This window comes from Pleurodeles waltl, chromosome 1_2, assembly GCF_031143425.1.
Source record: "Pleurodeles waltl isolate 20211129_DDA chromosome 1_2, aPleWal1.hap1.20221129, whole genome shotgun sequence".
Taxonomy (NCBI): domain Eukaryota; kingdom Metazoa; phylum Chordata; class Amphibia; order Caudata; family Salamandridae; genus Pleurodeles; species Pleurodeles waltl.
Window position 1 is genome coordinate 869,915,882 of NC_090437.1, and position 72,089 is coordinate 869,987,970.

The window sequence follows — 72,089 nt, forward strand, 5'->3', positions numbered from 1 at the left end:
CGCGACAGGTGTTCCTCAGGGTGGCATACAGATGTTTTCATAGATCCCTCCGACTCACTGGGCGGGTAGTTCCATTTGCACCATCCTTAGCGCTGCTGGGCACGCCACGAGGTCCCAGGATTAAATCGGACTCGGAACTACGCGCGTGGCATGAAGTGGAGTGTACACTGGGCGATCTCTATGAGGATGGCCAATTGCTTTCGTTCTCTAGGCTTCAGGAGTTAGGGCTACCGTTGGGGCAGTTCCTCCTATACAACTCCTTACTGAGAGCCCTGAGATCCAAATAGGGAGATGTGTAGGTGCCTCCCCCCAAGCATTTGCTGATTCAATACTTGCAGGTGATGGGTCGGGGTCGGCTCTTGATTAGCTGGTTTGCAGACGCGTTGCGGAGAGTGGTGCACTGCGTATGGCCTGGGAGGAGGATGCAGGCAGCTCAATTTCACAAACACACTGGAGGTTAGCCCTTTCTGGCCACCTTACCATACCCCGTAATTCCAGATTTTGTTTAATTCAATTCTACATTGTTCACAGAGCTTATCTCACTCCGGCACGAGTGAATAGATATTTTGCTTGTCAGGATGCTGCTTGTCCCCGCTATTGTGCTTTGGGCGTGGATTTGCTCCACATGTTGTGGTCTTGCCCTTCTTTGTGCTCCTACTGGAAAGTAGTGGTCGCCTGTCTGTCGGAATGAACAGCTCGGCGGGTTCCATTCACCTGGGAAGCGTGTATGCTGGGATTGTTTCCCAGAGGCAAGAGGCATAGAGCCACAGTGCGATTCACAGATCTGGGACTAATTACGGCAAAGAGGCTGGTGACTCGCAGGTGGAAGTCATCGGACCCCCCGTCGGTACAGGCTTGGAAATGCTCCTTTGAGGTGTGGGCGAGGGCCGAGGGAGCAGCGCTGAGGAGGGAAGAGGTGTTAGGGCTGCGTCAGTTTCCGTTGTCGGCTAACTGGGAGGAGCTGATGTTGCGACTTCGGAACACGAACGGGGATCCGGAAGTGGAGGGCTCGGTCTAGCCTGGATGAGTGTTTGCTAGGGGTGTGGTGCGCTGCGACGGGCATTGTGTGTGCTCACTGGCGGGACCTGATGCAGTGCTGGAGTTCCGCAGGGTATTGTTGGCTGGAATTGGTGATAGGCTCTGCCACTCCGCCGTTATGCCGGATTGATGCGGATCAGACCTCAGACCGGTCAGGATGCGCTCACATGGCAATTTATTGCATGTATGTCCAGTAACTAGCGGTTGTTATTGTTTGTATTGTTTGTTTGTAACCTGTTTACAGCATTTGCCTACCAGCCAACCATACTCATGCTCTAATGCGAGTGGAGGTAATATGGCACAACGATCTGTCTTGTTACGTAATGCATTTATTCAATACTTCGGCACTAACACTCATTATTTGAGGCCATAAGAGTAAGCATTTCTCTCTGTATCAGTGTGGTTCTCTTGAAAACAGTACGCCGTTGGAACTCAACCTCTGTGTGGCCTAACGGAATGACTAGAGATCAGACAGCAGTTTGTCATGTTACCCGAATTTTTCCTTTGTTCTTTTCAATCCGAATGGATATCTAAGTGCATTGTAATTACACAATACTAATTATTCGCATGTCAGTGATTCATATTTGGATGTTATGTAGAAATAAAATGCAAATAAACAGATGTATGAAAAAAAAAATCAAAGGATCTGCCTAAAACTCCCCAGAGTCATGGTTTTGTCGAGGCTGGGTGCAGTGAAGGTCTCCCTTCCTCCCTTCCTGATTCACAGAAAAAGGGTGACTCCTCTTAGCTATCTTGGTTTGGTGTGAATATACTCCTACCCAAGTCCCCCCCTCAGTAAAATAGCACTGCCCATATATTACAAGAAAGGAAACACAAAGTTTGACATATTGCTCTTGATCCACCTGGTGTCTCAGACTCTCCATATACCCATGCTCCTTCTTCTCAGCACGGTGTCCTGCATCATGTGTGGAGAAGCCCGCTACCAGAAGGAAACCATCAAGGGTTCCATGGTTTTGCACATACCAAAGTCAGCTCATGCTACTGGATGAAGCAGCATGCAGGGAATCCTTCCTGAGTACCTGCTACAAGGACCTTTCGGAGAGAAGCAGAGTACATGAGAGATGCTTTCCTTTTTAGTGTGCTTATGTGGGGCCAGCTGTACATGCCAATACCGCCATGGAACCAAAGACACACTCTGGTGAGTTCCATCTTTGGGTGTAACAGGTTTTCATGAGCAGGTCAGGCTAAGGCCATTTGCTAGAACTGCCCATTATTTAAAATCTCGCTTGCACATAAACTGCCTCTTCTATTCTTTGCAATAGTGCAGTTGACTTGGATTTGGTGATGGAGATCATCACATCATTTGTCGGGTTCATCCTCGAGGAGGACACTGGCAAAGGTAATCCAGAGCACCAACAATATGACATCCAACCCTGATGCAACAGAGAACAACATTATGAAGGGGAAATCACCCCATCCAAAATCAGTGACATCACACACACATTTACGATAAAAAAAATGGTGAATCTATACTGATTGCAAGACCTCAGTAAACAGCCACGGCAATACCTCAACCTATGGCAGCAGCACAGTAAGTGCAGCCAGTGCGCAAAACATGTGATGCCTATGTACTATTTTAAATTTGCTCACCCCGTCCCCAAGACTACAGCCATAGCCTGACCCGCTCATGACATGAGAATGCTGTTCATGGTTGTGGAATGTTTTCACTAAAGATAAGCATTAAGGGGGTCATTCCGACCCCAGCGGGCGGCGGGCGCTGCCCGCCGGGCGGAGACCGCCAGAAGACCGCACCGCGGTCAAATGACCGCGGCGGTCATTCTGACATTCCCGCTGGGCCGGCGGGCGACCGCCAAAAGGCCGCCCGCCGGCCCAGCGGGAAAGACCCAGCAACGATGAAGCCGGCTCCGATTGGAGCCGGCAGAGTTGCTGGGGTGCGACGGGTGCAGTGGCACCCGTCGCGATTTTCAGTGTCTGCCAAGCAGACACTGAAAATCTTGCTGGGGCCCTGTTAGGGGGCCCCTGCACTGCCCATGCCTGTGGCATGGGCAGTGCAGGGGCCCCCAGGGTCCCCACGACACCCGTTCCCGCCAAACAGGCTGGCGGGAAGGGGGTCGAAATCCCCATGGCGGCGCTGCTTGCAGCGCCGCCATGGAGGATTCCTTTGGCCAGGGGAAAACCGGCGGGAAACCGCCGGTTTCCCTCTTCTGACCGCGGCTTTACCGCCGCGGTCAGAATTGGCCAGGAAGCACCGCCAGCCTGTTGGCGGTGCTTCCGTGGTCGTTGGCCCTGGCGGTCAATGACCGCCAGGGTCAGAATGACCCCCTAAGTCTTTCCATCTGCCCTTTGTACAATAAAAATGATGCCCACGGAACAACCAGGGTACTTTGTCTTTGCCGAGCCCTAAAAAGTGACACTGTGAACAAAAATGGGAAAGGCACTTCCAAAGACCAGCAAGCTGTAAACAGTATCCTGTAACTCGTCTTGACAAACAACCACAAATATTTCACTGGACAAGAGGATTTCCAAGTGCTCAGTAGAGCAAGTAGCATCTCAAGAAATAGAATTCAGCCATTTGTGTACCAGCCAGGCCCCAGAGAGCCCACTGAGCACAACCAATAATAACATATTAACTAAAATAGAATATGTATGTTTAGTTGTGAGGACAATAGTTTATGTGAACTCTCTGTCTTACTCCTTTGTGGGTTTAATAGAGCTGTTGCAAAGTGATGATTCTTTCTAGCAAATTTTCAGTTCATGCCAATCGGTTATGCAAATGCAGGATCAAATATTTCTAGCAGTAGGAAACACTTGATGCATAGGAGAATAGAAGGCAGAGTTCACGGTGGGTATGTGGACAAGTGGGCATAGCACAGGTCTCGTTGGTATAACCTGTAGTGGTTCGCATGCTTTCCTATGGAGGCAAAAGTTGGAGTTTCGGCAGGTGCATGTTTATCACCAACATGCACCTTTTGATGACAAGAGCCAAGGCGGAGTGGGCATATAGGAGAAAGCAGTGAAGTGGTGAAAAAGTATCTGTGACCCTAAAAGCAAGGGCTTGGCTCATGGCAGTCACTAATAGTCAAATGTCGTTGCGGTTCAAAGGTTGAACAGCACTCTGGATTTTTTGCTTACCAAATGTTCTTCACATTTGGTAACACATTTTGTCATTGAATGCTATCCAGTCAGTGGCATGTTTGTTGCGGACCGCAATACATGCTTACATTTATCGGCCAGTTTTATTGGGTGGACGCAGACTAGAAAAGTGTTGATGTCTGCAACTGCAAACGCATGAAGGAAATTAGTGGTTGATACTGTCATAGTCTTGAAAAAAAAATCTGGAGTATGCTACATTTCATGCGTTAGTGATAACATGGAGGTATACAACTTCTCTTGACTTGCTCCGTTGACAACTTTGAGTGACACTCCAAGAGGGATTCATGCACGTCCAATTTCTGTGGCTCTGCTGCTGGTGTTATTCAAGCACATCAGTAGTTTAGATACAAATCACCGTTCCACCCAACTACCCAGCTCTCCCAGCAGCCTCTTCTGCCTAATTCAGGATAGTAGTAGATGCTGGGATGTGTCATCTCACTCAAGTTAAGCAGATGGTAAATTACCATTGCGCTCCTCCTTTCAAGGTCAGAGTGCTTTTTTGGAAATTATTTTGTCAGCCACCTGTTGTCTGCTATGTCATTGATACTGACAAAATGAGATCTACCTAAAATGGCAATATATTCCACAAATATCCCAGAACACCTCTGCTAACTCTGAAATACCAGCAGTGCAAGGAGAGTAGGTACAGTGATACACTTCCTATAGTCAGTATTGTATTTGTGTCAAAAGCGGCAAATCCAATCAGAGAGTGTTTGCCTGAACACTGGCTGGCCTTCTACAATGTTAAGTAATAAATTGTGTCTGTGGCCCGAGTGATCGCTGCTATTTCTATGATCATCCTAGAAAGGGAGATAAAGATAGCTTTCATAGTGTGTGCCTCAGGCTAAGGAGAAGCAGATGGTTCCCTGTCATAACTGCCATGTTGTCATAGCATGGTATATTTAAATATGAGCAGTGAGTAATTCGCTTGGGCGATGGTCAAGCTTGAGGGCATCTAGCAGTTTCAGAAAACTGCTATCCCTTTGGTACCACTGGGAATAAAATAATGTAGTGATGCCTACACATTAAACAGAATGAGATTTTAAGGAACAGGGGCAGCTCTGTGGAGTGGGTTTCAAACATGAGGGTATACTACACTGTCAGGGAACTGCCTGCTCTTTGGGATGCCATGTAAGAATGAGAATAGTGGGGGCTTAGTCTTGAGTTGAAGCAACTTAGGCCCTCATTACAACCTTGGCGGTAAATACCGCCTACCGCCGTGCTGATGGCCGCCAACATACCGTGGCGGAGAATCGTGGACAGGGTCAATGCCGTGGGACAGCACCCCAGAACAAGGGATGACATCAGGAAGAGGTGGAATGACCTATGGGGGAAGGTGCGTTCCGTGGTTGCAAGACACCAGGTAGCAGTACTGAGGACTGGCGGTGGACCCCCCACAACTAACAACATGAGAGGAACAAGTCTTGGCGATCCTGAGGGCCTCACAGGAGTAATAGAAGGACTGGACTCTTGTAAGTCAAAGCTCTACTACTCTCACCCCCCCCACCTACATGCCATCACAAACTCCTACCCCTATCTTCACCCCCATCACTCTACTGCCTCTCATATAGCCCACTATCAGAACCCACCCATCCCAATACCCAGCCCCTGGACACCCATCACAGACCTGCAGGGACACCCATCACCACAGCATGCCTATTAGAGAGAATCACCTAGTCCACAAAATCAACAAGCACACAGGGCAAAGCTGACAAGCCAAGCCAATCACTACCATACAGGGAAACACACCCATGCACAAGATGGCACACGCAGATACAATAACACTGCATTTGCATCCCCACAGGACCCCTACTCAACGTCAGTTGCTACCAACATCCAGTCCCTCCCCCGAGGAAGCCCACAGTGATGACAGCAGCTCTGCACACCTGGATCACGATGACCAACCTGGCCCATCAGGGACCTTTGAACAGTTGGTTACCCTACCACAGTCCCATACCACCACAGAGCCTCCCCCCTCAGGAAACACCACCTCAGCACCCACCCAGCGGGCCTATGCCACTGTCCCCAGGACACGTCAATCAGCAGTGTGTCCACCTTTAAGGGGACCCCAGGCAACCCCACAAACACAGGAAGATCAGGGACCTGGGGTCAGTGGCCCTGGGCACACGGTTCAGGGGACAGAGGCACAGGACAACAGGGAAGCTGGGAGGACTGCTGTGCGACAGGCATCCTGAGGGCCTCACAGGAGTAAACTCCTACCCCCTACCCTCACCCCCATCACTCCACTGCCTCTCATATAGCCCACTATCACAACCCACCCATCCCAATACCCAGCCCTGCATGCCACACCAAACCATGGACACCCATCACAGACCTGCAGGGACACCCATCACCACAGCATGCCCATTAGAGAGAATCACCTAGCCCACAAAATCAACAAGCACACAAGGCAAAGCTGACAGGGCAATCACTACCATACAGGGAAACACACCCATGCACAAGATGGCACACACAGATACAATAACACTGCATTTGCATCCCCACAGGACCCCTACTCAATGTCAATGGAGAGGAGTTGCTACCAACATCCAGTCCCTCCCCTGAGGAAGCCCACAGTGATGACAGCAGCTCTGCACACCTGGATCACCTGGATCGGTTACCCTGCCACAGTCCCATACCACCACAGAGCCTCCCCCCTCTGGAAACACCACCACAGCACCCACCCAGCAGGCCTATGCCACTGTCCCCAGGACAAGTCAATCAGCAGTGTGTCCACCATTAAAGGGACCCCAGGCAACCCCACAAATACAGGACAATCAGGGACCTGGGGTCAGTGGCAGTGGGCACACGGTTCAGGGGACAGAGGCACAGGGCAACAGGGAAGCTGGGAGGACTGCTGTGCAACGGGGAGGACAGGCCCAGAGAACCCACTCTCCAGGAGGCACTCAGCAACATCCTGGGAGCATACCACCATTCCCAGGAGACCATCGGCCAGATACTGGCCAAGTTGCAGGAGACCCAGCGGCTGCAGGAGGGACAGTACCTGGGGATCATGGAGGACCTCAAACACATCTACACTATCCTGGTCACCATAGCAGAGGTGCTGGCTGATATGGCCAACACCATGAGGGAGGCAGTGGCACACCAATGGGCCCCTGACACTAGCCACACTGAAGAACAGCCCTCCACCTCTTCCAGTGCTAGTGGACAGGAGGCCCTGCCACTGGACCAACAGGCCACCAGCACCCCACCCCCTGCAGAAGGAGAACCACCTCACAAACGGTCCCTGCGATCCAGGCAGAAGCCAGAGAACATTGCCAAGACCCCCGCCAGGAAATAAGACTCTCCTGATTGTCACCCTTCTGTCTCACTCTGTCACCCTGTCCACCTTGAACTGCCTTTGCTCCCCTTCCTATGCCCCATTGGACAATGCACCTGTGATACCAAGAGACTGGACTCTAACTGGACATTCCTCCACCATCACCTCAGCCCATTGAACATCCCCCTCTACTTCTTAGCACTTAAATAAACACCCTTGGAACAAATACAAATCTGGTGTCTGTCAAATGATTTAAATATGTATTAGTACAACATTCTGAAAACAGTGCCAGTTATATATACATTGGTATGACCTTTAGTGGGCAGCAGTAAACATACCAGGAGCTAGAGTGGGCGACAGAGATCTAAAAATAGAGATGCCAAAGGGTACAGTAAGTGGCCATAGACATAGGGAAATCAGGCTGCCTTGTACAATGTCCAACAGTGTCTTACCTGTGTGTCACTGGAAGTACTGCAGTATGATATAACTTATGTTTTCCACATCTTCCTCTGCCTCTTCTTCCTCACTGTCCACAGGCTCCACCGCTGCCACAAGACCATCTCCAGGCTCATCCACCTGCAGAAAAGGCACCTGGCGTCTCAAGTCCAGGTTGTGCAACATGCAACATGCAACGATGATCTGGCACACCTTCTTGGATGAGTAGTACAGGGATCCACCTGTCAGATGGAGGCACCGGAACCTGGCCTTCAGGAGGCCAAAGGTTCTTTCAATTATCCTCCTTGTTCGCCCATGTGCCTCATTGTAACATTCCTCTGCCCTTGTCCTGGCATTCATCACTGGGGTCAGTAGCCATGAGAGGTTGGGGTAACCAGAGTCACCTGCAAATATTCGAGGGATACCTGTTAGACATACACTCACCCTTAGGGACAACCCCACACCCATATACCTATATCAACTGGGTGGGGACCATGGGCTCACCCATTAGCCACACCCAGTGCCTCTGGAGTTGAGACGTCACATATAGGATGCTGCTATTCCTCAAGATAAAGGCGTCATGCACAGAGCCAGGATACTTGGCGTTCACATGGGAGATGTACTGGTCCGCCAAACACACCATCTGCACATTCAGAGAGTGATAGCTTTTTCTATTCCTGAACACTTGTTCATTTCTCCTCGGGGGGACAAAGGCAATATGGGGGTGATTCTAACCCTGGCGGTCGGTGATAAAGCGGCGGCCAAACCGCCAACAGGCCGGTGGTCCAAAAAATGGAATTCTGACCCTGGCGGGAACCGCCAACACAGCCCGCCACTTTAACACTCCGACCGCCACGGCGGGACCGACAAACAGCGCGGCGGTCACCGCCAACAGCCAGGCGGCAGACAATGTACCGCCCACACTATCATGACCCACCAATCCGCCACCTTTTCCGGGGCGGGAGCCCCGCTGATAAAAACACGGCGGAAACAGACTACGAATGTGAAAACGCTCACCTCTACGCACTCCACGAGTACGGAGGACAGCATGGAACCCGAATTGAACATCATACCTGCTCTCGTCTACCTGCTCATCTACCACGAGTACAAACTCCGGCGCAGACGTCAACGGTGAGTACAGCACCTACGACACACGGGAGGGGGGAGGACGAAAGGTTACGGGCACACACATATGCAACCCCCCCCCCCCCCAATATGTACACACCAATGCGGAGCAACAAGTCACAGTGACACCAACCAAACCCCCGTAAAAAATGCAATGACATTTCAAAATTGTCAATAAATATTTATGTCCAAAATAGCCTCCGATAAGTATTGGTCAACTAGCCAGAATATTTACATTTATAAAGTCAATATACACAGCAGTGGACAACTGCAGAAATCAGTCCTGCACATTTTACGTAGTAACGATTTGTCCGTGGGCCAAAGTGTAGCAACACAAGGGCAAAGCCCACACACGAGACCTGAGTCCTTTGGAGAGAACACTGCAGGGGCATCTGATGACAAAACTACAGGCACCTCAGGGGGAAGGGAAGGGGGGGCACCTCAGCCACATGAGTCCACGACGCAAGACCCACGAAGGGGCCACCATGCCCAGTGCCATATCCTGGGGAGTGCTTGACAGGAAGGGCCCAGCGGAGCGGTGCTTGACAGGAAGGGCCCAGCGGAGCGGTGCTTGAGACAGCGGGGCCCAGCGGAGCGGTGCTTGACAGGAAGGGCCCAGCGGAGTAGTGCTTGACAGGAGGGGCCCAGCGGAGCGGTGCTTGAGACGGCGGGGCCCAGCGGAGCGGTGCTTGACAGGAAGGGCCCAGCGGAGCGGTGCTTGACAGGAAGGGCCCAGCGGAGCGGTGCTTGAGACGGCGGGGCCCAGCGGAGCGGTGCTTGACAGGAAGGGCCCAGCGGAGCGGTGCTTGAGACGGCGGGGCCCAGCGGAGCGGTGCTTGACAGGAAGGGCCCAGCGGAGCGGTGCTTGAGACGGCGGGGCCCAGCGGAGCGGTGCTTGAAACGGCAGGGCCCAGCGGAGCGGTGCTTGACAGGAAGGGCCCAGCGGAGCGGTGCTTGACAGGAAGGGCCCAGCGGAGCGGTGCTTGAGACGGCGGGGCCCAGCGGAGCAGTGCTTGACAGGAAGGGCCCAGCGGAGCGGTGCTTGAGACGGCGGGGCCCAGCGGAGCGGTGCTTGACAGGAAGGGCCCAGTGGAGCGGTGCTTGACAGGAAGGGCCCAGCGGAGCGGTGCTTGAGACGGCGGGGCCCAGCGGAGCGGTGCTTGACAGGAAAGGCCCAGCGGAGCGGTGCTTGACAAGAAGGGCCCAGCGGAGCGGTGCTTGAGACGGCGGGGCCCAGCGGAGCGGTGCTTGACAGGAAGGGCCCAGCGGAGCGGTGCTTGAGACGGCGGGGCCCAGCGGAGCGGTGCTTGACAGGAAGGGCCCAGCGGAGCGGTGCTTGACAGGAAGGGCCCAGCGGAGCGGTGCTTGAGACGGCGGGGCCCAGCGGAGCGGTGCTTGACAGGAAGGGCCCAGCGGAGCGGTGCTTGAGACGGAGGGGCCCAGAGGAGCGGTGCTTGACAGGAAGGGCCCAGCGGAGCGGTGCTTGAGATGGGGGGCCCTGTTCAGCGGTGCTCTTCGGCACGGCGGGGCCCTGTTCAGAGGTGCCTGTCTTCACGGCGGGGCCCTCTTCAGCGGTGCCTGTCTTCACGGCGGGGCCCTGTTCAGCGGTGCTCTTCTGCACGGCGGGGCCCTGTTCAGCGGTGCCTGTCTTCACGGCGGGGTCCTGTTCAGCGGTGCTCTTCTGCACGGCGGGGCCCTGTTCAGCGGTGCTCTTCTGCACGGTGGGGCCCTGTTCAGCGGTGCCTGTCTTCACGGCGGGGCCCTGTTCAGCGGTGCTCTTCTGCACGGCGGGGCCCTGTTCAGCGGTGCTCTTCTGCACGTCGGTGCCCTCTTCAGCGGTCCTCTTTCAGGAAGTCTAGGGAGCCAGACCTGGGCTGGACACCCTGATCACTCGCCCTCCGAATGTGCAGTGGCAGGCCCCTTCGGGGACGGAGTCCTGGGCCCTTTGCTGTCGTCCCTTGCAGGCGGGATGGGGCTTGCGGGCCCTCCAGCTCCGCGCTCCTGATGGATGACCTCTCCGCCCTGCTGCCCTTTCGCTCCTTAGATGGGGCTCTCGAGCCCTTGCCTCCCCTGGCTGTTGTGGCAGGTGAAGTGGCCGTTGTTGGCTCCTTGGGGGCAGCCGTCTCAGTCCTCTCACGGCGGCCCTTCACTTTATGTGTCCTCTTGCCTGGGGGTGGGCTGGATGTCCCCTTGCTGCTCAGTGAAGTGTCACTGCCGCCAAAGGGTGGACTCCAGAAGCCATGCACCACTTGGACCCTCGATGCTGGGCTGGTGGTGGCTGAGGTGCTCTTGGGACTCTTAACCGATGGAGGGGGTGGGTCAGGGGAGGGAAAGAGGTTAAGATTAGAGAGGTAACATTTCTTAGGACCAAGGTAAAGGGTACGAGTAGTGGTGATGGAAGTGGAGGAAGAGGATGTGGTTGTAGGAGAGTCAGGTGTGCTGTATTTGGGTGCAGGTGACTGAGGCGTAGGCTGTCGTGAGGTGGTTGGCTGTTGTTTGGGTGTCTGCCTGCGTTTATGTGTCTTGGAAGAGGGAGTGACAGACACAGTGGGAGAGGACACAGGGGACGTGTAGATGGCAGTGGGGGTGGTGACTGCACGTGTGAGGACTGTAGTGGAGGGTGTGCTGGTGATGGAAGCACTGGCTGATGGTGGTGTGCATGCAGGTGTGAGTGTAGACGTCACAGGGAGGGAGGAGGGAGACGAGGAGGAGGGGGACACAGAGGTGGTAGTGACTGTTGGAATGTCTGCATCTGGGTGTTGCTGGGGTGAACGCTTGTGTGTCCTGTGGTGCTTGTGTCTGGATGATCTGGCCTTGGGTGTTGAGGTGTGTGCAGGCTGGTCTGATGGTGTGGATGGGATAGGCTGAGGGACAGGAGACAGAGAAAGGGTGGAGGCAGTTAGAAGAGGGAGGCTGGAGACAGGGACAAGGGCTGCCGTCAGTGCTGAGGCCAGAGCAGTGAACGATCGTTGATGGGCAGCCTGACCCGAATGAATGCCCTCCAGATAGGCATTGCTCCGATGCACCTCCCTTTTCACCCCCTGGATGGCATTCAAAAGGGTAGTCTGCCCAACAATGAGCGTCCTCACGAGGTCAATGAGCTCCGCACTGAGGGCAGCAGGGGTAACTGGGGCAGGGGCTGAGGTGCCTGGGGCGAAGGAGACGCCTGCCTTCCTGGGCGAGCGGGCACGGAGCGAAGGCTGAGGGGCTGCTGGGAGGGCGGAGCTGGAGCGCTGGGTGGCGGCTGTACCTGTGGAGGCGGGGGGCCCGGATGTTGCCGCCCCCGCTCAGGAGCTCCCAAACGAGGGCGTGTCCGTGTCGCTGGTGTCTTCACCGGTCCCCGTTGTGGTGCTCCCCTCGCCCTCCGGATCACTGGTGCCCTCGGTGTCTGTTCCAGTGCCCACCGGGGCATTGTGACTTGCAGCTCCCTCGTGCTCCGACGCCAATTCTCCTCCGCCTGATGATGCTGATGCACAAGAAGACAAAGAATAAGGGTGGGGGGAGAAATAATACAAAGTTGAGTGTATGCCTTGTCAATACCGTTGGCGGAGAGGACAGACACAGGTGCCTCATGCACTAAGCCGTGAAATTGGGGTGCACTACTCAGTACTTCTGACTAGGCCAACAGTTCTAGGGACAACAGACGCGCACATGGGTGATGCAGGACCATGGATAGCTGTACTTGGCACCCTACAGGGGTGGGGGGTGGGGGGGTGGGGGCACAGGGCCATGTCTAAGGGAGGGGACTACACTACAGAAAGCGCCCTGGCCTAATGTCACCCACGGCCCTCCTCCCCCACCCAGACGCCTCAACTGCGCTTAAGGATAGCAGAATGTGCAGGTACTCACCCCCTTGTGTCTGCTGTGATGTCCTCAAGCGCCCATCCAAATCAGGGTAGGCCACCGCCAGGATCCGGGACATCAGGGGGGTCAGGGTACGACTGGCACCCCTCCTAGGTCGGGAGGCCATCCCCAGCAGTGACTCGGCGGTCTTTCGGGTTCCCGGCAGTGGGTGCCCCGTCTGGTGTAGACCCCCAGGGCCCGGACTTCCTTGGCGATGGCACGCCAAATGTCGATTTTCTGATGGGCGCTCACCTGTTAGACATGTACAGGGTGGGAAAGAGAAAACGTGAATTTTCGGCATGTTTGGAGTACATGCCCCCCCCTCCCCAACCTTGCCATGTGGCCCATTCTCTCATCTGTCGTGCGTTGCAGTCCTCATTTTCTCCCCACCCCAACAACTTACATCCACCCCACTCCACACAGCCATAACCCATTCAATGTGCACTCAGTGTACTCACCTGTTGGTCTGGAGGACCGTAGAGTAGCGCATACTGGGGGAGGACCCCATCCACTAGTTTCTCCAACTCTTCAGACGTGAAGGCCGGGGCCCTTTCCCCAGTCGCAGCAGCCATTGTCACTTCCAGACCGAGGTCACAGCAGCACTTGCAGTATAGGTCCTCTCCTGTGGATGATCAGGTATCGAGTGATTAGGCAGATAGAAAATGGCGGTCACGGCCGCGGCGGTGCGTACCGCGGCGGTGCGTACCGCGACCGCCGGCGCACATCGTCATTGGCTCCTGAATCCCATAGGGTTCAATGTTAACCAATGCGGGTTCGTATAGCGGTCTTCGACCGCCTACCGCCACGGTGTGCCACACCAGCGCATTGACCTCACATCCCATTGTCCCACTTCACCGGTCAGGCAGCCGCCATTTCAAGGGCCCACATGGCTTAATTTCAACTGCGTCACACAGGCCTTGCATTGCCACACATCCAAACATAGCCATCCATTACTTTTCGTGTACTGTGCATGCAGTGGTGAACGTACCTGTGACTTGCTTGACTCTGTGCTCCATGTTGTCCTTCCTAGGCACCGTCCGCTGGGACTTGCGAGGAGAAGGATGAATCCTCGCGTGTACCGCCCGCTGGTGGACCTGTCGACAATGGAAGAACGCCACATCATACTACGATACCGGCTTGACCGAGCCACTATACATGAACTGTGTGCCCAGCTGGAGCCAGACCTGATGTCCCCCATCCGCCAACCCACAGGAATACCCCCTCTAGTGCAGGTTCTGTCAGTCCTCCATTTTTTGGCAAGTGGCTCATTCCAGACAACAGTGGCCATGTCATCTGGAATGTCTCAGCCTATGTTTTCAAAAATCTTGTCTAGAGTGTTGTCTGCCCTGACGAAACACATGCAGCGCTACATTGTATTCCCTGAGGAGGTTGATTTGGCCACTGTGAAGGGTGATTTTTATGCCCTTGGACATATCCCCAACATAATTGGTGCCATTGATGGGACCCATGTGGCTTTAGTACCCCCAAAAGACGATGAGCAGGTGTACAGAAACAGGAAAAGCTACCATTCGATGAACGTCCAGGTGGTCTGTTTGGCTGACCAGTACATCTCCCATGTGAATGCCATGTTCCCTGGGTCAGTGCATGACGCGTATGTGATGCGAAATAGCAGCATCCCTTATGTGATGGAACAGCTACAGAGACAACGTGTGTGGCTAATTGGTGACTCTGGTTACCCCAACCTGCCTTGGCTATTGACCCCAGTGAGGAATCCCCGGACCAGGGCAGAGGAACGGTACAATGAGGCCCATGGGCGAACTAGGAGGGTCATTGAAAGAACCTTTGGCCTCCTGAAGGCCAGGTTTAGGTGCCTACATATGACAGGGGGATCCCTGATGTACTCACCAAAGAAGGTGTGCCAGATCATCGTGGCCTGCTGTATGCTTCACAATCTGGCATTGCGACGTCAGGTGCCCTTCCTGCAGGAGGATGGTCCAGATGGTGGTGTTGAAGCAGCTGTGGAGCCTGCGGAGAGTGAAGAGGAGGAAGACGAAGAGGACGACCCAGACAACAGGGACAGAGTTATCCTACAGTATTTTCAGTAGCACACAGGTAGGAATCTCCCACGCCATTTACCATTTAGTGAATGCCCCCTGCATCTTTACTTTGTGCATTGCCCCCCAGTTCTTTTAACCTGAAGTTTACTTTTCCCTTCCCTTTTCAGTGCTGTATGACCCACTGCGTGACTTCTGCCTGGTTAGCCCATGGACTAATGCTTATTGACATCGTTATGTTGTCCACACATATATAACAGAACATTATTGATAAGTAATGTGTTATACATTTGTAAATAATACAGGCTGACTCCAGAATGATTTATGTGCAATGAGTGATTTATTTTTAGTGCTATATTTTGGTACATGATATTAAACGGTGAAGGGTGAGGGTGGAGTTATGTCCATGGCAGAGTCCAGTTCTCGGTCGCACAGGTGCATTGTTCATATGGCAGTGGAAGGATGGAGCAGGGGCAGTTCAAGGTTGGACAGGGTGACACTGTGGGACAGTGGAATGACATCCGGGGGGATATTAGACTGGCGGGGGTCCTGGCATCCTACTCTGTCTTCCTTTGAGATCTCAGGTTCCTCTTGCGGGGTGGTTGTTCTTCAGCAGGAGGTGGGGTTCTGGTGGCCCGTCGTTCTGTGGGGGCCTCCTGACCACTAGCGCCGGCGGAGGTGGTAGGCTGTTCCTGGCTAGTGACAGGGGCCCTTTGCGGTGCCAAATGGTCCCGCAATGTGGTTTCAATGCGGTTTAGGGCCTGGACTATGGTCCCCATTGCGGTAGCGATGGCCCGGAGTTCATTGCTGAACCCCATGTTCCGTTCCTCCTGCTGTGCCTGGATCTCGGTGAACCTGGCCAGTACCGTCACCATCGTCTCCTGGGAGTGATGATACGCTCCCATGATGGTGGTGAGGGCCTCTTGGAGAGTCGGTTCCCTGGGTGTGTCCTCCCCCCCCTGTCGCACAGCAGCCCTCCCAGTTGCCCTGTTTCCCCGGGCCTCTGTCCCCTGGACGGTGTGCCCACTACCACTGCCCCCAGGTCCCTGTTGTTGTTGGGGTGTTGGGTCAGCCTGGGTGCCCTGTAGTGGCGGACACACCGCTGATTGACGCGTCCGCGGGACAGAGGCATGGGCCCGCTGGGTGGGAGCTGTGCTGGTGTTCCCAGGGGGGTTTGGGTCTGCTGTGGCCTGTGTGTGGGGAACCGACTGTCCAGAGGTCTCCGATGGTCCGGGCTGGTCGTCAGGTTCTAGGTCGACAGAGCTGCTGTCCTCGCTGGGGGCCTGTTCTGGGGGTGGGATGGACATCTCTGGACCCTCCGTGGCGGTGTGTTGTCGTTCGGGCCCTGCAGGGGTAAAGGAGTATGGTTATTGTTTCTGTGTGTGCCATGGCGTGCATTTTGGGTGCCCTTGTCCCCCAGTGCTGGCATTCCCTTGTGGGAGGTGTTGTGAGGGTTTGGGGGGGTGTATGGGTATGTGCAATGGTCATGCTTTGGTGGTGGCTGTCTATGGTTTGTGTTGGCATTCAGGGGTTGGTGTTGTTTAGGGTGGGTTGTGCTGGTGAGACATTGGCAGGGAGGTTATGTGCTGGGGGGTGAGATTGGGGGTGAGGGGGGGGGTTGGCATGCTGGTGTTTGGGGGGGGTGAAGTGGTTGAGATTCTACTTACCGGAGTCCATTCCTCCTTGTACTCCAGCGAGGCCATCAGGATGCAGGATGTTTACCACCTCTTGCTCCCATGCTGTGAATTGGGATGGGGTGGGTGGGGGTCCGCCGCCAGTCTTCTGCACAGCGATGTTGTGCCTGGAGATCATCGAGCGTACCTTCCCCCGTAGGTCGTTCCATCGCTTTCTTATATCTTCCCGATTTCTGGGATGCTGTCCCACAGCGTTGACCCTGTCTACGATCCTTTGCCATAGTTCAGCCTTCCTTGCTATGGTGGTGTGCTGCACCTGTGTGCCGAAGAGCTGGGGCTCAACCCTCATGATTTCCTCCACCATGACCCGGAGTTCTTGGTCCGAAAACCTTGGGTGTCTTTGGGGTGCCATGGGGTGGTGTGGATGAGGTGTGGGGTGGTGTTTGTGGTGATGTGCGTGGTGATATGTGGTGATGTGTGCGTAGATGTGGTGTGGGTGATGAAGTTGTGTTCCTGTGTGTGTTGGGGTTTTCTAATGCTGTGCTCGCTATCGCTATCTCTCGCTCTCGCTCTCGCCTTCGCTCCGATTTCCAACTAGTGGGGGTTTGTGGGTGATGTGGGTGTGTGTTTTATAGTTGATTGGATGTGTGGGAGCGTTGTTTGTATGTGTGTCAGGTGTGTGTATTTCAAATTGTCCAATGTGGCTGTGTTTTGGAGCTGTGTGTGTATTTTGAGTGTGGCGGCGTGTACCGCCAATGGAATACTGCGGTTGAAAGACCGCTGCGTGGATTCGTGGGTCAGAATGGCATGGGCGTGTTTGTGTTGGCGTGACGGTGGAGGTTTGGTCATCTCCAGTTTTCCGCGGCCCGCTGTTGTGGCGGCCTTCCTTGGATGTCGGATTTTTGGCGGTTTCACAGTTGGTGGTCAGAATGACCGTGGCGGTCTACCGCGGCCGCGGCGGTAGAATGGCGGACTTCTGACCGGCGGTAAGGGCCTTTTACTGCCGAGGTCAGAATGACCCCCTATGTGTACAATCAATGGCACCAATGATGTTGGGGATATGTCCCAGGGCATATAAGTCAGCTTTCCCTGTGGCCAAGTCCTCCACCTGTGGGAATACAAGGTAGCTGCGTATGTGTTTCAGCAGGGCAAACAACACTCTGGTCACCAAGTTGGAGAACATTGGCTGAGACATCCCTGATGCCATGGCCACTGTTGTTTGGAAGGAACCACTTGCCAGGAAGTGGATCACTGACAGGACCTGCACTAGAGGGGGAATACCTGTGGGCTGGCAGATAGCTGAAATCAGGTCTGGCTCCAATTGGTCACACAGTTCTTGGATTGCGGCCCAATCAAGTCTATAGGTTAGGATAATGTGCCTGTCCTCCATTGTCGTTAGGTGCACCAGATGTCTGTACACTGGAGGATGTCTCCATCTCATATGCATCCTCAGCGGTCGAAGCCTATGGAGGAAAACAGTGATCAGAGGGTCATAATCACACAATCATTGCAATAATGATGCATTTCCACATTTACAGAACCAGTATGTGAATCCGAGAGTCAGTTGGTGTGCCAATGTCTGCTGTGACGCAGTTAGGTGCCATGGCCTGTGCCCCCCTGATATGGCGGCTGCCTCACCTGTGAGGAGGGACAAGTGGAAATGAGGTAATTCCGCTGGCGTTGTGCGCCGTTGTGGTAGGCGGATGACGACCGCCGCTCAACTTCGCATTGGTTATCACTGGGCCCTATGGGTTCCAGGAGCCAATGGCGATGTACGCCGGCGGTGACGATACACACCGCCGCAGAAGTGACTGCCATTTTCTATCCATTCACTCACTGGTACCTGACCTTCAACAGGAGAGGACCTACACTGCAAGTGCTGCGTTGACCTGTGTCTGGAAGCGACAATGGCTCATGTGTCTGGGGAAAGAGCCCCTGCCTTCACTGCAGAGGAGTTGGAGAGACTGGTGGATGGGGTCCTACCCCAGGATACTTTATTCTACGGTCCTCCAGACAAACAGGCGAGTACACTGTGAGCATGATGCGTGGGCCATGAATGGATGGAGTGCTGCATGTGTAGGCCACATGTAAGGGGGGGACTGAGGCGTCCTGGCCAGATTGTTGCTTGTATGGTGGTAAATGTATGTGCATCAGGGATGGGAGGGATATGGTGGGCCATGAGTGTGATGGTCCAGACGGTTAACTAATTCCCTCTTCTGCTGTCTTTTTCCTGCAGGTCAGCGCCCACCAGAAAAAGGGTATTTGGCATGCCATCGCCAAGGAGGTGCGGACCCTTGGGGTGTTTGACAGGCGGAGCACCAACTGCCGCAAACAGTGGGAGGATCTGCGCCACTGGGCAAGGAAGACGGTGGAGGCCCAGATGGGGCAGGCCTCCCAACGAGGAAGGGGTGCCTGTCATACCGTGACCCCCCCTGATGTTTCGCATCCTGGCGGTGGCCTATCCGGAGTTAGATGGGCTCTTGAGGGCATCACAGCAGCCACAAGGGGGTGAGTACAAATTCAGATTCATGAGTTGGCGCACGTTGAGGTTTTACCTGGGTGGGGGATGTGGACTGTGGGTGCCCCTAGGCCAGGGCGAGCATGGCAGGATAGGTCCCTTGTTGGGCAGGCTCTAAGGCACTCCAACCCCAATAGTTTTAGTGGTCCTCTACTACTGGGCAGGGACCTGTTGGTTTCAGGAGTGCAGCTGATGGCGTTAGGCATTGTACCCCAGGGGCTGGTGACTAGCATTGTAACTGGTAGTGCATAGCCTAGTGCATAGGGCTGTCCCCGTGTGTGTTGTGTGTGCCAACAGTAGTGTTGTTGCTGGCATTGACCAGGTGTATCCTCTGTCTCTCCCCCCCTTTTTGTTTTGTCACCCTGTTCTTGTGTGCATTAGCATCATCTGGCGGAGGAGCAGAGGCACCGGCGCCGGAGGGAGCTGCATCCCACATGGGCCTGGAGGCCGAATGCTCTGAGGGTGAGGGCACCAGTGGGATGGAGGGCGAGGGGAGAACCATGACGGGGACAGGAGGGGACACCACAGACAGCGACTCCTCCTCAGATGGAAGCTCCCTGGCGGTGGCGGACACCTCACTGCCCATCCCAGCAAACAACAGGTATAGTCACCACCCACCCTACCAGCACCGCCTTTTCAGCAGCCCCTCAGTGTGTTTCCTGTGCCCGCTCACCCAGGAGGGTGGGCATCTCCTTTGCCCCAGGCACCTCAGGCCCTGCCCCAGTAAGCCCTGCTGCCCTCAGTGAGGAGGCTATTGACCTCCTGAGATCCCTCACTATTGGGCAGTCAACCATTCTGAATGCCATCCAGGGTGTCAAGAGGCATTTGCAACAAACAAATGCATACCTGGAGGGCACTCACTCTGGCGTGGCAGACCAACAGAGAGCATTTCAGGCTCTGGCCTCCGCACTGATAGCAGCCATTGTCCCTGTCTCTAGCCTCCCCCCTCCATCTTCCTCTACCCAGTCCCAATCCCCTCAACCCCAGCCTATTCCAAGCACACCTTCTGACCAGCATTCACACAAATCAACACACAAAAGTGGCTCAGGCAAACACAAGCACCACACTTCATCTTACAGGCACTCACACAAGCACCCTCCCCATGCAGACACATCAACATCCACTGCCTCCACTGTGTCCCCCTCCTCCTCGCCGTCCACCTCCTTCCCAGTAGGTCTCCACTCACACCTGCATGCACTACATCCTCATCCACTACCTCCATCACCAGCACGCCCATCACTACACACCCCTCACTGGCAGTCACCACCCTCACATCCATGCACACGTCCCCTGTGTCCTCTCCCACTGTGTCTGTGACCCCCCTCCCAAAGTACACAAACGCAAGCACCCACCTAGCCAACAGCCATCCACCTCATAACAGCATCCAGCCCATGCACTTGCACCCAAACTCAGCAGACAGACACCTCCTACAACCACTCCCTCTTCCTCTACTCCCAAACCTTCTCCCTCTTCCCGTTCCAGTGTCCCTAAGAAACTTTTCCTGGCAAACTTTGACCTGTTCCCTAGCTCTCCCCACGTCTTTCTCCTCAGGCCAGGGTGGCCAAGACCCTGCCCCGCACCTCAGACACCAAGTTCACGTCCGCTGTGGTTCCTGCAGCATTCAGAGGCTCAAAGGGGACACCTGTCAGGCCAGCCAGTGTGCCACCAAACCCCTGCCAAGGCAAAATCCATTTCGCCATCTGGCAAGGTGAAGAAGGGGAAAACATCCAGCAAGGGGAAGGAGCCACAACCACCCAGCAAGCCCACCTCAAGGACTCCAGCTGCCAGACCCAAGGTGACACTACCATCTGCTAAGGTCAGGAAGGGGCACAAAACAACAGGCAAGGCACTTCAGCCATCCGAGGCTGCAGGAGAAGGGCTGGTGGCTACCAGCACAACCGCCAGCACAGCCACCTTCACCGCAGCCAGCACCACCAGCAGCCCCGCTGCAAGCACCGCCACCTGCACCACTACTGACAGCATCAGCAGCCCCAGTGGTCAGCCGTCCGAGGCTGCAGGAGAAGGACTGGAACCTCCCCACACCACTGGCAGCACCGGCACCACCACCGCAGCCTGCACCGCCACAAGCACCACCACAAGCACCGCTGCAAGCCCCGCCGCAAGCCCCGTCGCAAGCCCCGCCGCAAGCACTGCCACCTTCACCGCTGACAGTAGGACCACTGGCAGCAGCAGCCCCAGTGGGCAGCAGTCCGAGGCTGCAGGAGAAGGACTGGAGCCTCCCTCCACCACTGCCAACACCCCCACCAGCACCGGCACTATCACTACTGGGCAGCCGTGATCGCCGCCGGATGGACTCTAGCCCTGCCTCCATGTACTATCATGCATCCTGGTCACTGCAAATCTCGTGGCTCAGACCACCAGGTGAGGGACTGTGAACTGCCACCGCCCAAGTGTCGCATTACTGGGCACCAAGCCCCCTCCAGAACCAGTGGAGAAGTGCATCCACTCACCCTATCCTTGTCTGGATGAAGCACACTGGGCACCAAGCCCTCTCCAGAACCAGTGGAGAAATGCACCCACTCACCCATCCTTGGCAGGATGAAGCACACAGGGCACCAAGCCCCCTCCAGAACAAGTGGAGAGAGGTATCCACTCACCCTATCCTTGGCAGGATGAAGCACACTGGGCACCAAGCCCCCTCCCGAACCAGTGGAGAAATGCAACCACTCACCCATCCTTGGCAGGATGAAGCAGACTGGGCACCAAGCCTTCCCCAGAACCAGCGGAGAAATGCATCCACTCACCCTATCCTTGGCAGGATGAAGCAGACTGAGCACCAAGCCACCTCCAGAACCAGTGGAGAAATGCATCCACTCACCCATCCTAGGCAGGATGGAGCACACTGGGCACAACCCCCCCTCCAGAACCAGTGGAACGTGTCACCCACTTGAGAGACTGTGGCTTTGCACTCCCCAGGACCAAGCAGTGGGCAAACCACCCTCTTGAGAGGCTGTGGCTTTGCATTCCCCAGGACAAAGCAGTGGGCAACCCACCCACTTGAGAGACTGTGGCTTTGCACTCCCCAGGACCAAGCAGTGGGCAACCCACCCACTTGAGAGACTGTGGCCTTGCACTCCCAAGGACCAAGCAGTGGGCAACCCACCCACTTGAGAGACTTGAGAGACTGTGGCTTTGCACTCCCCAGGACCAAGCAGTGGACAACCCACCCACTTGAGAGACTGGGGCCTTGCACTCCCCAGGGCCAAGAAGTGGGAAACCCAGCCACTTGAGAGACTGTGGCTTTGCACTCCCCAGGACCAAGCAGTGGGCATGGAGCCCCCTCCAGGAGCAGTGGCATTGTCCCATCTTCCAGCTGAGGTGCCCCCTCCCTTCCTCGTCCCCCAGTGGTGCCTGTGTGTTTTCAACCTGATGCCCCAGCAGTGTTCTCTTCGTATTGAGGCAAGAGTCAATTGTGGGCTTCGCCTATGAGTTTTGGCCCAGTGGCGTACGGACATTTTGAGTGGACAATGTACCGCCTTATGTACATATTGTATATATTGTAACTACTGTTTTTGAATTTGTAACGTATTTCTGACTCTTTCTAACATGACACTGATTTGACTCAATTCTTTTTGTCCTTGCATTCTTCCAGAGGGTTTCGGGGTGTATATGTAATGTTGATGCATGTGTTTGTGTGTATGGTGTTAGGGGTGAGGGTGGGGGTAGGTGTGCTGCGTGTTGCGTGTGTGTGTCACTCTCTTTTTCCTCCCCCTCTCCCTTGTGTGCTATGTGCAGTACTCACCGTGGTCTCCTGGTAGATGAGAAGATACACCAACATTGGTAACACCTGTAGTTTGGGCTCCATGGCGTCCTGGTTCTTCGTTGAGTGTCGAGAGGTGAGTGGTTTCCCTTCCAAACGCTGTTTCCGCCGTGCTTTTGATGGCGTTGGTACCACCCCGGAAAAGCTGGCAGATGGGCGGGTTGTAATGGGGTGGTCGGTACATTGTCTTCTGCCTGGCTGTTGACGGTTACCGCCGGGGTGTTTGTTGCTACCGCCGTGGCGGTCAGAGTGTTAAAATGGCTGTCTATATTGGCGGTTCCCGCCGTGGTCGTGATTCTATTTTTCTTACTGCTGGCCTGTTGGCGGTATTACCGCCGCTTTAACACCGACCACCAGGGTTCTAATGAGGGCCTTAATTCCAAAATAGAATCCTTCCCTTCAGCCAACAATACTTAAAGCCCATTAAATATTGAACTGAATGAAATCTATTGCGTCTTTTATGAATTTTTATTTCTGGAGTATTTTTGGGTATGATTAACACATCAACACATCTGTGCCTCCATCGCTGACATAAAACACAGAATGCAAACTTTTTTGGGGAATTTATTTTTTATTTTAAATTGAACTTCATTAAAATATTTAGAATGTAACTCAATATATTTCAATGTATTACATTTAAATTCAACGTTAAGGTAATCATACAGTAGTATTTTTTATTTGTTCTACAGTTAAATAAATATATACAATTTATTTTTATTAATATTAAGGATAAATACATTTTGAGTTAAATAGACTTTCTTAATTTTCCCAATACTTTATGCTGTGGAATGTTCTGTCTCCCTGCAGTGTTCCATCATGGTAAAGTATAGGGAAAATAAATAAAAATGTTTTAACTAAAAATAAATATTAAACATATGTCTATTTAATATTAATGTAAGTTCATGATTATTTTAAATGTTGAACAAAAAAAATGCTTCAGCATTTTTAGCTTAATTTTGAAATAAATCTTTGATTAATGGAAACATATTAAATTCAAAATTATATTTCTGATGTTTTAATTATAAATAAATGTCCACCTAAAAATGTATATTTTAATATGCATTAATGATTATTGAAAGTGATGTACAATAATAACTATAATTAATTTAGTTATATTTTTTCAAATATATCGGTACCTTATTTTTTAAATTCAAAATAGTGTATTAAACTGTGTTATCCTTAAATAGTAAATGTGTACTATTTGTATTACTTTTGCTAGCATTAAATTTTATGTATTTATATGACTATCTATTTGAAATAGTTTGATTTAATTTAACATTATTTCCTGTGGGTTTTCATATTAATTCCCTCTCTGCATATATGGGGCTGCATTTACTACTCTTTTTTATTCTTGGGTTCTGTGAATAAGATAAAAGGGGTAAACTTATTTAAAAGTGTAAGTGATCTTTGTCAATCAGGGCCCTAATGTTTTAAGCTGAACTTCACAAACGGGTAGAAATGGAATATGCAGCAATCGGACTAATTTATGTTGGAAAAAAATATTAAATTCTTGCAGAGCAGAGATGTGTTTTATCTGTTTCATGTAGGCAGTTGTGAACTTAATCATTTATCAATCAGTCATAACTTTTAGCCACCTTTAGTGTTTGTTGCTGGTACTGATTTGGTTTTATGAAGTGTTTAACCACTTCCCCACCACGACGTAACGGTTACGTCCTTGGCTGCAGTGCTGAGGCATGAAGGATGTAATCGTCATGTCCTGGACCTGGCTCATGGGGGGATCACTAGCGCTCCCCCCATGAGCCTCCCACCCCCCTCTCATGAGCAGGAATGGAAGGGGAATCGCTTCCCCTTCCACCCCTGGACCCCTCCCAGTAACGTCTGAGGACGTCAGCGCATAATCGCACGCTGACCTCATCAGAGGCCACCCCAATCATGCTGGAAGATCCCCTCAGCTTCCAGCGCGATCAGAAGGGAAATGCTTTTCATTTCTCTTCCGATCACGGGGTGGAGGCAGGCAGAGGCATAAAAGGAAAGGAAAGGCCTTTCCTTTCATGTCTTTTTGAGCATTTCTGCAGCCTGATCGTGAAGTGATCGGGCTGCAGAAATGCCCACTAGACACCAGGGATTTTGTGTTTTGTTTGTTTATTTTGTATATATGTAAAAAGGGGGGCGGCCCCTTTGGCAAGGGCCGCTCCCCAGGGGAAAAATTATTATTAGGCTGATCTGCCCCTGGGTGGACAGAACCCACTAGACACCAAGGATAAAAAAAAAATCTATTTTTTACATGTGGGGAGTGACCACTTAGGCAAGGGTCACTCCCCTGGGGGCAAATTGTTTTTAGGCCATTTCTGCCCCCCTTGGGGGTAGATTGGCCTATTTTTCTTAGGCCTCTCTGCCCCCAAGGGGGGGCAGAAACCACTAGACGCCAGGGATTTTTTTTTATGTCAGTTTCACGCAAGGGGAGCGACCCATTAGGCAAGGGTCCCTTCCCTGGGGTGCAAATTTATTTTAGGCCATTTCTGCCCCCCTTGGGGGCAGATCAGCCTATTTTAATTAGCCCGATAAGCACCAGGGATTTTTTTTTTTTTTTACGGATGGGAGTAACCTCATATGGCAAGGGTTGCTCACCTGAGGGGCAAATTTATTTTAGACCATTTCTGCTCAGATCGGCCTATTTTTATTAGGCTGATCTGAAACCACTTAGGCACCAGGGATTGATGTGTGTGTTTTTTTGAGGGGGCAGGCCCTTGGTCAAGGGTTGCTCCCCATGGGGCACATTACTGTTGGCCATTTCTGCCCCCCTTGGGGGCAGATCAGCCTATTTTTGTAATTCTCATCTGCCCCCAAGGGGGACAGAAAGCCCACCAGAGACCAGGGAAGATTTCATATTAAAAAAGAGGGTTGGGGTATGGCCATACTACCACCCCAAATAAACGGGCCAGAGTTGTTGTGCCCACCGGTGGGCAGATGGGGCAATTACCTCCGATCCACTCCCCAGGGGGCCAGAAAACCTACTAGATGCCAGGGAATTAAAATAAAATTGTGGGGTTGTGGCTACCTACCAGTATGGGCATGGTTATGCCCCCACCCAACTGAAGGGGGTAACAGTCTTTCAGCTCTCCCTCCGCACACTAAAACATCTTATCCCACAGAAAGCAAGAGAACGTTTGATTATTTTGGGTTTTGGTTTTACATTTGGTCCATGAGAGCTTGTCTAACTCTCAAAATCGTCCCACTTGGAATGGTGAGGGCTGCACTTTTTGGACTTTGGGACGCTGCTATGTAGAAAAATCTATGAGACCTAGACACATCTGAAAACTAAACATCTGGGTAAGTCCAGGGTGGGGTGCTTCACATGCACCCCACACCATTATTCTACCCATAATGCCCTGCAAACCTCCAAATTTGCTTGAAATCACAATTTTCCCCACATTTTTGTTATGGAACCTTCCGGAATCTGCAGGAATCCACAAAATTCCTACCACCCAGCATTGTCGCATCTAGACTGAAAAAAATTCTGCCCCACTTGTCAGCCTAAAAACGTTTGTTTTTTCAAATCGCCCTTTTGGACCCGCTTTGATTCCCCCTCAATTTCGACATGTTTGGCTCTTCCCTGTCACAGGCACATGGCCCACCTACACAAGTGAGGTATTTTTTTATCGGAAGACTTAGGGAAACGTTGGGTGGTAGGGAGATTTGTACTGGTGCGGTGATCCCACACAGAAATGTGGGGAAAAATTGTTTTTTCAGCCAAATATGACATTTGCTGAGGATTCTGGGTAAGAAAACACTGGGAGATCCACGCAAGTCACACCTCACTGGACTCCCTTGGGTGTCTAGTTTTCAGAAATGTCTGGGTTTGGTAGGTTTCCCTATATGGCTGCTGAGCCCAGGACCAAAACCGCTGCACATTTTGATGTGTCCACGTAGTGTTTTGAGGCATTTCCTGTCGCGGGCACTAGGCCTACTGAAGTAAGTAGTCACATGGAAATTCCTGATTGAAGTGGTTTATTCAGTTGAGATGTGTCTTTTCAGGGTGGGCATGGAGCAGCAACTGCCAATACATTCCAACCCCAGAATTCTCTCCCAACCTTCCACATTCTCCTTAGACATTCTCAGTTCTTTCCTCATCCTAATACAACACATCTTCCACTTTTATACAAAATTACTTTGGAAGAACATGCATAAAAATAACAATTAACTAAGGATAAACAAAATTAACATGGAGAACCTAAATCCTGATAATGATTAACAAAAAACGTTTTTTTAATTTTGACAAATTAAACATTCATAAAATTCTTATTTTACCTAATCATGCAACCATGCCGGTTCTTTCTTTTTCCTTAATGACCATTTGTTACACGAACCATTAAACTCATTATTATTATTCTTTTTTCCACATTCCATTCCTCCCACTTTATCACCTTCTTGAATGACACCCTCTGTGCGTTGTACAGCTAACCTCTCTTTGTTCCACCATTTACCATCATCCAATTTAACCACACATCATTTCACACAAATCACTTTTTTCGGGGAAGAGAATTTGGAATTTCCTTTGACTACAATCCCTGGTAACCTATCTCAAACCCAATCACCTTCCTTTACCTCCAAGCCACTTCCTTCCTTCCTTGTAACATACTTGTTCTGAGCCCTCTCCTGTTTTTCCATCATCTTCCTCCTTTTGTCTTCAGACACAACCCCATCAGTCATCCAAGGATGAACCAGTTTGTTCACAGCTTCCCTTCCCCTGGGTAACGCAAATAGCGACACCCCCGTGGTCACACTGGGAGTGGTACATAGAGCCCAGACCAACTCTCTCATTTCCTTCTTCCAATTCGACCCATTCACTAACGATAACTGAACATTATCCTTTATCACACAGTTAAACCTTTCTACCAAGCCATTGCTCCTCGGATGAACAGAGAAGTGGTAATGTGTTCCACACCCCACTCACACATGAAGTTTCTGAATTCCCTGGAGTTGAATTGTACACCAATATCAGTGACAATCTTCCCAGGAGTGCCTTCTCTCAAGAATAAATCAGGTAAATTTTTTATCACAGCACTGGTGTTGGCTGCTTTAACAAACTTTACCTCAGGTCAACGAGAAAAATAGTCCACTAAAACAATACCAAATCTACAGTTGTCACTGAGCATATTCATTGGTCCAATAATGTCTAATCCCAACTTGTACCATGGCTTGTTTGACACTGGAACTGCTTCCACAGGACTGGGTACAGTAACTTGTGACTTATCACTTAAAGCACAAGATAAACATTCTCTAACCCAATGCACAATGTCCCTTTTAATGCCCGGCCACCAAAACATATCCCTGATCCTTCTCTTCATTGCACTCATTCCAATATGCCCATCATGTGCCAATTTCATCACCTTCCCATGCATAACCTGAGGTACCACCAAAACATTTGTTCATCTCAAAATTCCATCCGCTAGACTTAATTCCTGATCAATGTTCTTGTAGACTTTTACTTCGTCGTCCACCTTAGTCTTAGGCCACCCAACCTCCAACCATCCACTCAATAATTGCAAAACTTTGTCCTCTTCCATTCTTCCTCCATCACACATTCCTTTTCATCCAACATGGTACAAGCCACTACTGAATAATCATCATCAACCTCCTCCACATCCGATACCATCAGAAGACGAGATAAGCAATATGCAAAAATGTTTTTGGCTCCTGGAATATATTCACTGCAAAATTGAAACTCTTGCAGCCTATAATGCCACTTCACAATTCTAGGAGTTGCCTTGGAAGCTCCTTTAGTAGAGAACAGATTTAACAAGGGTTTGTGGTCCATTCGCAATATGAAATGAGTACCCCATAAATATTTTCTGAAGTAATTCACATCCCACCAACATGCCAAAGCTTCCCTCTCAATAACCGAATATGTTGACTCAGCCCCTCTCAAAGCTCGAGACGCAAAAGCCACCACTTCCTCTCTACCATTCCTGGACTGCATCAACACAGCTCCCAACCCAAATTGGCTGGCATCAGTCACTGCTATACTCTGATCCTGCGTATCAAACGGTTTCAGTGGCAAAGCTTCAGCAACACTCCACTTCATTTCATTGAACTCTTTTTCAGATTCCCTTGTCCAATTGAACTTGGCCCCACTCTTCAACAAAGATCACATGACTGAGGTCCATTCAGCACACTTTGGAATGAAACGTGCATAGAATTCTAAGAGGCCAAAAAAAGATTTTAACTGATCCTTATTCTGAGGAGAAGGAAAGTTCATTATAGCCTTAACGAGACTCTCCTTTAGTTCTACTCCCTTCTCTGACAATTTATGACCCAAATATTCCACACTTTCCACCCCAAAATTAAATTTTCTTGCTTCTAAAGTTACTCCTTTATCTTTCAAAACCATCAATACTTTAAGAAAGGTCTCATCATGTTCTTCATTATTTGATCCCCACACTAAAATATCATCCTGGAAACACCTTACTTTATCAATTCAGTTAAACATGACCTCCATTACCCTTTGGAATACTGACGAGGGAGAAATGATTGATGTTAAATGACTCAAATCTTTGTGCAGCACCACTTGATGGTAGGCTGACGACAGGTCGAGAGTCGTAAATACTTTTGCTCCCTTTAAGGTGGACAACATCTCTGTGATGTTAGGCAAAGGATGCCTATCCACCCAAATTCTCTCATTGAGATCCCTCAGTCTATACAAATTCTCATCTTACCATTCGATTTCCTGGCCAAACCCACCGGAGATAACCATTCTGAACTCTCAATAGGTTCGATAATATTCTGATCATACAACTTTTGTAACCCCTCCACCAATTCATGCCTAACCGCTATGGGAACATGTCTAGGTTTGTGTACAACCGGTTCCACTCTAGCTTTCAGCTGCATACTATGGCAGAATCCTTTGATTTTGCCAAGGGCACCTGAAATCTGTCCACCCAAAGACTACGGTCCACTGAAATAGAATTGATTACATCCTTGCGTAGTAAAACTTGTTCATAACTATTGGGATCCAAAACAATCTCCAAATTCAGTTGATGCACCCACCCCAACAAATTCCCTCCTTTGAGAGCCACATACACCATTGACTTTGTATGATTTCCTTTGAATTTGAAATCCAAGGTTGTCTTTTCCGTATCCTGTATTTCCTGTATCGCAAATACAACACCATCTTTCTCGGAGTCATTTGGACATTCAGCAGTACCTTCCTCTACAGTATACACAGACTTTTTCACAGAATCTGCAACCCAATTGCCTTTAAAACCTTGATGAAATGACCCTTTTTTACATTTATTGCAGAACTTACCCACAGCAGGACACCCTTAGGATTTCCTAAATGTCTTTCGCTACCACAACAATAGCACTCCATGGATTTCTTTTTGTTGCTACTGAAGGATGTTACTTTTTTATCCAGTTGTTTGCTGGTGTTCTGTGTCTGAATGCTATGTGCCTCCGATTTAATACTCATCTGCTCCATGAACTTCGTGGTCGATTCGATATTGCTTGTGACTTCTATCGCTTTCTCCATAGTGAGATTTCTCCTGAATTCTCCTATTATTAGATTTCTCAACAACGTGATCACGTATAACCTCATCCTCGAATGACTTAAAGTCACAAGTTGCAGCCAACACTCTTAACTCCCTCACAAAGGTTGCTATAGGTACACCAGGCAATTGTTGTCTCTTATCAAATGTATGCCACTCCATTATGACATTTGTTTTTCTTGAAATGTACATCTAAAGCTTTCATGGGTGACTCATATTCATCTAATTCATCCCCCCTCACCCGTAACCAAGATTTGGGGTAAGTGTTTTAAAATGTTCCTACCTTCCATGCCTAAGGAATGCTTCAACAAGGCATATTTCTTTTTTGTGTAAATAGCGTTCCCAGCATGTTCTCCACTGCCATGGCAACCACACCAGGGGCTTGTTATCAAATAAGCGTCATTACCACGATGCGTATCCCAGCAACCGTTCACCGCTCAAGGCACGCACAAGACTGGAAGGCAACTCGCGCTGAGTGTAAAGTGAACACGCTTTTTTTTTTTAAAGAAATACTGCAGAAAGTTACCACCATGAGTCACCAGAAATGCTGAGCAAGGGCCGACACTACCCTTCCAGTTGTAGACACCGTCTCACGCCTACTGTGCTGCTCCCAAAGACGATCACCATATAATCTTCTCCAACGACGTTGCACCGAGTGAAGATGTGCTCCACTCTGTGTTCATAAGGGCTCTCACTCGTCGCCAAACTGAAGTAAGTAGCCACACGGAAATTCCTTATTGAAGTGGTTTATTCAGTTGAGATGTGTCTTCACAGGGTGGGCACGGAACAGCAACTGCCAATACATTCCAACCCCAGAATTCTCTCCCAACCTTTCACATTCTCCTTAGACATTCTCAGTTCTATACTCATCCTAATACAACACCTACCCACACAGGTGAGGTACCATTTTTATTGGGAGACCTGGGGGAATGCTGAGTAGAAGGAAGTTTATGGCTTCCCTCAGATTCCGGAACTTTGCCTCACCGAAATGTGAGGACTGTTTTTTTTTGTTGCCAAATTTTGAGGTTTGCTAAGGATTCTGGGTAACAGAACCTGTTCAGAGCACCACAAGTTAACCCATCCAGAGTTCCCCTAGGTGTCTAGTTTTAAATAATCCACAGGTGTGGTAGGTTTCCCTAGGTGCTGGATAAGCTAGAGGCCAAAATCCACAGCTAGGCACTTTGCAAAAAACAGGTCTTTTTTCTTTGGGAAAATGTGATGTGTCCATGTTGTGTTTTGGGGAATTTCCTGTCGTGGGCACTAGGTCTACCCACACAAGTGTGGTACCATTTTTATTGGGAGACTTGGAGGAATGCTGGGTAGAAGGAAGTTTATGGCTCCCCTCAGATTCCAGAACTTTCCATCACCGAAATGTGAGGAAAAGGTGTTTTTTTTGCCAAAAATGGAGGTTTGCAAAGGATTCTGAGTAACAGAACCTGGTAAGAGCCCCACACGTCACCCCATCCTGGATTCCCCAAGGTGTATAGTTTTGAAAAATGCACAGGTTTGGTAAGTTTCCCTATGTGCCAGCTGTGCTAGGCACTTTAAAAAAAATCTGATTTCAATGTAAAAATATGATGTGTCCATGTTGCGTTTCCTGTCACGGACATTAGGCCTACCCACACACGTGAGGTACCATTTTTATCAGGAGACTTGGGGTAACACATAATAGAAGAACAAGTGTTATTGCCCTTTATCTTTCTCTACATTTGTTCCTTCCAAAATATAAGACAGTGTGGAAAGAAGAGTTCTATTTGGGAAATGCCCTGTAATCCACATATTATTATGGGGACCCCAGAATTCAGAGATGTGCAAATTACCACTGCTTCTCAACACTTTATCTTGTGCCCATTTTGAAATACAAAGGTTTACTTGATACCTATTTTTCACTTGTTATATTTCACCAAATGAATTGCTGTATACTCAGTAAACAATGAAAACCCATTGCAAGGTGATGCTCCTTTATTGGCCCTGTGTACCTAGGGTTCTTGATGAACCTACAAGCCCTATATATCCCCACAATAAGAAAAGTCTAGCAGACATAACAGTATATTGCTTTAAAAAATCTGCCATAGCTGGAAAAAGTTATAGAAGAAAATGTGGACAGAAATGGCTCTTTTTTTCACCTCAATTTCAATGTTTTTTTATTTTAGCTGTTACTTTCTATAGGAAAACCTTGAAGGATCTACACAAGTGACCCCTTGCTGAATTCATAATGTTATCTACTTTTCAGAACGGTTTAGCTGTTTGGGATACAGCACTGGTTTTACACCCATTTCTGTCACTAAGTGGAAGGAAGCTGCAAGCACAAAAATAGTAAAAATGGGGTATGTCCCAGTAAAATGCCAAAATTGTGTGGAAAAATTGGGTTTTCTGATTCAAGTCTGCCTGTTCCTGAAAGCTGGGAAGATGGTGATTTTGGCACCATTAACCCTTTGTTTGTGCCATTTTCAAGGAAAAAACACAAGCTTTCTTCTGAAGCCCTTTTTTCCCATTTCTTTTTTTAAAGCAAATGTGTCGCTGCATTTTGGCTAATTTCTTGGTCTCCCCCAGGGGAAACTACAAACTCTGGGTACCTCTAGAATCCCTAGGATGTTGGGAAAAAAGGGCACAAATTTGGCGTGGGTATCTTATGTGGACAAAAAGTTATGAGGTCCTAAGCGCGAACTGCTCCAAATACCCCAAAAAAAGGCCTGGCACCTGAGGGGGAAAAGGCCTGGCAGCGAAGGGGTTAAAGAAGGGTGCTATCACGTACCTTGACACACCTCAGTGCACTGTGTTTGTGTCATTTCTTTTTTACCAAATTGCTGATATGCAATGAAAGGAGAAAGATAATTTATTTAGGATTTGGCTCGGTTTGAATTGAGAAAACTAATGGAAATGCTTGGCCGCAGTGACTTGTAGTGCTTGTCTTTAACGAGGTAAACACAGCGTGCATTATGGACCGAAATATGATTGGTTTTCCTTTCCAAAAACACATCTTCGCGCATAGAATAAAAGAACCATTCCTCGATTCATCGAGCATAGGAGCCGGCGCTACTCAATTTTGCTCTTCAAGTGCAGACGGTCCTTGAAAAACAATTGTACAGTAGGTTCAGATACCTTGTACATCAAGGCTCCTTAATATTCTGACCCAAACAACTCGCTATTTCAAAATGTAAAATTGCATTGAAGAAAGCACCATGCTTGGTATGTTTTTTTCTTACGATTAAGTCAGTTCAGTTTTGTTATTTTTAACGAAAACCACACCATCACGATGTTTCCAAACTGGAGTGGTCTGAAAAACGTAACCGATGTCCACTTGATCCATATTGATCCCATGTGATGTATCTCTGAATCCTGATTTTAAAAAAGTTGTTACAATATGCCTCAAGTGTATTGTAGTCCGCAACTATACATTTCAAACTTTTCATAATGCTTGAGGACTGCTTAATGTAATGTTGTGCCACGAATTGTCCAACTTCCGTACGCACCTCATTGAATTAATCAACTGTCAAGCAACTGTTACGGCCAGTGGCATCTATGGAATTTAATTTTAGGGGGACACACATTGGACCACATCTTAAACTGGTGGAGTCACTTGCATACATGTAGCTGCAGCAACATTTTCTATGTCTGGGGCTTCATTCATTAAAATCAGGTATGGGGGCACATTCAATTATACTGGAGTAATATGAATAATTTCACCTTATTCTTTGATGCAGAATTACCATTATTAATGTTATTACTCCTGCTTGCATAATTAAGAGCAATGTAGGGAAAAAAAACCTATCCCAAGAGCATATTCAGCCAGTGAGAGCTTCTTCTGGCAGTCGCTATTCGAGTTCTGTTGCATTTATCACTATTTCTTGTAGCAAAATGCATCCTTGTGTCCATTTTTGAACTAAGAAATAGTGCTTAATACAGAATTACATTACACCTACTCTTCGACCTGGCCCTTTCTGCAAAGTCATTCCCAAACGTATAGTCTTTTGACCTCCTGTTTTGCTGAATTTATTTTTGTTGGCTTTAGGACTCTGGGTACTTTACCACTGTCAACCAGTGCGAAAGTGCATGTCCTCTCTACTTAAAACAAGGTAACATAGGCTTATCCAAAATTGGCATGTTTAATTTACTTATAAGTCCCTAGTAAACTGTACTACATGTGCCCAGGGTCTGTAAATGAAATGCTACTAGTAGGGCTGCAGCACTGATTGTGCCAGCCACTTAGGGAGCCCTGAAACATTTGTCTCAGGCCTGCCATTGCAGAGCCTGTGTGTGCAGTTTTAAACTGCCACGTCGACCTGGCCAGTTAACCCTCTTGCCAGGCCCAAACATTATTTTGTAATACATATAAGACACCCCTAAGATAGGCCCTAGCCAGCCCAAGGGCAGGGTGCACTGTATTCAAAATGTAGGACATGTACTTTTCAGTTTTACTTGTCCTAGTAGTGAAAAACTCTTAAATTTACTTTAATATTACTACAGGGCCTACCAGTGGGATAACATTGGGATTGCTCTGTTACATTTTTATAACTGAGATTTCCAATTGGGAAGAGATGGGACCTCTAAGTTTTGGTGTCTCCGGATTCACAATTTAAAATCACAACTTATAGTGAATTCAGATTTTAAATTGCAATTCTGAAAATGCCACTTTTGGAAAGTTTGAATTTTCTTACTTTATTGATTTGGTGACTTCTGCCTGTCTCTTAATACATGTCTAGCTGGCTGACAGCTGGGCGCTTGTTCATTCCCTCCAGACAGACACACACAAAGGGAGCTTAGCTGTGATTGGTGGGCCATCCACATCCTGATGGCCCATCCTAGGCAGGGTGAGGGGGTGGGGGGAGCTGAAACTTACACCTGAATGAGCTGTGTCCTGATCCCACACAAAAGGCTGCATAACCCCTGTAGTGAGTTTATACCCAGGACAGGAAGGGCAGGGACACTGTGCACTACAAAGGCCTATCTTTTAAGTCTCCTCCCACTTCAAAGGCACCAATGGGTATAAGAACTGAACCTCAGACACCACCAGCTCAGGACATTTCTAGACCTGTGGATACTCTGCCAGGAAGAAAGACTGCTGTGCTGCTGAAAGGACTATTGCTCTGCTGGATTCTGCAGGCTCTGCTGGACTCCGTTCTGCTGGCCTGCTGCCCTCCTTGCCTTGTAGTGAGATGGACTGGACCTAAATCTCTCCAACCCTGACCAGAGTGACTCCAAGGGCTTGCTGGCTTGTCTCCTGTTCTTCTGAAGTCTCAGGGGCACAAAAGACTTTCAACACATCTTTTACAGTTTCTGGAGCCATCTTCAACCAGTTCCTGACCCTTAAGGGGCACCCCGTCAGTCTTGGGCCCTTCAACGTGGTTTTATGCTCCTCTCCTGAAATCAAGCTTTTGGGCCATTGTGACTGCAAACGGGCCCACTTGAACTGGAACAGTGCCGTTTCCACTGGAACTGCCCCATTCACATGAAGAATCAGGGTGAGCTAGCGCAAGTTTGTCTCTTCACACAGCAAGCAATGCCACTGTGGATCATTGCAAAATTAGCAAAGGGTGGGATAAAAATCTGTATGGAACAGCATTTGCTTTTAAAACGAACACAGATCACAATGCTGTAAATGGGCACATCATGAATTTCACAATAGGGATTGCATTGTCCATGCAATCACAGTATGCTACCCTCAATGTCCCCAATCCGAACAATAACGGTGTAAAATATTGACAGCTTACATTTTATGTATGCTTAGTGTTTTCTCTCCCTAGGAACAGGATAATCAGCACTTTACATTCCTCATTCTAAGAAAATTATCCTGTTTCTGACCCACTGATGCTTCCCAGGTGTATGTATCCCCTCAAAGTAGGGGCTGCACCCTCAAGTGGGATGGCACATTTTTACACACACACTTCTACTGCCTCATAGGATGTGCCCTCAAGTTGGGCCATACTGATAGGATTCTGTACCTGAGATGTACAACTTACCTGGTAGTCCAGTACTTTCTTATTTAGTACTTTCTTCAAGTGCTTAAAGGTGACTCACTTTGTTTGTGTCAAGCATGGTTCTACCTGGTCCAAGTCTTCTGTTGATTGTCTCTCAGTAAGCACAGGCTGTGCCTAGAGGGCAGTAGTGGCCTCACCAGTGACAGTCTTAGAGTCCCCTTCTCTCAGAGTTGGTACCCCCTACCTCACTTATCTGACTACTGAAGGTCACAACCACCTTCTTGCCCTTTTCTATCTCTTGGGTCTGCAGTGGGACAACCTTGGTACTTACACTCTCACTTTCCCCCTAAGATAGGTCACAGCCTATGGTGCACTATAGAACTTATCTCAGGCAAAAGCTGCCCTCTTCTGTGTTTCAGTCCAGATTGACCTTGGCCAGGGCCAGTTAGTTTGCCCACCATGAACATATCTGCTTCTGCAGACCTGATCTTTCTAATACCTTTTTACAGAAACTAATCAGAACACCACAACGTTCTGCTGGCACATATATCAGCTACCTTGTTTATGGAGGAGTCATGAAATTATTTCTCAGATCTCTGTGGAATCTTCAGCTAACTCCCCAAATCCACCTGCTATTTAACAGATACTCAGTCTGCTCCACCTCCCACAAAAGGCTGCCAGTTCTCAGATCTACAATGCGTTTTCCTGGGACTGATGAAAGGGAAAGGTAAAGTCTACTTTAGCTTGTGAATTATATTACTGCAGAGTCATTGCAGTTACATATTTGGCATGCCTTCCACACATTATGCACTTTGACCTTTTGAGATCCAGGACATACTGTATCAGTAACTTCTTTAAAATTATACTTAGGCTTTTGAACAAGTTCTCCTTTGTACTTGCTGCAGCTGGTGCTAGATCACTTCTGGTGTAAGTGTACAGGGTGGATATTGATATTTTTTAAAGGTTATTAAAGTATTTTGTGTAGATGGTGCAAAGTCATGCTGCAGCCCTATTGTGACATCTGACTTGTCTGCTACTTCCTGAGCTTTTGTGCATTTTTACCAGCACCTTACCTAAAAACCATATATAGTTAGACGAATAAATGGCATGTTTTAAGGGCTAGAAAACATGGATTGGGAGAAGCCTTCGATTATCCAGAAGTCTAAATATACAAGCAAACTAGTCCACAATAAGGGATCCAAAAATATGGATAAACTTTGTAAAAATGGTAGATTCCTACAAATAGCTGATCAAAACATACTTCCATTTGCTTGGCCAAAAGTGATGGTCATGGATTCTCCACCTCACAACACATAAAGCTTTAAGGGTTTGGTGTACTCCTCTTCCAAGAACCAAATCTCAGAGGTGTGACTGTATTTCCATTAATGTGGGTAACTTGAAAAATATCCCTGCATTCCTGTCAACGGTGCAGAATACTTAATTGAATAGAGTGTTCACTCCCTTGTGCCTGTGCTATGCCAATGTCATGTACATCACCTTGAAAGCTTTATCAATCAATGCAATGCATCTCTGTAAGAAATGTGGTTACTGTTTGACTGGGGTATGAGCCCTGGTCAAGAAGCAACCACAAACCTTGTCAGGGTGAAGTCACAAGCAAACCCTAAATTAACCTGCGCTCAACCCTTGGGTAGCTTTGCGCAGAGCAGTCAGGGTTAACTCAGAGGTAATATATAAAGTATTTGTGCAACACTTCAACAATAAAACAGTGAAAACATACCACAAATGGGACCCCAAACAGTATGAGAATAATAGAGTGATATGTAATTTAAAAAAAAACACAACCAAAATGACAAAAATCCGATCAGTAGAACCAGAAATAATGAATGTTAAAGTTTATAGAGAAAATAGCACCAAAAGACATAAAGCACTGGCTGTGGATATCTGGTCAAAGTCACAAGTTCAGGCTGACTACGATGAAGTGCGGGATGGATACAGGGACCCAGTTAGGCTCGCTGAACAGAATACCTGATTTCCAGAGAATTGCATGGATCTGTCAAAGGTGCATTGCACAAATGAAGTGATTTGTCAGTTCTGAGATGTTGCCTGCTGCATCAATGCCGAGGGTCCTGTCAGTGAAGGGTTGCGATGCAAAGTCTGGAGTTAGGGATGCGCTTCTCAGTCAGGTGATGCATTGGTTCTGAGGAGCTCTGAGGCTGAATTGCAAAGTATGTCATCATCATCAAATCTACCGTAGATGAGAGATGCGAGGGCCTGTGCCAAGGGTGCATTGTGCAATGGCAGTGATGCAGATCTTTGTGCAGTAGCGGGGATGAGTCGATTCTACTCTGGATTGCGCTGAACAGCAGAGGAGATGCGTTGGTTCTGCTGGATCCTTAGTGTCTGGCAAAGCACCTTAAGCCCCCTTCCAAGGGTCCAAGAATAGGGTGGCACCGATTGGCAGGGTAAAGTCACAGATGGCAGAGTCCAAGTGCAGATGCAAATTTGTTGTTGGAAGCCTGTCCTGACCCTGAGGTTTCAGATCAGGATGACAGAAAATTAGCCCTTGCATTTACTCTGGGTTCAAGAAATGCAGCTCCAGAACTTCTCATCCAGGCAGAAGGGCAGGCGGAAACAGCTTGTCACAGCAAAGCAGTCCAGCACAGTGTAGTCTAGCAGCACGGCAGTCCTTGTAGCAACACAGCAGTCGTTCTCCCTGACAGAGTATCCACAGGTCTAGAAGTGTACTGAAGAGATGGTGTCTGAGGTCCTCCTTGTATCCACAGTTGTGCCTTTAAAGTGGGGAGAAGCTTCTAGAGGCATGCTTTAAAATTGCACAGATGCCCTGCAGTCCCTGCCCTGGCTCCAGACTAACTACAGGGGTATGCATAGACAGAACACAGCCTATTCAGGTGTAAGCGAGGCTGGGCCCAGCTCCTCCCTCCTGCCCTACCAGTCACAACTAAGCTCCCACTCCCATTATGTGTGGCTGTCTAGAAGGAAGGCCCAAAGCCCAACCGCCAGCCACACCCAGTCATGTGACCAGAGATAGGTTGCAGACACCAAATGGCTAAGGCAAGAAAATGCTACTTTCTAAAAGTGTCATTTTCAGAATTGTAATTTAAAATACGACATAACCATGAATTAGGATTTTAAATTAGGATTCCAGGAACACGAAACATGAACTGACTATTTCTTCCCACTTGGAAATTAAACTTATTAAGTATAACAAGGAAAATCCAATGTTATTCTTTGGGACAGATAGGCCTTGCAGTAGGGAAAATGAATTTACGGGTTTTTCATACCAGTGCATGTAAAACTTACAAATATATGTCCTGTTTTTTAAGTACATTGCACCCTGCCCTCTAGACTGTCCTAAGGGTACCTTAGGGCTGATTTATATGTATTAAAAAGAAAAGGTTTTGGTCTGGCAAAAGATTTATTGTTGTGTCCGAATTGTGCTCATGAGGGTTCCACTCAGGAACGTTCATGAACAAGATCCTAACTAACGGTTGGTGTGAGAGAGCCGGTTGGAGTGAGCTGGAAGGAGGTGCTACTGTTAAAGGCGATAAACAAAAAACACCTAAAGTTGACGCTATGGCTCTCATGAAGAGAGGTCGGGGTAATTGTACTGTGCGTGATAACACCTGTTACCGCACATATTACAACCACGAGTTTTGTGATAAACGCCAACAGGTCAAGCTTGCTGATATTTATCCTTTGAAAATGTCTTTCATATACTGGCTCATGAGGGTATTTGTGCAGTACATATTCCAAAAAGGGTGGATTGGGTGGCATTTAGTTCACCTGATAAATTGTGACTTGGTGGGGTCTGATTTTATCCGGTGAGATGAATATCACACCAATTACTGGGACTCTCTTAATTAGGACCCATGTGCAAAAGGGAAATGTATTAGAACCCTCCACTACAGCTCTATTCCTGGACTCCTCTGCTTTGTTACAAACAGACTTCCTTATAAAAGTGCTACAGGCAAGGCGTGGTCTTGACAACAGACCTACCAGCCTACCATTGTCTCCTACATTCTAACCTCTGTGTGGTCTTTACTTGTTTTTGATGTTGGAGGGCTTTTCCATATCCATTCCAAATGTCAATAAACAAGTCTTTGAAATTCGTATCTCCAACCAATGCAGAATGAGTTCCCTGTGTCTCTTTCCTCAGGCAGAGGTGTGTCCTTAAGATGACACTCATGGAGATGGTGGGTAGGTGAGATGCCACATTTATGTCCGGTTCCAAACTCTACTAAGAAAGCTGAATTAGGTGTGTAGTTTAGCATGTCTGAACTCCATTGTGGTCTCAGTCTGTAAAACGTGTGTAAAAGAAACATGTAATCTTTAATTCAAGGCACTCTCAATAAATGCAGTTCAGTAAAACCGCTTGGCTGAATAAGGCAAACTTTGTTGAACCAGTCACTCTGGTCCCAAATTTCCAATAGAGGCGGGGAATCTAACTGGCAATTCCTCACCCTTCAAGATAATATACTCGTCCTCAGGTATTTTAACTGCAAAGACGGTCCTGGGTGGCAATTTTGTCACCTGGTGTAAAACTGTCCTTCAAATGGTTTGCACTTAGCCCTTTAACTGTTGGGCATTTATCACTGCACCATGCCCCTAGTAATAGTGCCCCTTATGTGAATATGCCTTTCAATTACTATGCTGTTATTTGTCTTTAAATTACCCCTGACAATGTCTGCATGACGGTTTCCAAACAGAAAAGAACTCTGAGAGTACAATGTTGATCTTATTGGTTGTGCATGTGCTGCAGGAAGTTGGTCTCCAGCCAATGCGGGAAGAAGAAGTGCTTGCATAGAAGATACCTTGTAGTGATTCAAGTCATAAAGCACTTTATGAACCATCTCAAACCAATACCGTACTAAACAAGTATTGGCAAACTCAATTGGTCACGTCTTTACTGAGCTTTTGGATTTGCCCATACTTTTGCAGATTCCGCGTGTGAGCTATTTGAAAGGGGTGTTAAGTTAAACAAAACCCTTTCCCAAAATGGATACTGATGTCCACGCCTATGTTCCGGAGCATGCGCACACATACATGCAACATGACATGTAGGTTATGATATGCAAGTGTGCATGCATCATGATGCAGTCTACCATTTTCAATTAAGAATATAACATGAAGGAATGCCATGTTAAAATTGTAAATTAAAAAGAAGTGCACGTGCATTTTGGCCCACATAAAAAAATGCGAATTTAAAAAAGTGTATGTTCAACACAGCAGGATTGAGAGCAGGTTGGGTGCCCGGGGTGAGGGAGGCGAATTAAGAAAGTGTAAGGAGAGGGAGGAAAAATAAGTGGAGAGAACAAGGAAATACACTATAGAGCTGAAAATTAAACTTATAAAGCGTCCCCTCAGGTAAGCAATCAAAGGACACAACTTGTCCAATCAGAAGACAGTGATACCGAAATGCTCTGATGGCTTTTTTCTCCATCCTTGTGGGTCAACCACAAGGATGGAGAAACAAGCCATCAAATCAGGATACACATCGGAGAAAGGCAACAAAGCGATCCAATTATGAGCAAAGGCTGACTCAAACCACCACTCTTCTTTGGAATTAATATCTCTTCTTTCAGACAGATAAAGGTGTCTGTCGCGGAGACATAACAGGATCTCCAACATCATAAGCATTTATCGTAGGTAAATCAGTGCGTAATATTTCTAGTTTTAGACGGAACCAAACTTATTTGTCACACTGGCTTGCCCTCTGTTCTGTAACACCGGCTTTTACAACTGTTCAACTAAAACACGTTGGAAATGAATGAGAAACTAAGGCGCTGCACACATCAGATCTCTTCAAGGAAAATAAAAAAGGGATCTTTTCAGCAAGATATTTATTATCAGAACTCTCCCCAGATCGCCTTCTTCCACGCAGATGTTGTCCTCGTGGCGATCACGCGTCATTCTGACGGACTGTAGAGGATGAGAAATCTGCTTGTTTGTTAGAAACGGCTTTTAGAAATCACAGCATGTTTCTCCAGTCCCTCACCCCACGATAAATGTGACATCAGGGACACGAATATCATTACTCTGATGAATTACTGACGGCATAATGATTATGGAAATCGTCATTGACTGATCATCAGTCACAATTTAGTGCGAATCAATGTCTACAGTTCGGAGGCTGGATGGCAATGCTGTCTAATGCCCCTCTGGTACGGCTGCGCGCCTCCCCGCTAACTGGCTCCTTGGAGCATTAGAGCACCGCCGTACATCATCCGCTGGTCACGAATGGAGCCCTTTGATGCGCGCCAGGCCCCCGGCTACCCAAACTCGGTAGAAGGACCCTGAACAACCACACAGGCGCAATCTGTTGGCAAAACAGTGGGGCATATTTATACTCCGTTTGCGCCGAATTAGCGTAGTTTTTTTCGACGCAAATTCGGCGCAAAACTAACGCCATATTTATACTTTGGCGTTAGACGCGTCTAGCGGCAAAGTATGGGCAAATAGCGTCATTTTTTTGCGTGAACGCCTTCCTTGCGTTAATGAGATGCAAGGAAGGCGTTCCCGTCTAAAAACAGACGCACATAGCGGTGCGTGGTATTTATGCTCCAGGGCAAAAATCACTCCCGCGCGGCAGGCGGCGCAAAAAAATGGCGCAAAGCACGAATAGCGTGAAATTTTAACGCCTGGGTCAGGGCAGGCGTTAAAATGGGGCAAACACAACTGTACTTAATCAGAACACACAGAACAAACAACAGAGCAGCAGAGCAGCAGAGCAGCAACAGGGAGACATGGAGGTGCTTTTTCTTCAACGTGCACGTAGACGCAGAGCCCTGCAGCAACAACAGCAGCCACAACAACAACAGCAGGGACCACAAAGACAGCGCAGAAGGCAGGAGAGGATATTCCGCCCACGAACAACCCTGCATGGCCTCAGGGAACGAGACATCATCCAGAGGTACCGGTTGAACTGGCAGGCCATTCAGCAGCTGCTGACAAATATTGAACAGCAATTGGCCCCCACTTTAGTGACCCCACGCACTATCCCAACCGAAACAAAGCTGCTTGCCATACTTCACCTGCTGGCAAGTGGCTCGTTTCAGACAACTGGTGCCCTGGTTGGTGGAATCTCACAACCATCTTTCTCCGCATCCCTGCCTAAATTACTGGATGCCATCATTGGACTGACACCCCGCCACATCTGCTTCCCTAACACACTGCAGAAGCAGCAGGAAACAAAACAGGGGTTCTACGCCATCAGTGGCTTTCCGCACGTCCTTGGTGCAATCGACTGCACACACGTACGCCTTGTGCCACCTGCTGTGAGTGAACACCTCTACCGCAACAGGAAGCACACACATTCCATCAACGTGCAGGCCATAGTCGATCACCAAGGACTGATCAGCAACATTGTGGCTAAATATCCTGGGAGTGTACATGACGCATTCATCTTCCGTCACTGCACCATCAACCAACACTTCCAGGATGGACGGTATGGCAATGGACTACTTGTTGGTAAGGACAAAAATCTACTTATATACTCACTGCACAGAAACACTCTAGGATAAACAACCCATACACCACAATAGCAACACCTAGACAGGAACACACTGAGGTACTCACATCACTAGCCATGTGTCACAAGTCACCATTGAACCTCTCACACATTTGAATTTACTCCACAGCTTAGTGTGAAGACATTCATGACTGTGGTTGCCTAAATGTCACCTTGCAAATTGGAAGTCTCACAATAACCTGTACACTAATACAATGCATAACTTTTAAGGGATGGGATGGCCTGGCTATGTTCATATGAACGTTTCTAATACCCTTTCATGTTTCAACTCTGCATGGAACTATCATCACACCCCCAGTGAGGACACACGGACACCTGTGTCACAAGTCACAATGCAAGGGAGGGCACACTGTACTTGAGAAACCAATACATCCTGCTGACAAACAGTTAGACAACAAACACTTGCTCAGCCAAGGAAAAAAAACAATGCCAAAGTTTCCACCAACAACCATAGGTTGTCACATTAGTACACAAAATAGTCACAGACAACACAACACAACTACTGCCATCAAAGATACGTACAACAGTGCCTCCTACATCTAATTGATACCATTCTGTGTTTCTCTTTCAGCTGATCAGGGGTATGGCATCCAGCCTTGGCTAATGACACCATATGGGAACCCAAATACTGCTGCTGAGCGGGCATACAATGACGCCCACAAGAGGACCCGCAGCATTGTGGAGAGGACCTTTGGGATCCTAAAGTCAAGGTTCCGCTGCCTTGACATCACTGGCGGAAGCCTACTATACTCCCCAGAGATGGTATGCAAAATCATACTCACTTGTGCCATATTACACAATATTTGTGTACAAAGGAACATTCCCCTCCTTGAACCGGACCCAGACATGCCTGAGGATGATGATGAGGAGGATGCTGGCCTGCAACAGGAGGGGGAACAACCTAACACCGCAGCAGGAGTGCGTAGGCGCCAACAGCTTGTGAACTATTTTTTTACTTAAGTTATTATAATCACTTGTATTCCACACTTGTAAATAAACACAGATCACAAACACCACATCATGCTTTGGCCTATTCATTTCTGACCACCTTTAGTTTGAAATAGCTGAAGATGAATGTCGTCTCATTGATCAAGAATGCCATTAAAATTCATCACACCAAAAATAAACATCACAACTGTATGCACAGAGGGTAGGATGTGACATGTTACATTACCATACACAGAGCCCAACAAGAGTACAAATGTGACAATTACACATGCCGGATCCAAACAACTGAAACAGTCTCTCATCCAGCCCAAAATTGGAGATCATTTGAAAGTCACATCACACGTGTTCAGAGACAGGGTGGGACCATCCATGTGTACGTGAACATGTCATCAATGGCTTCTCTCAAGTGTATGATGTGAACAATACACAATTGCAACAACATCATCTGCCACTAACTCAGGAGGAGACCTTGAAGTTACAGTGACAACATACACACAGACAGGTCATACTGGATCCACATTCCCACACACATGTACACATATGTCATACAACCAACCTAATATTTGAAAGTAGACCATCACAGTTGTGTCCCAGTTTGAACCTAGCAGGAAGATTGTAACATGACACTAAACCAGTTTATGCAGAAAGGGACACAGACAAGCAAAACAATCTTCGCATTATCACATCGTGAACGCTGAGAGTCTTGCAAACTTAGGGGGTCATTCTGACCCTGGCGGTAATTACCGCCATGGCGGAGGTCGGCGGTAGCACCGCCAACAGGCTGGCGGTGCACCGATGGGCATTCTGACCGCGGCGGTTCAGCCGCGGCCAGAAACGGGAAGTCGGCGGTGTACCGCCGACTTCCCGCTGCCCTTGAGAATCCGCCATGGCGGCGGAGCGCGCTCCGCCGCCATGGGGATTCTGACACCCCCTACCGCCATCCTGTTACTGGCGGGTCTCCCGCCAGGAACAGGATGGCGGTAGGGGGTGCCGCGGGGCCCCTGGGGGCCCCTGCAGTGCCCATGCCAATGGCATGGGCACTGCAGGGGCCCCCGTAAGAGGGCCCCACAAAGAATTTCAGTGTCTGCTTTGCAGACACTGAAATTCGCGACAGGTGCAACTGCACCCGTCGCACCTTCCCACTCCGCCGGCTCCATTCTGAGCCGGCGTCCTCGTGGGAAGGGTGTTTCCCGCTGGGCTGGCGGGTGGACTTTTGGCGGTCGCCCGCCAGCCCAGTGGGAAAGCCAGAATGACCGCCGCGGTCTTTCGGTGGGAACCGCTTGGCGGGCGGCGACCGCCGACCGCCGCGGTCAGAATGACCCCCTTAGTCATATGAAAATGGTATGCAACTTAGCTCCAAATCATCATTACTGCAAACGTCAAATGGGCTAATGAGATGAATGAATGGTCAACAGTCATTCATACCATATGGCCTTACATTCGCCCGCTGCTGCAGGTTTGCCAGGATATGATAAAAATACTCCATGGATACAGTAGCTATTCTGGATGGTCAAATCCTAGGGTGCTGGGGGCCTAACTCCACCTCTACCACCCTCAAAACATACAAGAATCATGTACTTGTGAACTAAACACATGCATAAGGCACATGTGTGGCCTCCATGTCACAAGTCCTACACAAATATGAAACACAAAATCATAATGGGACATGGTCAGCCCCATAAAAACTGAAAGTGACTCTCCCACTCCCTGTTAGGACTACAGATAAAAGCATCCCCATCATAAAGGTGGGGACATTTTGGAGACGGAATACATAATGGTATCAAAAACCTCATTTCAAAATAGCCATCAGCAATTACACCAAATATGTTGTCAAATATGGTCAATACATTAGTTAACGTATCCCAAACATCACAGTGTGAAGGCCGTCTATACATAAAAGTACGGACATTTGTCATATACAAACACAAATGTGTCTCACATCGCACCGTTTTACCATGACAAATCACGTTTCCAAAGCTAAACACATGAAGACATTTGGATAAATTTGCTCCATATTCTACGCATACAGCATGGCCGTCATAATTTGTTCATGTACATGAGTGCACACAATGCAGAGTCAGATACAAATGTATCCAAAAGTGTCTTGATATTTCACCTTCAAATTATTATTTACATCCACAATATTTTTGACTCTGCATCATGTGCACTACTGTACGTGTAAAAAAAACCACGCCCATGATGTATGCGTTGTGAAATTGACGCTATATGCACAATATATTGGTCATTTCATGTACAGTATTAATTATTAATATTCATATCATATTTTTTCACTCCGCATCATGTGCACCACTGTACGTGTAAAAAAAATGACGCCCATGATGTATGCGTGGTAAAAATGACGCTACATGGACAATATGTTGGTCATCTCATGTACAGTATTAATTATTAATATTCATATAATATTTTTTGACTCCGCATCATGTGCACCACTGTACGTGTAAAAAAAACGACGCCCACGATGAGTGCGTGGTGAAATTGACGCTACATGCACAATATGTTGGTCATCTCATGTACAATTTGGAATATTAATATTCATATCATTTTTTTACACTCCGCATCATGTGCACTGTAATGCGTCAAAAAAATATGACGCACATCTGTGTATGCGTGAAAATATGACGCATTACGGAAAATAAAAACGGCGGCCATTTTATGCAGGAAGTGATGTAATAGGATATCCTGTTTACCAAATCTGTACTGGGAGTTGACTTTCACTTTCACTTTGCAGTCTCAGAGTTATCTAGACTGTGTGGTTGTGTGAAAGGTGTTGTCCTGTGTTTTACTGCTTTAGTGTCCTGTGTGCCTTGTATTTTGTCTTTGTGTCAATCTTTTATTGTTGTCTAACATTGTCTCAGTCTGTTTAGTGTTATTTTGTCTATACCTGTGATAGTTTGTATTGTCTGTGGGAGTCTGTTGTGGGTAGCATAGTTTGGGGGGTTAGTTGGGCTATTTTTCTCCTTCTTCTTTTTCTTTCACACCTCTACCTTTCCCCATTTCCCACTTTTTCTTTCATTTTTCTTTTGTACTTTTTTACACCTCTCATCATGTCAGGTAGGCCTCGCCTGTCCAGGATGGGTGAGGACGAATTGGGGGGCTTCATATGGCTCGTAAGCCATTTCCTCCCACTGATGCTGGAGGCTGGGGGCCGTGTGATACAGGGGTATCACACGGAGGCGAGGAAAATCCGTTGGGAGAAGGTGCGCCATCACCTGGTCCGGGTCTACGGGAGTCTGAGGAATATACATCAACTCAAGCACCGCTGGGCAGATCTGATCAGCAGGGAACAGGACCTGCTGGACCACCTGGGACTCCGGATTGGTGGCTATGTTGGTGAGTACTAATCAATTACATGGGAATAATAGGAATGTGTGTGTGAACATGTGATGATTGGTAGCCAATCTGCAAAATAAGTAGCTGACTGCGTGTTATGCTAGGGAAACCTAGGCCCATGGGCATACACATAAATCCCCATTTTTGCTACACATGTACACCCAATAACAGCAGTAAAATGCAACATCTATTTGTATTTTGCTAAGTAGCCCCCTCTCTGCGTCACAAAATGATGCAAATGCTGCGCTACAAAGGTATACATATGTGTCCAAATGTGTATTTGTTGCAGGATGTGTATGAAGACCTATGCTACCAGGCCGATGCCTCATTTTTGCAACACATACCAGATGGCTGTAGGTGCATGGAATGTACTGTTGCATTTGTGTCTGAAAAGCAACACGTGAACTGCTCTATTTGTACTCTACTGGTCATAATGGCCAGTGAGTACGTCATGTAGAAACAACATACCTACATATGTAGACGCCATAGCTAGACCGAAAATTGCAAACACATGATGATGCTACACCTGTGTGTTGCCTTCACGTCACATGAAGTTAGTCATGTTGTCCACACATATGTCACATGTGTGTCTGGTTGCTGTGTGTTGAACCTGTCCACATAGCCTGTTTGATTGTGAGTGGTCATGCAGTCCTCATGGAACCAGTTGTGGAATGTATCTCTCTGGGATGCACATGCTGAGATGTATGGATCACATGATTGTTGGGGCCTACTAATGGAGGATTAACTTGGACGACACATGACTGTCCTGGCCACTGCATGAGTGTAGTAGGGTGTGTCACTGGAGCAGGAGACTCATCCAATGATAATCTAGAATACAAAGTCAGCCAGGCAGGATGAGCATGTGTGAAAGTGTATCATTACCATGTAATATTCACACACTGTCATTGTAACAGAAATTATTTGTCTGTTCACCCAGTCTGAGTATAATCTTCCTTTCATGCTTTACAGGTGGACCAGCCCCGTACACCGTTGGTGAGGTGGCCCATTTTGACGACCCCGATACCTACAGTGAGTGTTGCCTAAGTGCTATTTACATTGTTTGGAAATGAAGCATGATGGATTACTGTGTGTTCAGGATAATTCATGATTTGATGTGCTGGCCGTTCATTGGCTTTGTTGTTTTGGTTTGATATCAAATTGGAATAATGTTTCTGTAAAGCAATACCTAGTCATCTCTCAGATTGAGGGGCAGTAGGTCATTCAATTAGTGCGACAATTGGGAATAGCATGACTCATTTTGAATACACTGGTCAATGTTAGACTTGGTCAGGAACTTGCCATTAACTGAGTCAGCATATCAGACTGACAGTCTCCCAGATAGCTTAGGCACATGGCTTCGATGACAAGTGCTTCTTCCTAGTTGAGGATGGACTGTGTACACTGTAGGTCGGATCTTCCGGGGGCATGTACTTCCACAAGGTGACCTCGAAGTGTGTGTGACTTGAGTGCAATGGCCTAGGTGTTCTGTTGAATCATGTGAATGGGTGTTCTACCTCCTCTGTGTGTGTTGTAAAACATGCCTCACTAATAGTATGTTATGTTGGGCTAAGTCATATCATTTTGACATGTGTGGACCTGGGATGTGACAAGGTTGGGCTGACTCCAACGTGTTGCTAGCCCTTCATAGGTGTTGTGTGTGAAGGCACATGCTTGTTGAACTTTCTGTACACTCCTGGTTGTGCATTGATCATGGGATTGGTGTTTGTTCTTCCCACACCACCCACAAAGACTGGGATGTTACTGTGAAACAGGGTACCTAGGACTGTAGCAACCAGTATGTTACTCGTACTTAACACCTTTTGTGACTTGAGTTTGTACCTAGGTCCAGATGTAGCAAAATGTCTACACATTGCAAATAGCATAATTTGATGTTAGTGAGTTGCAAACGTCTGTTTCCTAATCCGAAATGTTTTTGGTGGTCATGTACATATTCGCAAAAAGCTTTTCTAAATGAAAAAAATAAAGGAGTTTACCAGCCCTACTTGCAAATCACAGTGGTAGGCAATCCCATTTGCTAACGAGTACGTGGTTGCAAAGTGAGTAGCTGTTATCATCCACTTGAAGTGGATGCTAACCAACTTGCTGACTGGAAGGGGTCCTCATTGTGAACCTTCACCTTTGTGAGTGGACCAAAATACTCCTGCACAAAACAGCCAGTGGTCTAGGGGAGCAATAATTATTGTGTAAATTACGAAAAATCTATTGTTGTGAATTTAAACAAATCGCAGCTCATTTTCCTTTCAGATAAAGGGCCTACACTTGGTGAAAAATAACTTGCTTCATTTAAAAGCAGTCACGTCTATGGAGTTCTGCTGTTCCCAGCAGGCCTCCATCCCCGTGAGTGCCCATAGTTGCTAAGGTGGTGCAAGTTGGAACCCACATCATTGATGTTCATGAGGTGGGATTTAGGGACCCCATAGTGACTCGCAGACGGTGTCAGAGACACCGTTCAGCTTTGCAATTTGCTAGTTGATTTCCCATCAATTCCTACATCTGGCCCATAGGGTCGACATATGATTCATGGCCAGGGGTTCAATCTTAGCACACAACTATTTCGAAATGCCATTGAGTGAGGAGTGTGATTCTTATCACATAGAATGACATATGTAGTGAAGTCAGTATGCGGACGAGCTGGTGCCATAATGTATAATGCCTTAGGTATGAATTGTATGAGTAGTTTAGGGTGATGTCATCCATCATGTAGAGACATGGATATGCTATATGTGATATGCCCTTCAGCATGCATGATTCACATGTACTTCCTCTGAGCCTTCCCGTGAACTATGTTGTAACAATTGCTGCAACCAATACATTGCTAGTAATGGACAAATTACCCATTGTGGTATTCAACCCACTGTAAATTCTATGCTCAATATTTGCCTTTTCTCTTCACAGCTGCAAACCTGAGTGCTGCAGCTCGCAACCAGTTTGAGCGCCGGGCAATGAGGTACAGCCACATCCTGCAGGTGCAGTGTGGGTATCGGAGGATGGCCCGCAGATACAATTCGAAACGGGCCTCCGGGGCGTGGTATGCCACACCACAGGCTCCCCCAACGGTGCCCCCAACAACCCCCGCCACTACATCCACCAGACCTGGCCAAGTGGACCCAGCAACGGACCAGGCATCCTCATCCAGACCTGGACCCAGCCGTGTGGTGGGAGCAGGGCAGTCCCGTGCCCACACCACTCCTCCAACACAATCCACCTCCACCGGCACCCAGACCTGCACTGACCCTCCGATCAACCCAGCGGACTTCCACGCATTGTCAAGGAAATTGGACAGGTTGATTGGAAAAGTTGACACCCTGACGGAGGACATGGCTGAGGTGAAGGAGAAGGTGCGCTCCATCCGGCGAACACTACGGAGGCCAAATCAGTAGACATTTTGCCCTCCAGAACTTTTACCCCTCCCCTCTCACCTCTTTCCTATTTCATACTGTTAGTTGGGTTTGGGGGGTTAGTTATAGGATAAGTGTAAGCAATTAGCTTAGTTAGTGTTAGGTAAGAGGGTGGGGGGTCCTTCTTCTTTATATCTTATCTTTTTGTGTGGGTGGGTGGGTGGGGGGCAATGTTGGAATTCCTGTTTAAAAAAAAAAAAAAAAAAAAAAAATATATAAAAAAAAACTATAAAAAAAATAAAAAAAAATAATATATGTTTGTTTAGGATAGTGTAGTATGTGTGTAGGTTAGTAAGTGTTGTCCTGCATGTGTCTTGTCTCATAATGGTGGGTGGGGGGTTGATGTTTAGATGGTTTCGTTACATGTGTAGAGTAAGTTTAGCTTAGGTTAGTTAGGGACAGTTGTGGGTTAGTAGTAGTCAGGTTAGATTAGTGTAGGTTTATCTTTCCCTTAGTTGCCTCTTTTATTACTTATTGGAAATAAAAATTTTGTTAACCCTTTACCTGATGCGTTAGGTGCTACCTTTTCATGGCCTTGACATCAGTGTAGCAGAAAGTTTTAATATGACATTTGTGTCCTATGCTCGCTATCCCCAGGCTATTGAGGTTTAACATGCCAGCTACCCGTGTGCTAACTTGGTAAGTATCCACCATGTGGGAGAGCCACCATTGGTAGTGTGCATAGATCATCAAGATTTGGGGTTGGTATGTATCCTACTTCACAAAGAGTGCTTCCAGAGTTGATTTTGTAGGTAAATAGATAGGTCGGACAGCATTGTGAAGTTCAGGAAGAGCTTTGTAGATGAGTATTTGTTCACACTCTTGTCTTGTTGCTGTCATTGCTGACCTACATCATGTGTGTACTGCTTGAGCATGACTTTCCTTCATGGTAGTATACGCTGTAAGGGTGATTGATGCAGTGTAATTTGGTTATCATTCCTTTCATTTTACAGCATAATGTCTTGTTTTAGTATTGCAAGGTGCCTACATTTCTCAGCCACCATTAGTTGTCTAGAATAGCTATGGATGGGGCCTCATTCTGTCCAACACAGCATGATTGTGTGTGCTTAGTCCCTACATCAGTTATTTTCCTCAGTCTAGTAAAGCTATGATGCAATCCTGGCCACTGCACAGATGTTTCAGTATACATGAAATCAGGACAGTAGTATAGAGAATCGACATGGTTGCCACACAGCCACTTTGGAGTTATGTACTGCACAGTTGAAGTGTGAAATGACACAGAGACACAATAGGGGTGCAAGTGATATTTATTTTTAGGTGGAGTAGTGCAAAAAGTCCATTAACAATGTTAGGTGAGTCCGTTCTGGTGCATTCTTAAATGGTGATCCTATTTACAGGGTGTGGATGATGCTCCTGACATGCTGGGGTGATGTCACAGATGGTGCAGAGGAACAGGAATTGCCAAATGGTAGGAGAGAAACATTTACAGCCAATGTGGACAAGTTAAACAGTAGATTGCCGAACAGTCATTGAGGGTAGTTGGAGTGAGGCTGGCATGTGTCAAAACGTAGGACCTTGGTCAGAGTAGGGCATGGTGCAGGGACTAGGGCTTCCGGGTACTCTTGCGAGTGAATGTTATCTGTTCCATGTCTTCTTCTTCTGATGTGTGTGTTGCCTGGTGTGTCCTTGTTGTTGTTGGTTGTGAAGGGGCAACACACACCTCAGTGTCAGAAGACATGGAGGCAGACATCCCGGGGGCTGATCCCTGTCCAGTTATGAAGGGCAGTACTGCAGCAAGGAGAGCGTGCTGGTTTTTCAGAATGGCAGCCACATCCCGATGGTAGGCAGCCAGGTCGGCCCTGAGGGGTTTGATGTTGCATTCGTGCACACGCTGACTGGCTTGCTGTTGGAGTTGTTTGGTCAACTGGATGACAGCTGTGCAGATTGCCTTCTGTGTTACTAAAAGTTCCTCCAACAGCGATGTTCTGGCTTGCATTGCAGCTGCCTGATCAGCAGTTGACAGCATGCACGAACGCACCCCCTCAAGGCTGGCTGCCATAGTTTGCATCCCCACCCGCACCTCCTTGGCCAGCTCCCGCTGGACCCCAACGACTGTTCTTTCGAAGCTGGTGCCAGTGTCGTCAGAGTCCTCAGCTGTGTTGGAACTGGCAGGTCTTACAATTGGGGTGGCGGGTGGTTCTACTGTGGTGGCTGCTTCTTCTTGGCTCCTCCTTGTTACTGAAGGGGGGGTTTGGAGGCTTTCGAGGACCATGTCAATGGTCTCTTGTGTGAGGTTGATGGTCTCGTCATTCATGTCATCAGGGAACTCATGGACAGGCATATCGGCAGGAGATCCGTGTTCCTCTGCAAAGAAACAGGGTACAATTAGTGTGTCTGTGTTGAGATCATTTAGCACTAAGATACAAGCCTTTGGATGCCTTAACTTTGTACTCTGATTTTGTCTTGGTATCTGCTGTCCGTCATAGGGCATTGTTGTAGGCCTATGGCCCACCTGTGTGTCACATGTATGATATGGAGCTATCAGACATGCCTGCCAGGTCATCTCTAGGTGTTGATTTGTAATTATTTCGGAATATGTATTTTTTTGTCCTACTCCTCCCTCGGTGTTTCACTATTGTTATGGAGGGACATTTGTTTGGGTGGGCTCTCATTATCCTACATGTGATTCTTGGCTTTCTAGGCAGCAGGATAGCTAATGGTGTGGGGGACTAAGTTTGACCCACTTGTAAATAACTCTGTCACCCAGATATTCTATTTAGCTCAGACAGACTAGCAGTGCCTCTGGTCTCCCACAACAGAGGAATGTTTAGAAGTCCAAGCCCATGACATCTTTGGGACTTCTCAGGGAAGTGGTGGTCACTCAGGTCCTACACATTTCTATCTTTTCCGGTATGTTCCCATACACAAATGACACAGACAGTATTTGTTTGATATGAAGTTTCATTGTACAACTGACTTGTAGGAATTTAGGTGTGAGCCCCAATAACCAAAACAATACACACAGTTAGAACTGAAATAGTCCGCAGGAGAGTAATACATTGGTACACAGCTATCATGGTGCCTAACAGTTTCTACTCTCCCTCTGCTTTTTCTATATATAGCACAGCATGTTAAGTTTGGAGCTTGGCTGTCTGAATCACAGGGGAGACATCATCCCTCATATCAGAGGAATGGGCTGGGATCTGGTTGTGCATCAGCAGCAAGGCAGGCAGCATCTAGATGTGATTTTCTGTTTGTAAACTCCCCCATGTGTGTCTTGGGACGAGGAAGTGAATTTAAAAGACATATGTCATTGTGATGACAAAGTTTCCCTACGCAGGAATGGCAAACCTTAACCCCTACCACATCTATCATCAACGAACCAGACGGTATCCTTGACTGGGGCACAGAGTGAATATGTTCTGGCAAACTCCAGTGCAGAAGTAGGCAAAACAGGGTGATTTGACTAATTGCCAACACCTTAGGAATGACTATTTGCTACATTAACTGATAGGAAGGGCAATGAGATTCATTTAGTGCAAAGTGCTCTGAGGCACTTAGATGTGAGCAAATGAGTATAAGTACATTCAGGGTAAGATGCACAAAGGCCTCCAGCCTGAGGCTATTGCGCAAAGTATACGTTTCACTTGCCACCCTACACTTTGACTGACTGTGGGTGTTGTGACTGCCCTGCCAGCACACTTGCCTCACAGGCCCTGCACCATACACTTTTTATTCACATTGCATGATCTGTACATGTTAGGTGGCATGACCTATGTATGTCAATGTTAGGATGTGGTATGGATGTAAACATTGTTGATGTTTGTATCTGATGGGGTCTCATGTGTGTCTTACTGGATTGGCCTGTTTATCGTATGAATGTCCTATTTTTTGGTTAGACTGTGCAGATGTGTTTCATTGACCAGTTGCCTGTGTCCCCTCGTCAATGTTGTTGTCTGAGCAGTATGACATTTGTGATGTAGCATTGTTAGGCAGGCACGTGAGGGACCCTGACGTATGCAGCATGTGTGTGTCGTTAGTGCTGTGTGGCTCCTATTGCTGTTTACTTAGGCTTATGTATGTGTCAGTTATGGACATTCGGCATTTAAGTGTACTGGTACCTTTGTCTTATTTCTAGGAGTAGTTGCAGATGTCATCCTCACCCCCTAATTTAGGAATGTATGTTCCAGGGTGGGGTTCCTGCCATTTGGTACTATAGCTGCCCAGAGATGAGAGGTGTTATTGTCAACTGTGGTGGCAGTTAAGTTGCAGTTGTTGTATTTGCTACTGCATTACAGGTAGGGACCTAGTTGATGGGGAATAGTTTGTGCAAAACAAGTGCCTGGATGTGGATTCAGGGTAGTGTCCTTCCCACCTGTCACTGGTTTCCCTTGGCTCTCTTGTTGTAATTACAGGATGTCCCCGTGGGACTGTAGTGGTGGCAGTATTTTGTCGTGCCCCGGCTATGGTCAGTACTGGCCATTCCCACCTGCCGTGCCCCTTTCCCCATGCCACTTCATATATGTGCTAAGTTACATGCATTCTGTAGTAGGTATCCCCCCCTGCTTACAGTCCCCATTATTGCATTGTAATTCCCCATGCGACTTACCCTGCATGTGCGTAGTGTCGTGGTAGTCTGCGCTGTCCAGTCCTTGTATCCCTGTGACGATCTCCTCCGGGATGACGGCTGCGACCATTTCCTCCATGTGGTCCAGGGCCTCCTGTTGTGCTGGACTCCCCCCTCCAGTCTGCATTGCTGCCTTCCTGTTCCTGGCCATTTTCTCTTTGGTCCTACGTTTACAGTCATGCCAGCGTTTCTTACACTCGGTGACTGTCCGGCGTTCTTCAGCCACACTGTTTATCTTGTCCACAATTTCTTTCCAGATGGCCTCTCTCCTACTGAGTGGCAATTTTGAGGATATGAAAAGTTGGTGCTGGTGTTCCGTCACCTCTTTCACCAGGATTTCCTGCTCCTCTGCACTGAAGCGACACTTTCTTTTTTTCTTTAACATGTCCTGGTTCCTGTATGCTTCCTCCTGGCTGGTTCCTGGTCTGCTCTCATCCTCCTGGGGTCTGTTGGGGCATCTAGGATCCATTTTGGGTCTCCTCTCCTGTAAGTGCAGTTTTCGCACAAAAATGTCACGCAATAGCGTGAAAAAAAACGGCGTTTTCACGATTGCGCTGTCGTAAATCGACCCACAGTGATTTGCGTCACTTTTACGTGGGTTTCCCTTACGACAGACCGACGCTGTTTGCGTCACAAAATAATGACTCCCACCTGTTGGTTGCGCCGCCGTACGTCAAAGTATAAATTTGACGCCCGAATGGCGCATCCAAATGGCGTTAGACGGCGCAATTTTTTTTGACGCAAAACTGCGATAGCGCAGTTTTGCGTCAAAAAGTATAAATATGGGCCAGTGTCTCTTAAAAACCAGCAAATGTGCCTAGATGTAACACCACCTCCTAGACATACGCATAGTTTGTTTTCACAATTGGCAATGAACGGTGATTTTTCAGCGCCTTCCGTCCTTAAACGGCAGCTAATTTGGTGTGGAATGATGGTATAATTGACATTTATGTCTTTCAAACAGCCCACTGCTTGGAAGATGAAAAATCATTTGTAAATGAAATCCTGGGGTGCCCGTGTGTTGTGCTAATGCTTTTCTAAGTAAATCTAAGTCTCAGCAGCTTCCGGCCAGTAGGCTTACAGAAGAACAGGCAATCATTCTGCACTTAGTAATTTATACTGGTATGCGGGTAAGCGAGCTCAAGATGCCAAGCACCTGCTGCTGATAGCTGTGTACAACCTACATTCACAGATTCAAATCCGATCAGGGCCAAAGCATCCTTCCCTTTTCCTGAGCTTGAGAAAATGAGTACAAATTACTTAGATTTTTTAGGGAACCCCTATCGTTTCAATGTCAACGCAATCAAAATGTTGCTGCGCTCTGTAAGGTTGGAGACTTTCATGAGTACAAAAGTAGTGATATAGGAGTTTAAACATTCCACTCTCAGTGAGATATGTCATAAAGGTATAAAATCTCATACCTAAATTAATTAGATGACATCACCTCACTTGAAAAACTGCATGCCACGTCAAGTACATGGTGCGGTTAGATTCTTAAAAATTTTGCACACAACACACACTTAAAGCCTGATGTACGAAAATTTCGTAAATTGTATACAGACTTTTTATGAACTGAAAAGAATTCTGCAAATGTACATATTTACTTCCAGGTCGGTTAAAACAATTCTGGCTCCTAGTGGGTCACTATCAGACTTACTGCATTAATTTTCATGATATAGGTTGCAAAATTTGCCTTACCATGAGTGAATGCAATCACTTTGTTTAAAAAAAAAAAAATCTGTAAAGAAAACAGAATGGCATATAGTTTTTTTTTTTTTAAAGTTTGTTGAAGAGGTTCCCAGGACTAGTGCTTACTCCCCAACAGCCTTTTTTTTACATTCACCTTTTGTGGCCGTGTTACCACCCGCCTTTGGAGCTGGTAGCTTTTTAATGTTTTGTGACTGGATCACAGTAGGAAAACCTTGATAAACAATGAAAAACTATTTGACAGGGATACCCTAAACAAGTTCTTTCCAAATAAATTTCGTTATGAGTTTCTCGACCCATTTTGCGATTTCTTAATCTGTTGTCTATCGCAAAATAGGTTTAGTATTTAACAAATAGTCATTTTTAGTTCATAAACTCTGTCAATTCTCTGAACTGCAGAATGGCCCTCAATATCAGGCCTGTAGATTTTAGGTTTTCAGAGAACTCAATTCAACAACTCCCAGGCTGAGAGTCATACATTTACTCACATGGGCTCAAGATTCTATTATATTAATTCACGACTTTCATAGAATTCCTACAGAAGTGTCATGAGACGTCATGGCTGACCCAAATATCTTTAAGTGCTAACGGCTGTAGTAATTTATGCACACAGAAATGTTCAAGTGTGAATTTCCATAAGATTAAATTTGACACTAAGGGCATTAGCACTTGTTAAGGTTTATATTTATGTTTATATTTTGGAAGAAATGTTTTTAAACTACTTCACCTGTAACCCAATCCAAATTTGGGGATGTTCCCTCACTGTTCTTATAAACAAATGCTTTACTCCTGCCCCTGGCAAGAGTAAGGGAATTGTTATGAGTGTGGCAGTCTTCAGACTACCACACTTTTAGTGACAGTGGGACCGCAACACTCCATGCAGTCCCACCACCACATTATGACTCTGGCGGGCGGGACTGCCTAAAGGCCTCCATCACTGCCAGGAACATTGTTCCCAACGGGTTGATGGCAGTCTGAGTTGTACTCAGCCATGGCGCCCATGAACTCAGTGCTGCCATGCTGATTACAACTCCGCTTTCTGCTAGCCTTTCCATGGCAGTCACTCTGCCATGGAAAGAGTGGCGGAAAGCCAGTGCCGGGGACCCCTTGCCCAGCACCATCTGAATGCACACTGTCAGCCTGACAGGAACATTGTAATATGACTGGTGAGGGACGCTGCCAGCATGCCTGTGGCATCCTCCCTACGACACTGGTTGTCCCTAGTGGCACCACCAATGTCCTAATTAGGCCCTAAGTCTCTGACCATCTTTAGGGTGTGAAACTATCATCAAGTATGTATAACTACTCGTTAATGAACCTATCCTGTAATGCCCACGGTCCTGCCTCTAAGACATCATTTAGTCACAATATAATTGCGCTGTACACTGGGGGTGTGCAAATTTCCAAAATTTGCTTTTGCATAAATAAGTAAAATTCTGAAAAACTATGCAAAATTTCATATAGCATATAGAGCTATATTTTAGCATTCTGGTAGTGAGGATGCATTTTGTGCTGAAAAAGTAGACTGGTTACCAGTGGCTGAGATTAATTCAAGAATTCCATCCATCACTTTTCTGTATACTTTAGTGCGTTGCCCTAATTGGGACTAGTATGCCCAAGCCTGAATTCCATGCACATTGTGTCCCTCGAACCAAGATATACCTGGCTGGCTCTAAGTAGGGTGAAACTGGTCCTGGGTTGCTTGTCTTTTGTTCAGGGTCGATCTAGCTTGGCAGTTCAGCCTTGCATATAGCAGTGTCCAATCTGAGATGGCATGGGTGCAAAATAACAATGGATTTGAATGGGTCCCGAGTAATTACCAGTAGTTGAGCTTAATTCAAGCATTTCATCCATTATTTTTTTGTATACTTTGGTGAAATGGGGGCGGGGGCACATTTTAATAATTGAAGGGAGAACACAATCTAATTTCCCTAAATTGCTGGCAAACTCTCATGGTTTTCAAGTGTCAATGAGCTAGTCTGTTCTTCTATTGGTTGTTTGCTGAAGAAAATTAATTTGATTTAGCACTCAGCCTTTGATTACATTTGGGCTACAAACATAAACTTTACAGGACTATCATCAACGCATGAGCCATTTCAAGCATTTTAGGTGATGAAGGGTGATACTACAGAGTACATGGCACTGTTGTGCTTATGTGGATTTCAAACAACCCTAAATACATTTCTAGAGAAAGGTGGACTGGTGCTTTCAACCACTGGATTCACTGCCTGATATCTTACTTCATGTATGGTTGAAGATGGGGGCTCCAAGGTTGTGAGAGTAGTAAATAGAAATTGACCTGTATTCAGTTTATCCCAGCATTAGGGTCTCAGGCAAGGCAAGCTTTCTTACTTCCAATGAAAAATGTGGACTAGGCGTGTGGAGATCTTGGGCAGGTTTGTTGACAAATTTGCCCAATTGGATATGATTTATACACTTAAGCATAAATTCCATTTTATCAGATGTTTCTGTTGCCCCTTGTGAGCCATCTTTTTTGATAAGTCTAGGTTCAAGTTCCAAGGGATCCAAAAAACTTATAAGCTTTGAACCTTGTTTTGCCCTAGGACAATGGAACTCGTGAAGTGGGGTCCCACATAGTGATCTTGATGTTTTTCCACTCCAGCCCCTATGGGGATGCCAGGTTTGGGATGAAGTTACTGTTTCAAACAGTGATGCACATGTCCTCTTTCTGCGTATTTTTTATTGAATGGAAATTTTCTTGTATTGCATCTATATTACATTTGCAATAATAATTGCAAACATTTGAAAACAATTCACACAGAAGACTGATTGCAATTGCTTTCAGTGTCCTGTTATTAGGATTAACTTCACATGACACAAATATATTTTTGTACAAACAGTGCTAGTAAGATGAGGATAACAGCCTCTCACAGCGAACCAACAGGGACTTCTTAATCCTCCGCTGTCCCTTGGAAAATGTGCATGCCTGTTGAAATGTTAATGCTAGCATGCATAATGCTTTCTAGGAGTAAGGAAGTTCTACTCTTCCCAGCATCATGAATGAGATGTAAACATCTGCCCCATTTTAAATTCAAAAAATTCACTTTAAATAATTGGTGGTGGGCTGCTGGCCATTTTCCAGGATTGTGAATAGACCCTAGGGCCCCACACAGGCTACTGAAATATATCCGTATGTGTTGATTCAAAAGTGGTACCAAAGCTGAGACACTGATAACAATCTGCTTTTCTGCCCGGGCACTAAAAATAATGGACAGTGCGTGACAAAAGCTTGCTCTACTCCTCACCAAAGATCAGAGAGGGGCCACCCAAGATTCACCTACAAGTGCAAGAAAGCTGGGTGGTAAATATAGTTGGGGCACCAGCACCCCACCAATACCAATGTTTGATTGTGATGTCATCTTTGTGGAAACTTCCTACTTGATCCTGGCCTTGTACTCACTGGCATACATCTGGTGTGACATGCAAAAAAGTCATTGTCCACCTTCAGCAGACAAGATGAAGTAGAAGGGTCACCAAGCACACTTTGGAGTTCCTTGTTGATCAGAGGTTTAGCATCCTTTTGGTCTGAGTTCAACCTGCTAACCAAGCTCAAAGTGTTGATAACACAGTTGGGTCAAGCGATATGCAACTTTAAAAGCACTATGCAACCCTAATTTTAAACCAGGAAATGTATTGGTCAAATGACACTGCACACAAATGTGCTTCCCCATAGGTTGCATTCACTATATTGTGTGTTTATTGTTAATTTTATAGTGATCGCAGTCAGAGAGCAATTGTAAATGATGAACTAGGAAAGGCAGCGTTTGGCAAAGGATCACTATACCTTAAGTTCTCAATTATTTATGAACAGCACAACATTGGCAACTACTTCACCTTGATACTGAACAGCTCAATTATGGTGTATGATAGGTGTTAGACTTTTCATCCTTGGCATGGTCTCCCTTAAATTTTTGCCTTTGTTTCCCGGGTCGTTGATGTGTGCTGGACTCTTTGCTGGTTTTGTGACTCTGGGCACTTTACCTCTACTAACCAGTGCTAAAGTGCAAGTGCTCCTATACAAAATGTTTATGTAATTGGTTGATCCATGATTGGCATATTTGATTTACTAGTAAGTCCCTTGTAAAGTCCACTACAGGTGCCCAGGGCCTGTAAACCAAATGCTACTAGTGGGACCTGCAGCACTGGTTGTGCCACCCACATGAGTAGCCCTGTAATCATGTCTCAGACCTGTCACTGCAGTGTCTGTGTGTGCAATTCTAAGCTGTAAATTCGACTTGGCAAGTGTACCCACTTGCCAGGCCTACATCTTCCCCTTTATTACATGTAAGGCACCCTTAAGGTAGGCCCTAGGTAGCCCAAGGGCAGGGTGCAGTGTATGGTTAAGGTAGGACATGTAGTAATGTGTTTTATATGTCCTGACTGTGAATTTCGCTAAATTTGTTTTTCACTGTTGCAAGGCCTGTCCCTCTCATAGGTTAACATGGGGGCTACCATTAAATCTGATTAAAGTGTAGATTCCCTTTGGGAGTGGATGCACATGTGGAGTTTGGGGTCTCTGCACTCGCAATTTAAAAATACATCTTTTAGTAAAGTTGATTTTAAGATTGTGTGTTTGAAAATGCCACTTTTAGAAAGTGAGCATTTTCTTGCTTATACCATTTCTGTGACTCTGCCTGTTTGTGGATTCCCTGTCTGGGTCAGATTGACAGTTGGGCTGGTTGCACCTCACACTAGACAGTGGCACAACGGGAGCTGGGTGTAGTCTGCATTTCCTGATGAGCCATCTGGGCTAGAAGGGAGGGGAAAAGTGGTTACTCACACCTGAAAGGGCTGTGCCTGCCCTCACACAATGCAGTCTCCAACCCCCAGGTGAGTGTCTGGGGCCTGGGCAAGGCAGGATTTCACAATCAACAGAGACTTTGCTTTGAAGTAGGCCTACTTCAAAGGAGAAAATGGGTGCAAGAAGGGCACCCAAAACCACACACTTTAGAACACTTCTGGAAACCAAGAGGAACCTCTGCCTGGAGAAGAGCTGAAGAGCTGAGGAAGAAGAGCTGCCCTGCCTGTGACTGTGCTTTGTGGAGCTATCCTGCAGTTGCTGCTTCTGCCAGACTAAGAGGGCAAATACTGGACTTTGTGTGCCTTCCATCTTGTGAAGATCTCCAAGGGCTTGATTTAGAGCTTGCCTCCTGTTGTTTCAAGTCTCAGGGACAGCAAAGACTTCTCTCTGCCAAGTGGTGCCTATCCAGTTCCTGGGACCTGAAAGGAGAAGCTGGCAGCCTAAAAGGGCCGCCGGTTTCGCGGCTGAAAACCGACACTTGCCTGCAACGCGACCCGAAGATCGATGCCCGGAGCTGGAGAAAGGACACACAGCATCGCTGATGGAGGCTGGTGAGATCGCAACCTGCGCTGCGTGGTTTTTGGAACATCGTACAGCTGGATTTCCGACGCAAGTACTGATGGGCGTGTAAAAATAACGCAAGACCTGCGCAGACCCGACAGTGCTGACTGGATTGACGCATCACTCTCCTGCAGAGAGAAGAAACGACGTGCCTGACCCGACGAAAGAAGATATGATGCAAGGTCTCGCTCGTGAGTGAAATAGATGCATCGCAAGCCCTTTTTGACGCACACTCGCCCATGCAGGGTTATTTTTGACGCACCCAAGGTACATTTTCACGCTAGCAGTGCTACTGTTGTGTTTAAAACTACATGAAGACTCTTTTTGCATTTTTAGAGATAACTTGACTTGGGTATTGAGTATTTTTGTCATTTTTGTCTTGTTTTTTTAGATAAATATATTCGATTTTTCTAAACCTGTGTTGTGTCATTTTGTAGTGTTTTCATTAAGTTACTGTGTGTGTGTTGGTACTGCTAAAGCACCTGGTCCTTAGTAAATAAACTTACAAGGTGAATCGCATGGAGTATCCTAGCCATGCAGCGACTACTGTAACATCAATAATCAAAAAAACATTTATGGAAAACAACTTTAAACCGTGAAAGTCAAGAACAACCACTACTCAGGAAAGAGTTAACAATTTTTGTTCCCTATTGATTACAATTTTAATCATTTGTTAATTCAATCTTTATTAATCAATCTTTATTAATCCGTTAATAGAAGAACATTATTCCGAAAGAAAAACATAAGTGACAATGCAGTACCATAAGCTATGAATACCAGCGCTAAAAATGTAATTCAGCAATTAAGTTCGTCAGTCATTTGTCACCGTCAACGTCACCCTTAACAGCCTACCTAGCCAAGATTAGCATTAGCTTATGGGTCTTCATGCGAAAACAATTTAGAGAAAACATTAATTTAGAAAAATTCTACCTAAGTGAGAATATCTATAAAACAGCGCAGTTGGTACCTAGAAGAAAATGCACAAAACCATCAGTCACATTTTCATAGCTACCTATCCAGGATGGATCAGCAACAAGTCAGTCTTCATCTTCAGGCCATCAATCAGTGAGCTACGGATCAGGCTCACAGAGTATGAACCCGATATCACCACCTCAGACAGCGCCTTCTGACGTCATCAATTTCTTCCCAAATTCACATAATTTCGGAAGTCTTAGCCCCTTGTCATGACTTTTTATTAGGGTCTCCCAGTCCATCCCACTAATTGCTAATTGGTCAGTCGGACGGCAGATATGACTCTAACCTATAGTTTTTATTTATAAAATCTCTTAATTTGTGTACAGTTCAATTCACAGAAAGCTGATTGGTTCTTCTTGCGATGAGGACATCATCCGACTCTTCAGGTATCAAAATTGTTGCATGTGGCTCTCCAGTCAGTGCCTCTATTGTTCAAGTCCTGGGAAAGTAAATTTAGCCTACACTACACACATTTGTATCAAATTGTCTTCATCATCTCCTGTCCATTGGTACATTACAGAATGTTCTGGTTAAGCAACTTGAACTCTGAGCGGTTCAAGGTCTCTGTCCCCAGTTTCCTTTCCTTTGCAAGGCGTTCGAATTCTCCATATTCAGAGCGAGCAAGGCCCAGTGAAACTAGGCATCTGGTTCAGCTAACTTAACAATACAAAACAAAGGTTATACATTTCATTATGATATATTACTACATTTTCTCATATATTTTCATTATTTCACATATTTTAGCCACTTTAGTACATATGGTGATCACTCCCCGAGGGCACATTTTCAAACGTGCACATTATTTTCTGTTATTAATTTCTCTATGCATTTTTCTCATTAGTAAACACACATATGTCATTAATATTTTGTTAATTAACATATTTGTTCTACAGTCCCTCCTCTGATGACTAAATATGTCATCACACCCTTTCTTGACAACACTTTACAATTCTGCCTCAGATGTACTTTGCCTTCTCCTTGAATTTTTTCTATAAATTCTTCTCCTAGGAGGTTCTTCCTTCCTCTGATCATTCTTAGATTTCCTTAATTTTATTTGTTTCTATAAATTGCATTATGGACTATTTTCCACAATACCCAATTCCAAATTTGACTAAACCAACTACCCACAGAAGCAAATCCATTTCCAACCTTTTCCCAAACTCCTGGTTCCTTCAATTCCTTCAAATCCTTACTCATATTAGTTAAGTTAGTAAGTAAGTCTCTTATCTTCTTATCATTGTTAGGAATATAAGGACAACAATGCCTAGCATTATTCATTTTACAGACTCTGCTGTCTTTCGACAAAATTATGTCTAAAGCAAGCCTCTTTTGAAGCGTCATAGCTCTATCCACAGCCAATTCAGTATCTAACAGTAGATTGAGTATTGCCCCTGTAAAGTTTGTCAGCATGTTATCCACAATAGTAGACAACTTTCGTATCTTGATTGCATTCAGAATAACTCCTACAGAAGGAATTACTGCAGCACAAATATCTCCCACAATTGCAGAAGAGGTTTCCCTCCTCTGACGCTCATGATGCAATTCAGTCACTTTTGGGAATTTCTTTAAATCATCTATCTGTTAGATTTTAGTGAAAACTATCCCCAAATAGCATGTCCCATACCTCAGAAAGACTCTAGGAAGACGGTAATAAGCATTAAGTCCACAAATACAGTAGATTCCAGGAATCGCAGGGTCCTGACCATTCAGCATAAAAGTCAATTTACTCTGAAACAGAAACAAGTGCCTACATTCGTTCATTCCCACATATAAAGTGCCAGTGTGTGATTACAGCCTATATATACAAAGCTTCCCTACATTTATTGCATCTAAAGCTAATTTCCTTTGCGTTTTAATAGCAGTATAAGCATAGTTATTTTTATAAGTCCTTTTCTCCAACCCTTCCTCCATCTTCTCTTTCAATGCCTTCCTTCTATCATCAGTATGCACTATGAAGCTCTTCTCTAATGGGATTAGTAAGCAAGTTAGGTTATTTCTATGCGCATAAGCAGAACTGAATGTTAGCATTGGCTCAAAGAATCCCCTAAGTAATACTATATCATGCTCCCTAGCTACTTTACTCAAATATCTAATAATTGGAACAAAGGAAAACACAACATCATGGTTGGAATAAAAATATTGAACATACTCTTGGTTATTTAATCTGGTTAGTAGCCGACTACAAGTTATGCCATAAGTTAAAGGCAAGCTATGGTACGTAACCCCTTCTTCCACAGAGGAAGGAATTTACGTACACACAAGACAATTCCTTACATTCATCGCCTCCACATACTCATTCAACAACCGATAGAACACATTCGAAGAAAAGCTCTCCTTGAGCATTAGTATAATCATGCAAATATTTTTCATCTAATTTAAACCTATCTGAAGCTGTTAGTGTAGTAGTCTCAGGAACAGAAGCAATAGTAGCCTCTTTCATTTCATGAACAGACATACCCACAATCATTATTATAAACATTATTCCACACATAATTGCTATTCCAACACTCAAATACCTACAATATCTAATATTTCGAACACAGTCATTTAATTCAGCCATGATCTGTAAAGAATCAGAAAGTAGAATCAACTCTTAGATAAAGTGCAACAGGAAAAATCAAAAGAATGAAGAAAAATATTTCTTTCTCACAGTTCAGTTTCACACGCAGCAACCTGAATAATCTTTCTCCAGAACGTCAAAGGTATAAATGCAGTCTGTTCATTCAAAAAACGAAAATAAAGAGAGAGTAAAATTCATTTTTTTACTCACTACAGGTCTGTGTCTATTAGCACAAGACTACTGGTAACCGGCCATGGTTAAAAGAAGAACTACTTCCAAGGAGAACATATGTCCAGACTCCTTCTGGACATTGAAGCACCGTGTTAATCACCAGCGTAACATAGTTCATGACCGCGGAATGAACAGATTACATTTATATCTTTGACGTTCTGGAGAAAGATTATTGTTCTAGTCCTGATGAAGTGCCAGCGGATCCTTTTTGGCCAATTTTTAGCCGCAAAACATGTTGACTTTTTGAAGAGGTTATAGTCATTGTGCTTTACCTTTTGATCGTGGGATCATTGCTTCCCCTTCACTTTTCCTGTGCTTTTAACCTTGACGTGTCCTCGCTCGTTTATTAAATATATTTTTACACTGAGGAGGTACCCGAGTCAATTTTATTTTATATTTCTCCAGCTGTTTCTTAGCAACCGAAGATTTTTCGTACTAAGATATGCACATTTTTTAATGGCCTGATGGTCCCATGCAGGACCCCGTCAGACATTGCAGCGCCAGTCTGACGTGTAGCGAAACGTGATGATGATGCATGAGGGCTACTGCTTGTTAATGCATGTGTGCCATTGAAAGGTGTTTCAATACCCTCCACTTTCTGGTACAGTGCACTCATTAATTGTCTTACAGTTCACTGGGAGAACGTGCACTGGACCAGTCAATCGCCCAGTTCCCCTTTTCTTTTTTCATGGTAATACCTGGCCATCTGAGTTAACAAACTATTTGGCAACACCATCTGACCCTCCTCAGAAACCCAAACTTCATCAGGTCTTTGAATACATTTAAGTCTAATCCAGCTTTGCTTCTCTTCCTTATCTGCGTTCTCTTGCAATGTTTTCAATTCTTCCAATGTGTCAATTACTTTTAAAGCAAAACTTGCACAATTATTTTCTTCTTCAGGCATTAGTTCCCACTTGTCTTTAAACGATATACAGTTCAAGGTGCAAAACCTTGCGACTTGATCTGCATATCCATTTCCTAATGAAATTTAATCCTGTGTCTTTTGGTTAGCACTGCATTTCACCACAGCAATTTCTTCAGGTAACTGTATTGCGTACAACAACTCTTTTATTGGGTCGCCATTTCTCACTGGGGTTCCAGTAGAGTTCATAAAACCTCTCTGCAACCACACTTGGCCAAAATCATGAACAATTCCAAATCCGTATTGACTATCAGTATACAGTAGATTGTGACTCTTAATCTTGCAGAGACATAGCGGGCTCTAGTAAGAGCTACTAATTCTGCCACTTGTGCAGAGTATACACCTGGAAGCCATGAAGCTCCTAATGTGCCTGTAATTGTTCATACGGCATATCCTGCTCTCAGTGTGCCTGTTCCATCTCTGAGACACGAACCATCAACAAAGGCAATTTGGTAATTTTCTTCTAAACGTGAGTCTCTAATATCAGGCCTTGGTTTTGTACACCCTTCAGTCACCTCAAGACAATCATGCTCAATATCTTCCTCTTTTTTAATTTCAGCAGTATCGCTTGGTGAAACTTTATGTCCACATTCTCCCAAATGATTCAACAGGGCAATCGAGTCATGTTTACACTCGTCCCTTGTTCTGGATGCGATTAACAAATCATCAATATACTGCTTTAGAGTCGATTGGTATGGCAATTCTAATGACTCCAGGTTCTTTTTCAAGATCTGATTAAACAGAGATGGTGACTCCATATACCCTTGTGGAAGCCTGCACCAGCTGTAGACTCGGTCTAGGAATTTGAAACTAAAAAGAAACTGACTATCCTCATGAAGTGGCACAGAAAAGAAAGCTTGTGACAGATCTACCACTGTGAACCACTCTGCATCGCAAGGAATCTGAAATAGTATCTCTGCTGGATTCGCCACTACTGGACAACACCACCATGTCATTCACTTTTCGCAAGTCCTGCACAACACGCACTTTCCCACATGGCTTCTTTAAGCCCATTGTCCGTGAATTATATGGGCTGCTTAACACTTCCTTCAAAACTCCTTGTTTTAGAAAGTCTCCAATTATTTGTGCCACCTTCATCAAAACATCTTGTGGCATGTTAAACTGTGGAAGCTGTGGAAACACTGCATTGGGCTTCAGAGTGATTTTAATCGGCTCTACCCCCTTAATCAGACCAACTTCTTTCCCTGTCAAGTCTCAGACTTCTTCCTTCACTGTTCACTGCAAGTCTGCATGCAATTCCTTCACAGTAAACATTGCGAAAAATTCAATCAACGGGTATTCTCCGTAAGCGTTGTTAACCATCATTTCAGTCACCTATTCTTCCTCATCATCACTATTTGTCTGGACTTCTATCCCAGTGTCCGAACAATTAATTGAGCATTTTGTCTTACACAGTGAGGGTCATATTTGTACTCTGTCTGCGCCGAATGTGCATCAAACATTTTGACACACATTCAGCTCAAACCTTGCACCATATTTATACTATGACGCCCGACCCTGCAAACGCCAAAATTCCGCCGTGTGCATAATTTTCTGGATGCGGGAAACCGCCTTGCGTTAATGACAGGCAAGGTAGGCATTCCCGTCCAAAAAAAGACTTTAACACCCATATTTATGCTACTGTGCAAAAATGCCGCACGGCCGGAAGGTGGAGTCGGAAAGTGGCTCACAGCCTGATTTGCGTAAAAAAATAATGACTGGGTCAGGGCAGGTGTTAAAATGGGGCAAACACACCAGTACTTAAGGAAAACACACAGAAGCAACAGCTGAGCTCCAAAAGGAAGACATGGAGGTGCTTTCCATCCAGCATGCACGAAGACGCAGAGTACAGGACTAACACGAGCAGCTTCCACAACACCAGCAAGGACCCCAAAGGCAACACAGAAGGCAGGAGAGGATATCAGGACCAGGACAACCTTTCTGGGACTCCGGAAACAAGACATCATCCATAGGTACAGACTCAACTGGCAAGCCATTCAGCAGCTGTTCTGCAACATTGAGCCACAGTTGGCACCCACCATGCAGACACCCCACATCATTCCACCAGAGACCAAGCTGCTAGCTGTCCTCCACATGTTGGCAAGTGGCAGGTTTCAAACCACTGGTGCCCTGGCAGCCGGGATCTCACAGCCCTCAATCTCTGCCTTCCTACCCAAGGTATTGGATGCCATCATCTCCCTCACACCTGCCACATCAGCTTCCCCAACACACAGCTGAAACAGCAGAAGACCAAACAGGGCTTCTACCAAATCAACAGCTTCCCACACGTGCTTGGTGCCATTGACTGCACACATGTACGCATTGTGCCACCTGCTGCAACCGAACATCTATACCGCAGCAGGAAGCACACACACTCCATCAATGTGCAGGCCCTTGTCGATTATCGGGGATTGATCACCAACACCGTGGCAAAGTATCCTGGGAGTGTACATGATTCATTCATCTTCCCCCACTGCACCATCAATCAACCTACTTATATACACACAGCACAGCAACCCTGTATGACACACAACACATACATCACTACATTGACACGTGGCCAGGAAGACACTCAGGTTGTGACACTGCTAGGCATGTGTGATATCCTGACCCATTTGGATACACACCTATGGACAAATGACAGATCCAAATAACAACAGATGCCACTCCACAGACACAAAGAACCAATTTACAACAACACAATGACAATGGCATGGCCTCAACTGGCAGTACAACTTGGAAGATTAATCTTTCAATATCATATCAATAATACTCAATCAAACACCCTTCTAAGCAATAAGTACTGTGTAAGGGCTGTGTAATATGTTTAGCTGCAGGTCAAACACCATGAGACACATAGCATAATGTTGATGAGTCTAATGAAGGTGACATGGAATCATTGAGGCAGTACCAATGTCTCACATCACTCCTGCTCTGACATTGCCCACTACCAATAAGCAAGTGGACTGTGCTAAGAACACATATTGATGTGACAATAGGGAAAGTGCTCATTGCTACACATAGGGTTTGAGACAATTACACATAGACACCACAGATGTACAGGCCTATGGACCTTATGACACTCCAAACATCAACCTCACAACCAAGTTAGCCAGATGAACTGTACCAGGTTCAGTAGTATAGGTACAGGTTTGAACACGAGTCAACTCGGCAAGGGCAGAGAACTAGGTCTGCAGAGAACTTGTCACACATGGGATATTTGTGCATTGTCAATTGTCAACACGCCAGTGCTGACAACCTATGGAGATGTATTGTACATTGTCACCTAGCCAAATCAAAGGGCCTCACTGATGTTTAACAAATTCTATTGCATATGTTCAATTGGATGGGATGTCCAGGCCATATGGATGCAACTGTGTTACCACCACTGTGGGATTGATTCTGTGTATGGAAGTATCATGTCACCCCCAGTTAAGACACATGGAAACCTCTTTCACATGACATAATGCAAGGGTGTACACAATGTACTGCAAATCTACAAAAATACCACTGACATCTGGTCAATCAGCCATAGACCAGTTCAGATAATGAAACAATCCACTGCTGATGGTAAATCCTAGAAGCCTAGGATTCCACACAAGTACACAAACACAAATGAGTCACAGACAACACAAGAGAACAACTGCCATGCAAAGTGATAATCATGGTGCAAGCAACATTAAAATGTTCTCACTCATTTTCTCTTTCAGCTGATCAGGGGTATGGGATCCAGCCATGGATCATGACCCCATTTGCAAACCCAAGCACAGCATCAGAGCGTGCCTACAATGAGGCACATCGGAGGACACCCACCATAGTCGAGAGGACTTTTGGCATCCTGAAGTCAAGATTCAGGTGCCTCGACATCACTGGAGGCAGCCTCCTATACTCACCAGAAATGGTCTGCAAGATCATTTTGACCTGTGCCATCCTGCACAACATTTGTGTAAGGAGGAACATTCCCCTCTATGAAACAAACCCATAAATGGCTGAAGAGGACGAAGAGGAGGACATTGTCCATCAACATGAGGGGGACCATCCAAACACAGCTGCAGGATTGCGTCGGAGGCAACACATTGTCCACAACTTCTTTTAACTATAGTCACCATCACCACTGTCTTACCATATGTCATTAAACACCTATTCTAATCACTATATCATGGTCTGGGTAATCATTTTTGCATCACATTATCCCTAAGATTCATAATCAGAGTTTAGCCTCATGGAGCATTGCAGAAATACATATTAGGATACTGAAAAATCCACAT